The 72089-nt window shown below is 36.8% G+C and overlaps 1 long non-coding RNA gene across 1 annotated transcript; it reads right to left on the bottom strand.

Annotated features, from left to right (window-relative positions):
• Positions 1–20311: 20311 nt before the first annotated feature.
• Positions 20312–58389, bottom strand: LOC129057759 (uncharacterized). The gene is made up of 3 exons (XR_008522513.2): positions 58147–58389; positions 26129–26243; positions 20312–20391 (listed from the first exon to the last, which is right to left on the bottom strand). It is a non-coding gene; the product is annotated as an uncharacterized LOC129057759 (long non-coding RNA).
• Between the last annotated feature and the right edge of the window lie 13700 nt (positions 58390–72089).

Genomic DNA, 72089 nt, shown 5'->3' with positions numbered 1-72089 from the left:
TCCAGCAATCACACTTATGGACTTTTTTTTAAGGAATGTACACTTCTGTATTTACAAACTCTAGTACAGAATTGTTCATAGTAGCATTATTTACACTAGAAAAAAATCTGAAAAAAATTCTCATAATAGACTAATGAATAAACAAACTGATAGATCATAACATGAAAAATTACTTGATAATAAAAATTAAATAAACGAGAAACTATTGATATATCTAATGACTTGAATGGATCACAAGGAAATTATGCTGAGTAAAAAAGAAGAATCCACCATCAAAATGTCACATATTTTGCAGTTCTATTTATGTAACATTCTTAAGATGTCAAAATTATTGAGAGAGAAGGTAGACTATTGTTCGAAAGGGGTTGGGGATAGTGTATGAGAAAGAGGTGGATATGAACTTATAGAGGTCGCATGAGGGAGATAATTGTGGTAATAGAAGAGTTCCTTGTCATTATTGTGGTGGTGATTACACAAAACTACATGCAATAAGGATATAGAACTATACACACACATTGTACCAATGTCATTCTCAATTCCTTAGTTTCAATATTGTATTATAGTAACCTAAAATGCAACTGGGTAAAGAGAACACAAAACCTCTCTATATTTTACATTTGTTTGTGCCTTCCTATAAATCTATAATTATTTAAAAACTATGTATATGTAATATATTACATATTATATGTATGTTGCATTAGCTTATCTATCAAGTTGTGGGTGTTGAGGAAATTGGTATCAGTGTCTGGGAAATTGGTATCAGTGTCTGGAAAATTGGATAATCATTTTAAGCTGTGTCAAAATATTTTATAAAACTTTTGCCAGTGAGAATTTGGAAAGCAGATTATGAGCCTTGGAGGCTGACAGTTCTAGAGGAATAACTGGAAATATAGGATTAATGTAATCCTGGGCATAATGATGGTCACCTTAAAGGTGTTCCCATCCTAATCCCTGGAATCTGTGAATGTGTTATCTTTCAAGGCAAAGAAGAATTAAGACTGCAGAATGCATTCAGAGTACTAATCCACTCACCTAATAGGTAAAATAGGCAGATTATATTGGACAATATACAAATAAACCCAGTAAAACCACAGTGATCCTTAAGAGGCAGGTGGAAAAGGAGAACCAGAAAGGTGCCATTGTGAAAAGAATTCAATTGAACATTGCTGGCTTCAGAGACGGATGAAAGTGTACATGAGCTGAGGTCAGTGAGCAGCCTTCTAAAAGCTGTAAAAGGCAAGAAAATGGATCCTCCCCAGAGCCTCTAGAAGGGAATACAACCCTGCCAACAACTTAATTTTAGCCCAATGGGACTCATTTTAGATTTATGGTCTACAGGCTGTTAGATAATAAATATATGCTTTTTAAGCCACTAAGTTTGTGGCAATTTGTTACAGCAGAAATAGAAAATGAATACAGTGAATACACTGTATTAATGCACTGTATTAGCTACTACTGGCTATGTTTGACAAGGTATTACAAGAAAGAGAAGCACTCAGAGGAAACTTGGCCAGATTGCGGGTATAATGAAAGGAGATGGAAAGTCCAGCACTGTTTCCTTTTTTTTTTTTTTTTTTTTTTTCACTTCAAAGGGGAGTTAATAACACCTGTTTACTCCGAATTTGAAAAGTAGCACTGTAAAAGTCCTTGAGCTGTGGAAACACATTAAGAAGATGCTTTTGTTAAAAATCAGGTGAAGAGTGTGGCCTTAGCATTAAAGCTTGAGACCCTCAAAGTAGCCGCCATTAGATTGAGGCAGTAAGTGCAATCATGGTGGTGAAAAAGAAAAAAAATTGACAAGTAAAATATGTAGAAAATGGCTCTATATGCGGCTATTGGAATATGAAACTAAATCAAAACAAATCAGAAGTTAACTGTGTTTTTCCAGGAATTGTTTTTCTAAAAAAAAAAAATGAAATAAAGCATAAAACCTTAAGCCCAGATTAAATTGCTTTTGAGCATAAAATAAGTAAAACAATCTTAAGCCACCAACTTTCTTTGAGTAGAAAACAATTTTCAAAATTTCTATGATCTTCTGGATTCACAAATACTCCAACTTATACTTCATACATGGCAAGAGAGGATAGACAAGGAAGAATGTTGTACAAGGCAGGGACATGAATCAGAGAAGAGACAACGGAGTTCTTTCCAGGAGCAAAATTAGGAATAATGAGGAAATGTACCCACACATCCATGGACAAGGACACCCATAACCGTCTCTCACAATATTGCAGCATTGTGGAAGCTCTGTTTGTCCCAGCTTTGCTGCACTGTATTTGTATATGGGGGATGGAGGCAGATAACTTGACTTCTTGTTTCTGTACATTGTCTAGCAATTCTAGATTTATACTCAGAAGAGGGTTTATTGAATTGGACTATGGCATGAGTCAGAAAAAAAAAAACATTTGTTATGTGAAGACACTGGGATTTGAGGCTGCTTGTAATATCTGATAGCAATACTTATCTTTATTAATTTAGATTCATTAGTATAAAGTGATAGTTAAAGCCATGGAATTCGATTAAATAAAAAGGAGAAAAAATTGAGAATAGACAGAAATCTCAAAATATTCAGAGCTGAAATGACTGTTTTTGAATACGATGGATGAGACTCCATATAAGCCCATGTAAGCTGAGGATTGTCAAAGTCCACGGCACACCATTCATACGAATTATGTGTAATAGGCATCCCTGGAGTTACACAAAACAGCTGTCCTGCGAATAGGATCTAGACTAAGCTAAGGGGACATTACTACGGAAAATAGAATGAAAATAAACAAACTTAAAAAATGAAAACAACAGTATTATCCTGTAAAATTGCCCCCAACACAGATTTATAATCCAATTTAAGCCTACTGAAAGCACAGTAAGAACTTAGAATACAAATTTCAAGCAGATAAGCTGCTTTTATATCTTCTCTGCAGCAGATTTTGCTCTGAATCATTTTCATTTTAGTTTTTTACATGTGACTTTATGTGTCTTTGTTTGTACTTCCAGTGCTCCTGATTTTTAAAAAGATATTATCTTCAACAGGATGAAGTACAGGACAATGTATATTTCCCTTCAGTGTACAATTTGTAACAACTAATTCCTTTGTATCTCTGCCACCTCTGAAATCCAAGCTACTTATAAAATTTCATCATTCACCAGTCTGTTCTTAGTTAAAATATTTTAAAATTAGAAAGATAGTAAATAAAAAAAGAACAAGAAATATATTTTATCATAGCAGAATTTGGAAAATTGAGCTTTCCAGATTTGAAATGCAGTAGACAGAAAATTCCACTCTCTATATATCTTTGTTTAAGTGTTTTGTGTGTGTGTGTAAATATACACTCTGCTTTATTTAAGATTTTCTAATTTAGGCTTAACGAGATAAAGAGTATGTCCCAATGGAATTGCACCATTCTTTTTATTCATTAATTATGAATTGGAGAGTAAAATAAATTGACTGTAATGTCAATTCCTAAGCACTGTATGTATTTGTATCCTCTACCTAATCTGTATGCAGATACTTAATGTTCTTCCTCTTTGTCCAATTATTTTCTCTACTAATATTGCGGTTAGTAGGAAAGTGGAGAATGTCCCAGCATACATTCATCCTTTGTTGTTTTTCTCAGACAGGATTCTATAATAATAATAACATAGATTGCCTTTTATTATTTGATTTATAGCAATTGAATGCAACTATCATGGATGGACACGATATTTCTTACATAGCTCTGAATTCCTTTTTTGTGTACATCATAAACTCATGATATCCAGCCTTTGACTCCCCAAAAGCCCTTTCTCATTGTGGTCATGGGTAAGTTTTCACTTTTATTTTTATGAAAATACCCCATGACAGTGGCAGAAGATGAGAAATTATCTTGTTGAAATGAAAATAGGGATTTAGAAAAGAAAAGAAATGGTTTGGTTGTGTGTAACTGCACTGGAGAAGGAAAATGAGCCTTTTGCAAGAAGTTGTCTGATGGATGAGGTAAGTTTTCTCATTTAAAAATTGAGTGCAGAATGGAGAGCTATTAAATAACTCATATAAATTTCAAGAAACATGTTCTGAGTATTAATATGTACCAGGTAGTTTTATATGTGGTTAAATTTAGCCATCTTTGAAACACTGCAAATGAGCTGATAGTAGCCTTGCTTAACAGATAAAGACACTGATGCTCACTGAATCCAGGTGGTATGTCCAGAATCATTGGAGGTAAATGAGAGCTAAAACTGTGCATGCTTTTTTCCCCCCTATATATATATTCCATTGTTTTCTTAGAATGGAATATTTTTGTAGACTTGCTGTAAGACTGTGCTTTCTTGGGTGCCCATTCCTCTCTGGCATATAGTGTTAGCATACACATCTCTGGGTAGAAAAAAGTAGAACTGTATTTCAAAGACTACTTACTCCTGAATTGGGTAGGGTGCTTCCTGAACAAGGGAGGAAATGTGGACACAACACAGTTACCCCGTGGCCTCTGACCGCAATGGCTCCACCATGTTACATGTTTCCTTCAAGATTATGCTGATGATGGACCATGTCTGCTGTGCAAAATACTCAGTGTCAGAAAGGTGAACATTTTACCGAAGTTTGTAGAGCGGAAAGTGCTTGAAATAACGAGTGTAATAATTATTAATGATGGGATAGAAATCAATCCTGTACAGACTTCAAGAAATAGTATTCAAAAGTACGGTTCAAACTGCAAATTGTTTCTAGAGATCGTGTTGGAAATTGTTAATGTCTGTTATTAGGAACAATTGATTACCTTTCAGAACACATATTGGTTTTTGTGTTTCATTTTGTTTGGTTTGGTTTTTGTAACATCGATGTCAGGCTATTTAAAATATTGTGAAAGTGACAGTAGTCAGTGAGTAATGAAGGATAATTATTTTATCCCTTTCTGTTGTTCGTATGATTACTATTAAGAGAGAATGCTGCCCAAAATGGGACTGCCACCAACACAGAAAAGCCTATCGTCCTTCATTGTTACCTAATGACAAGTTTGTTTATTGGTGGAAAATGTTTATCTGGCTACATTATATGGTATGTAAATTTGATTTTCTGAGCAACACATGCCATATATTTATATCTGACTATTTTGTATAATAATTATATTTCTGAAAATGTATTTTGAAAATAATTGAAAAATAATAATTTACTCAATTTAAATCTTAGCAAGTTACTTTGTGGATATTGAAAAACTAATTCTAAAGTTTATTGAGAAAGGCAAAAGATCCAGAATAGTCAACACAGTATTAAAGAATAAAGTTGAAGGATTGCCACTACCTGACTTTAAGTCTTATTGTAATGCTGTGAGAATAAAGACAGTATGGTAATGGTTAAAGGATAGACAAACAGAGGAAGAAAACAGAATGGAGATACTGTGAACAAACCTACTGAACTATAGTCAACTGATCTTTGTCAAATGAATAAGGACATGTCTTTCCAATAAATGGTGCTGAGCCAAACGGAACATTCACATGCAAAATGACTAATCTAGACACTGACATTATAAGCCAAAATGGATCATACACCCAAATGGAAAATCACAAACAGAAAATTTCTAGAAGAAAACAAGAAAATCTAAGCTGCTTGGAGTGTCACGGTGAGTTAGTAGATACAACACCGAAAGCAAGATCCATGAAAGAAAAAAGTGTGACAAGTAAAATTAAAAAGCTACTCCTCCATGAAGGGCACTGCTGAGAGAATGAAATGACAAATCCCATACTGGGAGAAAAGATTTTACAAAACATCTTTTTGATAAAGGACTTCTATCCAATATGTACAAGGAACTCTTAAAACTAAACAATAAGAGATCAAACAACCCAATTTAAAAATTGGCAAAGGATCTGAATGAATACCACAGAAGATATACAAATGGCAAATAAGTGTATTAAAAGATGTTCGTCATCATGCATCATTAAATAAATACAAATTTAAATAACAATGAGATACCAGCACACCACTATTAGAATGGCTAAAATCCAAAACACTGAGAATACCAATTCTGTCAAGGACGTGGGCCAACCTGAATTCTCATTCACTGATGGTGAGAATGCAAAATGATTCAGCCTCTTTGAAGGCATATGATTTATGCCTTCTTCTCTTACTATATGATTTATTAATTGCACTCCTTGGTATTTAACTCATTTACCAAAATGAGTTAAAAACTTATGTCTACAAAAAACCTGCATGTAAATATTTCTAGCAACATTGTTCACAATTATCAAAACTTGGAAGCAACCAAGATATCTTTCTGTAGGTTCTTGAATAAATAAACTATAGTATATCTATACAATGGGATATTATTCAGTGCTAAAAATAAATGAACTATCAAAACACAAAAGACATGGAGAAACCTTATATACATATCACTAAGTGAAAGAATCCAGTTCTAAATGGCTACATGGTATACAATTCAAACTGTATAATATTCTGGAAAAGACAAACCTATAGGAAAAATGAAAAGATCAATACTTGTCAAAGATATAGAGAGGGGAAGTAAGGATGAACAGGTGGATCACGGGGAATTTCAGAATAATACCGAAACTATTCTGTATAATAATATAATGGTGATTTATGACATTGTGCATTTGGTCAAATCCATATAACCGGACAGTACATTTTTCTTCAAACTTAAAAGTGTTCTAAAAAATAATCTATTTAGTAAAAAATTATGGAACCTGAATTATTTGTTATTATTAACTTATTATTGATTTAAAAATAATGTTTATAGACAGCAGTTTTTTAATAGCATCTGATTTGCAAGATGCAGAAATAGGTAAATTCTTAATTACATATAGTTTATATCAAAGGTAATGGACACATCAATGAATACTTAAATGTCTTAATTTTTTATTATTTAGTGTTTTTAAATTATAAGCTCCATGTTTTTTTTTAATTTTATTATTATTATACTTTAAATTTTAAGGTACATGTGCACGACGTGCAGGTTTGTTACATATGTATACATATGCCATGTTGGTGTGCTGCACCCATTAATTAATCATTTAGCATTAGGTATATTTCCTAATGCTATCCCTCCCCCCTCCCCACACCCCACAACAGTCCCCAGAGTGTGATGTTCCCCTTCCTGTGTCCATGTGTTCTATTGTTCAATTCCCACCTATGAGTGAGAACAAGCGGTGTTTGGTTTTTTGTCCTTGCCATAGTTTGCTGAGAATGATGGTTTCCAGCTTCATCCATGTCCCTACAAAGGACATGAACTCATCATTTCTTATGGCTGCATAGTATTCCATGGTGTATATGTGCCACATTTTCTTAATCCAGTCTATCATTGATGGACATTTGGTTGGTTCCACGTCTTTGCTATTGTGAACAGTGCCACTATAAACATAGTGTGCATGTGTCTTTATAGCAGCATGATTTATAATCCTTTGGGTATATACCCAGTAATGGGATGGCTGGGTCAAATGGTATTTCTAGTTCTAGATCCCTGAGGAATCGCCAGACTGACTTCCACAATGGTTGAACTAGTTTACAGTCCCAACAACATTGTAAAATGTTCCTATTTCTCCACATCCTTTCCAGCACCTGTTGTTTCCTGACTTTTTAATGATTGCCATTCTAACGGGTGTGAGACGGTATCTCACTGTGGTTTTGATTTGCATTTCTCTGATGGCCAGTGATGATGAGCATTTTTTCTTGTGTTTTTTGGCTGCATAAATGTCTTCTTGTGAGAAGTGTCTGTTCATATCCTTCGCCCACCTTTTGATGGAGTTGTTTGTTTTCATCCATAACTCATTTTATAAGGCCAGCATCATCCTGATACCAAAGCCGGGCAGAGACACAACCAAAAAAGAGAATTTTAGACCAATATCCTTGATGAACATCAATGCAAAAATCCTTAATAAAATACTGGCAAACTGAATCCAGCAGCACATCAAAAAGCTTATCCACCATGGTCAAGTGGGCTTCATCCCTGGGATGCAAGGCTGGTTCAACATACACAAATCAATAAACGTAATCCAGCATATAAACAGAACCAAAGACAAAAACCACATGATTATCTCAATAGATACAGAAAAGGCCTTTGACAAAATTCAACAAGCCTTCATGCTAAAAATTCTCAATAAATTAGGTATTGATGGGACGTATCTCAAAATAATAAGAGCTATCTATGACAAACCTACAGCCAATATCATACTGAATGGGCAAAAACTGGAAGCATTCCCTTTGAAAACAGGCACAAGACAGGGATGCCCTCTCTCACCACTCCTATTCAACATAGTGTTGGAAGTTCTGGCCAGGGCAATCAGGCAGGAGAAATAAATAAAGGGTATTCAATTAGGAAAAGAGGAAGTCAAATTGTCCCTGTTTGCAGATGACATGATTGTATATCTAGAAAACCCCATTGTCTCAGCCCAAAATCTCCTCAAGCTGATAAGCAACTTCAGCAAAGTCTCAGGATACAAAATCAATGTACAAAAATCACAAGCATTCTTATACACCAATAACAGACAAACAGAGAGCCAAAGCATGAGTGAACTCCCATTCACAATTGCTTCAAAGATAATAAAATTCCTAGGAATCCAACTTACAAGGGATATGAGGGACCTCTTCAAGGAGAACTACAAACCACTGCTCAAGGAAATAAAAGAGGATACAAACAAATGGAAGAACATTCCATGCTCATGGGTAGGAAGAATCAATATCGTGAAAATGGCCATACTGCCCAAGGTAATTTATAGATTCAGTGCCATCCCCACCAAGCTACCAATGACTTTCTTCACAGAATTGGAAAAAACTACTTTAAAGTTCATATGGCACCAAAAAAGAGCCTGCATCGCCAAGTCAATCCTAAGCCAAAAGAACAAAGCTGGAGGCATCATGCTACCTGACTTCAAACTATACAACAAGTCTACAGTAACCAAAACAGCATGGTACTAGTACCAAAACAGAGATATAGACCAATGGAACAGAACAGAGCCCTCAGAAATGATGCCGCATATCTACAACTATCTGATCTCTGACAAACCTGAGAAAAACAAGCAATGGGGAAAGGATTCCCTATTTAATAAATGGTGCTGGGAAAACTGGCTAGCCATATGTAGAAAGCTGAAACTGGACCCCTTCCTTACACCTTATACAAAAATTAATTCAAGGTGGATGAAAGACTTACATGTTAGGCCTAAAACCATAAAAACCCTAGAAGAAAACCTAGGCATTACCATTCAGGACATAGGCATGGGCAAGGACTTCATGTCTAAAACACCAAAAGCAATGGCAACAAAAGCCAAAATTGACAAATGGGATCTAATTAAACTAAAGAGCTTCTGCACAGCAAAAGAAACTACCATCAGAGTGAACAGGCAACCTACAGAATGGGAGAAAATTTTTTCAACCTGCTCATCTGACAAAGGGCTAATATCCAGAATCTACAATGAACTCAAACAAATTTACAAGCTCCATGTTTTTATATAAATTTTAGTTTATGATCAACATGCAAGAAATTGATTTTTTTAGTCTGATCCTTAGATTATAAATTGGCACACCACATCAAATAGTTTTAACTATGATCTTACAGATTTCAATGATTTTAGTGGTGATAATTGATAACAGATCCATTCTTGGTGAAAGTATGGATTTATCAGTGTATTTTATTTCCACCTTTAAAACAGAAACCATCAGCTTTTTGAGGAGTTCTATATAGTATTCAATAAGATAATATTGTTGCGAAGAATATCTGATTTTCATAACAAAACTGAAATAAATGCAAAAGATACTTATTAAAAACTCAGTGTTTAAGGAAATGTTAAGATTAATTAAAGTAAATATAAAGCAGAAAAAGAAAGGTAGGAAAGTCCTTGATTATTAGCCTTTTAGTAAGGAGGAAGTAACAAAGGACAAAAAGCAGTAAAGGGGAACAGAACACTGTAGCAAAGTGTCACAGAAAAAGCCAACCAGATTACAAAATTGCAGAAGGTATACTGAGAGAACTGAGAGGCAAAAATGAATACTTGACATTGTCGTAATAGAAAATAGGAACTAAATATATAAGAATTTAGGCCTTGTCAAATTATGCATTTTAAAATTTTTCTAGGCCGGGCACGGTGGCTCAGGCCTGTAATCCCAGCACTTTGGGAGGCCAAGGTGGGCAGATCACTTGAGGTCAGGAGTTCGAGACCAGCCTGGCCAACGTGGCAAAACCCTCTCTCTACTAAAAATATAAAAATTAGCTGGGCGTGGTGTCAGGCACCTGTAATCCCAGCTACTTGGAGGCTGAGGCAGGAGAATCACTTGAACTCTGGAGGCAGAGGTTGCAGTGAGTGAAGATGGAGCCCCTGCACTCCAGCCTGGGCAACAGAGAAAGAGTCCATCTCAAAATAAAATAAAATAAAATAAATTTTTTCATTTGAAAATCCAAAGAATGATGTGCATAAGAAAGGTTTTATTTACTCTCATAGAGGAAATAGACATCTATACACATATTGTAAAATGTAATGAATGCTCATAAGTGAGTCAGAAGCAGTACTCAAGCTTTTTACTAGAATATGAGCTCCCAAAGAGAGGGTTATATCTGTTTTGCTTTATCTGGACAAAGCTAGGAATATAGTAGGCATTCAATAATCACTTTCTGAATAAAGTATCTTTAAGGCCAATTATCTAAGTAGATTTTAGTGTCTTCCCAATCTAGGTCCTAGGTTCATTAGGGTAAAAAATGTTATAAGGAATTGTAATGGAAACCACATCTGAAGGGTGACATTGATACTTAAATTTAAAAAGTTAATCAGGTGCTTATAAATTTGACAAATATACAATAGGTTTCTGAAATATCAAAAGCATTTTTGCTAAAGTAAAAAGAACTAATAGTAATATGTAAGAAAGTTTTTCTCAACACAATTGATGCTCAAAGGCATCCAGTCCATACAAAGTTTTAGTTAACCAGAAATTGATGAACACCCATTCCTTTAATTTACATTCTAATCTACACTTTTCATTTTTTCCTAGCACAAAAATCCATCTGCAGTGTTACAGAAATAAAATTATGGTGTAATACACCATTAAGTGGTTTTGTAACTGTCCAATGGGTTCTCCTTGTCTGCTGCCCATATAGAGCTGATTTATCAAGACAGGGCAATTGCAATAGAGAAAGAGTTTAATACACATAGAGCTGGCTAAAAGAGAGACCAGAATTTTATTATTACTCAAGTCAGCCGTTCTAAAAACTTGGAGAGTAGGGTTTTTTAAATATAGCTTGGCAGGAGAGGGTCCAGGGAACGTGGAATGCCAGTTAGTTGTGTTGGAGATGAAATCACAGGGAGTCAAAGCTATTCTCATGCACTGAGTCAGTTTCTGGGTGGGGACTACAAGACCAGATGAACTAGTTTATTAGTCTGGGTGATGCTGGCTTATCCATCAGAATACAGGCTCTGAAAAATATCTCGAAGGTAAATCCTAGGCTTTACAACAGTAATGTTAGCCACAGGAATAATTAGAGAGATGAGGAATCTTGTGGTCTCTGGCTGCATGACTCCTGAGCCATAATTTCTAATCTTGTGGATAATTTGTTAGTTTTACAGAGATGATCTGGTCCTCAAGTAAAGTGGGTTTCGTTTTGGGGAGGGGATGTTATCATCTTTGTTTCAATGTTAAACTATAAACTAAGTTCTTCTCAAAGTTAGTTCAACCTACACCCAAGAATGAACAAGGGCAGCTTGGAAGTTAAAGGCAAGTTGAAGTCAGTTAGGTCAGATCACTTGCACTGTCATAATTTCTTCACTGTTATAATCTTTGCAAAGAGTGTTTCAACTAATGTTTTTGTCCTTTGGTTTTGAACATTTTAGTGTAGTAAGTTCTTAAAAGCATTTTACGTCTAAAATTGTTATTAAGTAAATATAATGTGTATGCTCTTTTTGTACAGGGTGTTTTGAAGTATTTTTATTTATTTTTAATTAATTGTGGGTAAATAATTGATATTTTGCAAAAGTACATTTTGTTATACTGGTAAAAAGCTACTTAATCTTTAAAAATAAAATTTCTGTCTCTATTTCTTTTAATCAAAGCCAGTGTTAATCACCATATAGGCATGCCCTGAAAACAAAAAAAAAAATCACACTAATGTGAAAGAAATCTTAGATACTGATGAAATTTGAATGTAACAAAAGGAGCAACTTGTCAAGAATAAATGGGGTGATGATGTCTGCAAAGAAAAAGAAGCAGGCAGATTTGTCACCATTTCTGTGCAAGGTAGGTTAATTAGGTGAATTCATCATACCCTAGATTTGGTCATCAAGCAGGGCCACCCAAAAAGTAGGGTAGGTTCTCAGTTCACTCTAAAATGTTGGTTATAGCTTGAAGGAGATCTAAATAAGCAGAAATCAAAAGATAATCTATGTGTCAAAATAATTACATATATGGCTATAGTTGATCAGAATCAACATATCCAGAAAGTAAATGAATCATCCTAAATGTGAATTTATAAAGACAGAATCAGAGCAAAAGGAAACAGAGTTTTAATGAAAAATAGTAATATAAAGAGTAGCTTTCAGTGATTGAGCACACACTATGTACTATTCTTTTTGAATTTATGTTCTCCAATCTTATCAGCAATTCTGTGAGATAGAAATTCTATTTCCTCATTTGAGTTTAAAGAATAGAGCAAACCAACCAACCTTTCTAATTCTAAAGCTCATACACATTAGAATAATTTTCTTAATAGCTCACACCGCTCTATTCTATGTTAATTACATTGGACATTCTGTCTAAATTTGTTAATATCTCTGAGATGGAACACTCAGAGGAGGAAGACTCAAGTATGCTAATGACTACTGTGCTAAGGGTAGAGTTTCCATTTTGTAAAGTGAAGCCATTGGTATTTTTGCCTTAACTTAGTTTGGTCGCTTTGGGCAATCTTTTTTGAGATAATACTTTCTCGGCTCATGATACATTTTTACTTGATCTCCCGTTCAGTTGGTTGGTTAATCATTAGATTTGAATCAGCTACCAACTGGTGAGAGAACTTAACCTTCTTTTGCTCATCCAGTTCTTCCAGCACATTAAAATCAGTTCCTGGTATTCAATTTCCCATTTGAAAGAAGTAGCATTGTGTGTATTTTCCTAACTGGACATTGGCTAATACAAATGCAATACAGGAAATATTATGTGACATGAGAGCACAAATTTAAGAGGAACAAACTGGTACAACCTAGGGAGGAATAGAAAGCTTTCAGAATGAAAATGACACTGGAGCTGATTCTTGAGGGCTGAAAGAAATAATCTAGGGGAGAAGGTGTAGGAAAAAGAAGTCGATAAAGCTGAATAAAACAAAAACAGCTCAGCAAAGTAGGAACTGAATCAGTTCTTTCATCTCTAATCCCACAAAATACATTTATAAGATTTTTAACTGTGAACCACTTTGACTGTCAAAGATAGGAAGTTATTTCTATGTCATCAATAGCTATATCCTCCTAGAAAGTGTTTCTTTCATCCTGCTGTTATTTTATTCATTACTTTTCTGTCAAATAATAGAAGGCTCTTTTTGATTTAAATACTAGGAAAGCATGGTGCATTAATATAACTTTCCTCAGGGCATGTCTTTACAAATTGCCTGTATTCAAAAGTATTAGGATTGGGGTTGTGAGAAAAGGAAGCTGTCCATCTAAACTAAAGGAAATGATTAAAACTGATAATACGAATGGATAATTTATAACATGCTTTTTCTAGGGAAAAATTACAGACCCCAGATATTTAATATTGTCTGGGGTTTTCCTCAAAACATCTTTGCATTTTTTTCATCATATCTTACTATTTCTCTTAGGAAATTATACACTGATTTTAACTGTAAAATCTCAAATATGAATATCACAATCTTCAAACTTTTTGACTGATTAATTTGACCAGGAGCAAAATGTGTAAACTTGCATATCTATAGACTCCAATCTTCATATTAAAGATGATGATTTCCTAGTCCACCCATGATATGTCACGGTGAGGACATTTTCCTATGTGTATTCACAGTAGAGGGTAGCTTTTCTGTAGACAATAACAGAAAAATTTATTTTACAGGGCCTCTTGCATGTGAGATACATAGAACAGACAATATCTAATCTGCTATTGATGCAGGACTTATCTTAATCACTTTCACCAGCTGGAAACACCCAGCTGACAATACCCTTGCCGCACCTTGGCCCGCAGCTTCGGGGATGGCTCAGCCCTGCCAACATTTCTGTCACATGGGGTGGCTACCATCTGCCAGGGGAGGGCAGAGGGCATGATGTTACAGCCTTCTCTGTACACAAGTTCAGTGGGTCCTGAGCTCTTGTCTCAAATCCAAGAAGAATGAGGATATGCTGATGATCAAAGAGTGAGGAGGGTGGAGAATAATTTTATTTTATTTTATTTTATTTTAATTTTATTATTATTATACTTTAAGTTTTAGGGTACATGTGCACAAGGTGCAGGTTAGTTACATATGTATACATGTGCCATGCTGGTGTGCTGCACCCATTAACTTGTCATTTAGCATTAGGTATATCTCCTAATGCTATCCCTCTCCCCTACCGCCACCCCACAACAGTCCCCAGAGTGTGATGTTCCCCTTCCTGTGTCCATGTGTTCTATTGTTCAGTTCCCACCTATGAGTGAGAACATGCAGTGTTTGGTTTTTTGTCCTTGCGATAGTTTACTGAGAATGATGATTTCCAGTTTCATCCATGTCCCTACAAAGGACATGAACTAATCATTTCTTATGGCTGCATAGTATTCCATGGTGTATATGTGCCACATTTTCTTAATCCAGTCTATCATTGTTGGACATTTGGGTTGGTTCCAAGTCTTTGCTATTGTGAATAGTGCCCCAATAAACATACGTGTGCATGTGTCTTTATAGCAGCATGATTTATAATCCTTTGGGTATATACCCAGTAATGGGATGGCTGGGTCAAATGGTATTTCTAGTTCTAGATCCCTGAGGAATCGCCACACTGACTTCCACAATGGTTGAACTAGTTTACAGTCCCACCAACAGTGTAAAAGTGTTCCTATTTCTCCACATCCTCTCCAGCACCTGTTGTTTCCTGACTTTTTAATGATTGCCATTCTAACTGGTGTGAGATGGTATCTCATTGTGGTTTTGATTTGCATTTCTCTGATGGCCAGTGATGGTGAGCATTTTTTCATGTGTTTTTTGGCTGCATAAATGTCTTCTTTTGAGAAGTGTCTGTTCATGTCCTTTGCCCACTTTTCGATGGGGTTGTTTGTTTTTTTCTTGTAAATTTGTTTGAGTTCATTGTAGATTCTGGATATTAGCCCTTTGTCAGATGAGTAGGTTGCAAAAATTTTCTCCCATTCTGTAGGTTGCCTGTTCACTCTGATGGTAGTTTCTTTTGCTGTGCAGAAGCTCTTTAGTTTAATTAGATCCCATTTGTCAATTTTGGCTTTTGTTGCCATTGCTTTTGGTGTTTTAGACATGAAGTCCTTGCCCATGCCTATGTCCTGAATGGTAATTCCTAGGTTTTCTTCTAGGGTTTTTATGGTTTTAGGTCTAACATGTAAGTCTTTAATCCATCTTGAATTAATTTTTGTATAAGGTGTAAGGAAGGGATCCAGTTTTAGCTTTCTCATATGGCTAGCCAGTTTTCCCAGCACCATTTATTAAATAGGAAATCCTTTCCCCATTGCTTGTTTTTCTCAGATTTGTCAAAGATCAGATAGTTGTAGATATGCAGTGTTATTTCTGAGGGCTCTGTTCTGTTCCATTGATCTATATCTCTCTTTTGGTACAAGTACCATGCTAGAATAATTTGATTGAGCAACGGAACAGCTCTCAGGGGAGAGGGGACACAGGAGTGGTCCCCCACTCCTGCAGTCAGGTCATTTCTCCCCCAGAATGGCTGAGTCTGGAGTTTTTGTAGGCACAGGATGGTGGTGGGGCAGGCCATAGGTAGTCTTGGAAAAAGCAACATTCAATTGGTTAAAAAGTATAATTCAGAAATAACCAATTGGAAAAGGACAGGAAAACAGAAACAGAATTTCTCACTCCAGGTCATGTTTTTCATCAGGAACCAGCAGTCTGGTTTTTCAGTCTTCAGGCTGTTTTTGGCTTGAAGGTAGGGTTTTACCAGGGAAGTGCCCCTATCTTCCTAGGCATTTGTCTGCCTCCTGCCACAATTAATTTTCCCCTATCAAGAGGTACACTGCCCTTAGGAAAAGGATGGTGATCACTCTTAACTGCTTTCTGCTGACAGGTAAGCTGTTTTGGAAAGAGAGCAGTCAGATCTCTCTCATATGCCTATCTAAGGGTCTCTGGTAAATGGCAGCCATAATATGAGGCTCCAGTTGCATGAACATTTGGAGTTTGATGGCCTAAAGGCGAGAAGAGACAAATCAGATTATTAGAAGACATGTATCAACATGAAACAAGGGGGTAAAGACAGCTCAAAATTCCCAAGGCTGCTGACATGCCCAGATAACTGGTGGATATAGTTATGCCTGCTAAAAGGTGGTTTCAGGTGAAGATAAGAAACTTGTTGGGAACTGGAATAAAGGTGATATGCAAAGAGACTGGTGGCATTTTGTTCCTGCTCTACAGATCCATGAAACTTTGAACTTGAAAGAGATGATTTAGATTATCTGGCAGAAGACATTTCTAAGCAGCAAAGTGTTCAAGAGGAAGCAGAGCATAAAAGTTTTGAAAATTTGCAGCCTGACAAAGCAGTAGAAAAGAAAAACCAATTTTCTGGGAAGGAATTCAAGCTGGCTGCAGAAATTTGCATAAGTAACGAGGACCCAAATGTTAACCACCAAGACAAGGGGGAAAATGACTCCAGCACATGTCAGAGATCTTCATAGCAGCCACTACTATCACAGACCTGGAGGCCTAGGAAAGCAAAATGGTTTTGTGGGCTGGGCCCAGAGCACCCCCTGCTCTATGCAACCATGAGACATGGTGCCCTCTGTCCCAGCTGCTTCAACTCCAGCCATGGCTAAAAGGGGCCAACACACAGTTGAGGCTATTACTTCAGAGGGTGCAAGTCCCAACCCCTGGTGGCTTCATGTGGTGTTGGGGCTATGGGTACACTGAGGTCAAGAATTGAGATCTGGAAACCTCTTCTTAGATTTCAGAGTGTGTATGGGAACCCCTAGATGTCCAGGAAGAAGTTTGCTGCAGTGACAGAGCCTTCATGCAGAGCGTCTGCTAAGGCAGTGCAGAAGGGAAATGTGGTGTTGGAGCCCCCACTCAGAGTCCCCACTGGGGCACTGCCTATTGGAGCTATGAGAAGAGGGTCACCATACTCCATACCCCACAATGGTAGATTCACTGACAACTTGCACCGTGCCCATGGATAAGCTACAGACACTCAATGCTAGCCAATGAAAGCAGCAGGGAGTGGGCCGACAAAGCCACAGGAGTGGAGCTGCCCAAGGCTGTGGAAGCCCACCTCTTGCATCATCGTGACCTGGATATGTGACACGGAGTCAAAGGAGATCATTTTGGAGCTTTAAGATTTGGAAGCCTTACTGGATTTCTGACTTGCATGGGGCCTGTAGCCCCTTTTTTGGCAAATTTCTGCCATTTGAAACAGACGTATTTACCCAATGCCTTCACCACCATTGTATCTAGAAAGTAATTAACTTGCTTTTGATTTTACAGGCTCAATGGTGGAAGGGAATTGCCTTGTCTCAGACAAGATCTTGGACTTGGACTTTTGGGTTAATGCTGGAGTGAGTTGAGTCTTTGGAGACTATTGGAAGGGCATGATTGTGTTTTGAATTGGAGGACATGAGATTTGGTAGGGGCCAGGGGAAGATATGATATTGTTAGGCTCTCTCTCTGTCCCCACCTAAATCTCACCTTGGATTGTAATAATCCCTATGTGTCAAGGGTGGGGCCAGGTGGAGATAATTGAATCGTGGGGGCAGTTTCTCTCATGTTATTCTCGTGATAGTGAGTGAGTTCTATGAGGTCTGATGGCTTTTATAAGGAGCTTTCCCCTTCACTCAGTGCTCATTCTGTCTTCTGCTTCCCTGTAAAGAAGTGCCTTCTGCCATGATTGTAAGTTTCCTGAGGACTCACCAGCAATACAGAACTATGAGTCAATTAAACCTCTTCCTTTATAAACTACCCAGACTTGGGTATGGCTTTATTAGCATCTTGAGAACAGACTAATTCACAGGGTTAATCTAAAATACAGACAAAAACTTAAACTACTACTGAGACTAGAATTTAATGACTAGTCTATAAGTTTTGAAACGCAAGTTGTCTCTCTCCAGTCTTTATTTAAAAAAAAAAAATTATAGCAGAACTGAGTTGTTTGCAAAATAAACTTTAGTCTTATACTTGGCCTGATTAATTGCATAAAGTGCAGCAAGACTAATTATTTTCCCATAGGCTTTTCTAGATTGGCTTTGAGGGAACTCTGTTTCACAATGAATCTCAGATAAGACCTCTTAAAGCCAAGCCCAGCAATGGGTTTTTGCCCTGAAATATCTGTGAGTCAGGTAAATTCCTCTCTTCCTGAGGTCCCAAGATAGCTTGAGGCTCCTAGACCTGTTAGAATGTGACATTCTTTACTCACCACAGGTCAAGAACCTCATACAGGGACTTTGTAGACAATGCATGAGGCCAGTTTTCCCAAGGGATTTATATTGGCTCTGTAAGTTAAGCTTAATTCCCTAAAGGAAAGCACACCATTCTAGTCAAACCCTTGATAAAACAATTTTTTTTTGTCCAATTGTGTCCTGCTGCAAAAGAAAATGGATTCTTATTGTACTTATGCAAATAACTATATTGCCATAAGTTAAGAATACTCACAAATAGTTTCCAAATTCTGGAGAAACCAGGTAAGGAGAAACAACTATCCTTCAAATTTCATTCACAGGAATATACTTTACTCAATTTTTAAAAGTTGCAGATGGCTCAAATTTTCCTTGACTCTGAAAAATAAAACAAGGTTCATCAATGTTTTAAACAAAAAGTTAAAAAGGATTACTTCAGTTTTCTATTTAGTTCATTCCACTTACTTTTGCTTTGCTTGATATTCATGAACATCACAGCTCTTCATGAGTCCTGTACATTTTTCCTCTATCCCATCATCACAACATCCAAAGTTATCAGAAACCTGCATTTGACAGCACCTGCTGAAGTCCTATAGCTGATTAGAAACCATCTTTTGTAAAGGATCAAGCAAGACAGCAATTGTCTGTGAGTTACAAAATGTCCAGAGGAGTTACAGTAAAAAACATGATTGACAAAGAAATTAGGTTGTATCTGCGATTTACAATAACTTAACATTATATCCTTTACTATGATTGGTAGCATATACACAGACATTAGAATTTTATAAATGCCATACAATTTTGAAACATATATTAATATTATTCACTTAAATATAACTTGAAGAAGATTAAACCTTATTTTTATTTTGGCAATCCCATGTAACTCAGCATGTGAAATAGCCCTGTTCACCTCTCTTTTGGATGCTCCAGGGGCCTCTGTAGCATTCAAAAGTTTAGGGGTCAGAAAAAACACAACTTTTGAAGCTGAAGTTTGATTTGCAGAAGACTGTTAAATATTTTAGAGATTTAAACACTTCATATTATTAAATAGAACTCCAGATTACCTTAAGTTTTTTTATTTAGCCAAAATATGACTCAAATATTTTAAAACAAGGCAAAAACCTTTACTCATTAAGACAGAAGACTTAACTTTCCAAACAATTTGTTTCTTGTTATCTTCTTTTTTGGTAGTTCATTCACAAGGCAAACAAAAATCATTCATTATCCTTTACTATTACATAAAAATCTTGTTCAAGGGAGAGAAAGCCAAATTTCACCCTTGCATTAGTCTACTAACAATCTTAACCCCAATTTTTAAATGAAACCTTATAGATAATTCTATCCAATCTTAATCAGTTTGACCATGAGGTGAGATTCCTATAAACCTTTTATAATCCTTTACAAATTTTTGTTAAAAAGCACATCAGTGCCTTAAGAAAACCTTGTGTTTTTATGTCAATGCTCAATTTACAGAAAAACCATATAATACTCTTTTGAATCTTGTCAATATGTTCACACAAAGAATTTATTTGCTAAGATTAATTTTTACAAATCTTTCATACATTTTTTAAACATTCAGCTTTATCTTATCTAATTTAAGACAATCCTTTAACCCTCTAACTAGGCAAAAATTTACATTGTCATGTCTTTTTATAATCTTTTACTAAAATCACATTTAACTTTCCTTACATACCCTGAATATAAATCTATTTTCAGTAGTCTCAGTATAACAATTACATGTAATAATGGTAACTCTTAGCAATTTTTACTTTTAATGTAAAACCTGGTAAGTTATTTTAATTACGTACTAGGTGCATATAAGGTCTGATTCTTTCCAGCATAGTTGGGGTCGTGGTTAGTTTCATATGTCTTCAGGCCTTACCAAACTGTAAAGCAGGCAAATTGAACAATTTTCAAAAGCCAAAGAAGCAGTTTGTGACTTTAAAGCATTTAGCAAACCTAATATCTGAACATAATTTAGACCACAACTTTACATTTTGAAAACATTTATATTTTACCAATAATCTTTAAAACCGTTTTTATTTTTCAAATAGTAAAGTCATGTGAACTGAAAGACATTACAGCTTGCTTTTTCTTTAAAAATATTTGATCTAAGCACTTATTTTTCTGTATGCCAATTACTTAGAGCTCTTTTGTATATAAACGTCACACACATAAACCATATATGCAGACAGACAGAAGAAGATCCAGTAATTGTAAGATTTTTTACTTGCCAATCTCTTAATTGAATTATTGGCCTCATGGTGAAGCCTTTCAAGAAATAGGACTAGGAAAACATTCAGTTTTTAGGGTTTAATAAGCAGGTATAGCTGGAAGACAAAAACAGATTTTTAGAGGGATCTATCCACTTTTAATTCTTGGGGTTCCATGAGGAAAACAGATATTTTTTTCCAAAATTGGGTCTGTGGTGCCTTCTTTGTTTCTCCCAAGGAGTCCCAAGCTATCAGAAGTTATCTTAGGCCCTCTAGTGTGTGCATTAAAAGTGAATAAAGATAATTCAGTTGACTGAGAAGAAAAAACCCTTTTTCCAGCAAGACAAGATCCAAGAAGACTTAAAAAAAAAAGTAAAAATAAAGGCCCTGTAAACATACCTATATCTTGGATATCCATTTTTAATTAAGCTGAGTTTTAAACATAGCACTCTTTTAAAAAATTATTTTAAATCCATTATTACACGACTTTAGCCACGCCAAGTGGCCAATAATTCTGGCTTTTGAACTTTACCAAAAGTAACCTCACAGATGAAACCAACAAGCGTTAACTACGGTTATGACTTAACTGCGAGTGTATGAGGTATTTTCAAAGAGGTGATAAGGAGTTTTTACAATATCTGGAATCTTCAATGGTAGCTCAGAGAAAGAAAGATTTAAGAAAGGAATCTAGAAGTCGTTCATGGAAGGGAAGAGAATCAGCAAATGTCACACAGATATTAACCAGAAAGTACCCATTTCCTAAGCCAGGGTTGAACCCAGGCTGTCATTGTAAAATGGCAGAGATCAAAAAAAAGGACTGCCACATGGATACAAGGTCAAGCTCCCAAGGATGTAAAACAAGGTGGAGAACTCATCCAGTTTGTTTGTTTTTTTCTTCAGAGACCTGCAGAAAAGTTGTTACTAACCAGTTTGCTAGGCTGGCTTGAACAGTGAGATTATGGGGTCCTAGGCCAGCATTCTATCCTAAGGTAACCCTCTTTCTGATAGAACCATAAAGAAAGACACACAAAGCACACCAGATTGGCTATAGCATAAGACTAGCCTCACAAATTCTTATTTCCATTAATCAAAACTTTACAGAGGATGTACACAGTGATTTTTACCATTCCCACAACCAGTTTGCACAGAAAGAGAGAGGCCAGAAGTCTGACTGGTAAGAGCTTTTACTCTTTTGTCAGCATGTCAGACTGCTGGGTTTCCTTCCCCTGAGCTATGGAGCCCTTTTGACCCTGGAGTCCTGTAAAGGGGGAATAGACAAATAGGTTTTATTTGCATACTGTAAAAGTTGTTCCTCCTCAAGAGATTTCTGTAGTTAGATCTGTAATTTCTTCCTGATTCATTTTTAAACCAAACAGTTTAAGGTTTGGGCAAATTAAATTTTTCTCAGTTTAGGGAATGTATCCAAGGGGAGGGTCCTGTGGTGTGGACACACAATTACTCATCCACAAAGAGAGGATGGAGGAGGAAACAGGAGAAATTGGGCATTTTTTTCCCACAGCAGTCCCAGTGATTCAGGATGCATTCAAGAGAAATACAGACTGACGATGGTTCATCTGGAAATAGGGGAAAAATATGTTCTGTAGTTTGTTTCTCTTCCCAGTGAATACACAGAGTATGTGAGAGAGAGAGACAAAAAAGTGTCCCCGTTTTTTCTTCCGCACTTATATTTCTGAGTCCTGGCAACCTCGGTAGTTACCACCTGTGGGTGCCAATGTGGTTTTCACCCATATAACAGGGAGACCAACAGGGTAGGATTCATCTGCACTCACCTGTGCACTGGCCTATCCTCCCCGCTGTCAGTAATGTTTGAGTTCCCTAGATCTCATCTATGCCATGTATATGAGCGTGATCTCCATCCATGAAATGGGACAAGGGGGCCGAGGGGGCACTAATCAGCTGGAATTAGTCGTACTCACGTGTACTGTGCCCCTTGACTTCTGTTGTCATCTGCCTCTGGATCCCTCAAATCCAGTTTTCTTTTCTAGGGCTTCAACTGGAAGCTTGGAATTGGAGTTTGGGACAAAAAAAAACCTCAGGAGGGTGCATGGACTCATTAAGATAAGTCCCAGGTGGCCCTTGCCAGACTGCAGTCAGCAGCCAGGAGGGCTGCTCTTTCACTGCTTTCTTACCATAAGCCAAAAGCTAAGGTAAAACTGTGGAACTGAATCCTCCTCAAACAAGGGAGAGAACAGGGAGTCCCTGAGAATTTGGGACCTGGCCTAGGAACATGTCTTCCAGAAAAAAAAAAAAAAATGTAGAAAAGCTTTCTGTATTCACAGGGCTGTGTTAACTCCTAGCATGGTGGAGAAAAGAAGTAAAAACTTTTTTTAATGCAGGGAGGGGAAGATGCCTGGGGAAAAAGTCTCTTGCTCTCATGCAAATTGGTTCCTTCAACAGGGAAAAAAAAACAAACAACTTTTAATCACTGACTCCTCCCTGCTTCTGAGAATACATGAAAACTGCACTATTCTGAATTACATTTTTGATGACTGTTCTGAATTACATATTTTGATGACTATAACTGGATAGTTATAGAAACATAACTATCCAGTTATATCTCTAGTTTGCAACAACACCCCAACATTGTCAAAGAAAAGATAGGTGCCATGACAGCCCTAAAATAAAGAAGGAAAATGCCATAAAAAAGACTAGACTATACTGAAACTGACATTCCCAACCCCTGAGAGCAAAGAGGGTGGTGGTGGCAGTGTCCGCTCCCACATCCTGTCCTCTGTAGTAGTGCTATTCACTCTTAACTAGCTAATCAGAGGTTTGGTCCTTCATATGTCTTTAGTAAAAAGTCTGAGGACAAGAAGCCGTAGAAAACAGTGAAGAGTGTAGTTCCACATTTACTCACCCTTCAGGGATCCCAAATGATCGCCCAGAAAATGACACAGGACTCTTCTCCATCACTTTTGCCAGCCAGAAACACCTGGCCAGACGCTCCCTTGCTGCACCTTGGCTCAAGGCATCAAGGCAGGCAAAACCCTGCCAGTGTTTCTGTCACATGGTGTGTCTGCCCTCCTCCAGCAGAGGGCAGAGGGTAACGATGTTATACCCTTTTCTATACACACATTCAGTGTGTCCCAAGCTCTTGTCTCATGTCCAAGAAAAATGAGGATATTCTGACTCAAAGAGTCGGGAGGGTAGAGAATAATTGTATTGATTGACAGAATAACTTTCAGCAGAGGGGAAATGGGATGGTCCCCCACTCCCATGCTTGGGTGGTTTCTCCCCCAGGGTGGCTGAATCTGGGGTTTTTATAGGCACAGGATGGGGGAGGGGTGGGCTGTAGGTAATATGGGAAAAGGGAACATTTGATTCATTAAAAAGCATTATTCAGAAAGAACCAACCAGGAAAGGGCAAGAAAACAGGAAAAGAAGTTCTCACTCTGTGTCAAATTTTTCATCCTGAATGAATAGTTGGGTGTTTCAGCCTTCTGGCTGTTTTTGGCTTGAAGGTGGGGTTTCATTGCGGACCTGCCCCTATCTGCCTAGGCATTTGTCTGCTTCCTGCCACTATGACCATTAAGACACTCTTCTCTGTCCACTCTTTTGTCTCAAGGGAGACAGGCCTTCCTGGTGTGTAGGTGTTTATATTTCACAGGCCATCCCACACAGTTGTCAAGGGTTAATTCCTCTGTAAATTTTATTGGATTCATCACTCTTCATTTTCATCATATTATTATCACTTTTGCTTCTAAAAAGCTTTTTTGTCATCATCAAAAAAATTAGAAAAAGGTACATTAAGATGGGGAGATGTTAAGTGACTTGTTGGTTATTCAGCTAGTGGCAAAGCAATGGTTAGCACCCCATCCTGACTTTCTGAGACACTCATAATCCACAGAAATCCTAAACCTTTTGTCTACTACCAGGCATTTAAACAGAACCTCACTGTTATCTCATAAATATGTACTATCATTTACAGTTTCATTATTAATTTTACTCTTCTCAAGTACCAAAACACCACCTCCCCCTAACAAGTGAACTTATGCTTTTTATGTTCTACCTGTGAGTACTAGGATCATCAATCATATCTACAACTTCCCCTCAGTTGATTTATGAATAGTTTGTATTTTCACTGTATCTGTCTCACGCCTTTTTGAAAAGGGAACATTATATGGCTTCTTTTATGTGATTAACTCCTCCATCAATTTATGTGTCAATGATTGCCTTCCTGTAAAGGATTCAATTCCTCTGTCTCCATTGTTTCCTTCTCACTAGAAAAGTTATTTAAAATTCTATGAAAATGAAACTATGCTAAATTAAAAATCTACTCATGATAATAGGAGACACTCAAAATTATGGGTTTCAGTTTCAGGCTTCTCACCATGTCCTCAGATTGTACTCCCTTTCTAGCCCTTCTGCAGCAAATAAACCTTTGCCATCAGTTCACCAAAAGCACTCATGAGGGGAAAAATGGCATATCACTAAATATAGAGTCCTTTGTCACTTCTTGATTTCAAATTTACAGCTAATACTCAACACTTTAATTAAATCTTTCTTTTCTCTTCCTAAAACATATATGCAAATTTAAAAAAATCTTGACCCTATTTCCTGTCTCTCTTACTGTTCTTCTGCCTTCTGTATGCACATGCAAGAAATCTATCTTTATCTGTTTTATTTCTCAGTTTTACATATGGGAATTCATCTTCTAGTCATCTAATATCAATAATTCCCAAATCTAGATCTCTAGTTTTAGAGATAGTTTTATTTTGCATATTAATTTTTCCTGTTATCTGTTTAACAGCATATTCAAAAACTAACTCATCTCTTTATTATAAAATGCATTTTTCCTTTTACTATCATTATCTAAAAGTTCATTAATAATATGCTAGAATATTTTTTATTTTTAAAGCAAATGATCACTGAAATTGTCTTGCTCAGTATTACAATTTAAACAAATAATCAGATGATCGTTGTGTGACTCATGAATAAGTCATCATCTCCATCAGCACATGGAATAAATAGTTGGAATCATGTGAAAGAAGTGCAACATGAAGCAAAATACAAATTGAATCAATCAGGAAGCATTCAGAAAGCATTAAATAATCAGGCAGATGAGGGAGTAAATGGCAGGGGCTAGCTGCTTTTCTGACTTCGGCATGGCTGGCCATTAGACCCTCTTATGAATTGTAAATGGGACCCACTTACAGGTAGATAGGAATGAACCTACAGCCTGGATGGGTACATTCTCTTAATTATAGGCATAAAAAAGAAGAGTGTCTTGAATAAAAATTGCTTACAACAAATTATATAGGAAATACAGTGCTGTAGTAGATACCTCTGGTGCCTATGACATGCCCCCTCAGCCTACCTCAGATGCAGCCACAGCTGTTGTGAACTGTTATGAGGAGCTCAGACTCATTTCCTGCTGCCAATGACTCACCTAGCATCAACTCCGCCCAGCTTTCTGCATTCTGTTGCCAGGTCTTCTTCAGTGGCAATTTCATCTGGAAAGGCAGGGGCTTATCATCCTCAAGGCAACCTTTAACGAATAGTTACTGCAGACAGTGGGAAAAGGCATTAGCTTTTTAGGTGAACAATCTAAAAAGCATCCTCTATGATTGTCAGAAGTCTCATGCTGCCTACAGATGACATAACAATAATAGACCTTAAGTTAGCTTTTCCTCTTTTCCTGTCTCATGCTCTAAAATCTGTTATTCCATAGATCATCTCCCCAAAAAACATCTGTATGCAAGTTCTTTTCTGTCCATTTTTGATAACCCTAAATTAAGACAAGCAGATATTTTTTTCCTAACTCAATAATAAATGTGTAATTACATTTATGCAAGAATTATTTTCTTCCAGGCTAATCCTATTAATTTGTCTTTCAAATTCCCAAAATTTTATTTTGGTCTGTTTGTAGTCTTCAGCATGTGGGTGAGAATGTGACATTTTTTCTTCGGTGCTCTTATTTAGTATAATTTGGTATTTGTTTATTCACTTGCTTCAGCAACAGTCTTTAATTAACAAAAACGCTTAATTGAATTCCACAATATGCTTTAGTTTCCAACAATATCCTCTGCAGTTGTTGATCAATCTCTTTCTCTCTGAACTGCAGGGCTTTTCAGTGCACTTATGTGTCTTTTACAGATGGCATTTGTCTCTGGTCTCTGTCATGATCAGTATATTGCTCAAACAGTGGAAATAAGAAAAGAATTATAAATATTATCCAATGAGAGACTCACTTCTTCTGTGGCCTGAATGGAAAAAGTACTCTCATTGTGTAGCACCATGCCTTTGTGTGTAGAAAATCAATAACTATTTCTTGGAAAGAGGATCATCTAGGTTCACCCCCAAAACCACACTAATGTGCAGTCTGCAGGATATCACTGGGCTTGGAAAAGGAAACTTAAGTTATAACACCTAATAAGCTCTGTGGGCTTAGATATGTAAATCTTCTCTTGCTGTCCACTTTTACATCTATACACTAACATTATCTTGGTGATTTTACAGTTGTCTCCAGCTAGAAAAATGTCTATGTACAAAAAAATGCCTTTTTCTTTGTATTATTATATTTCCCTCTTTTATAGAAAACAAAGATTTTTTTTTTAAACAACCTCTATTTTTACTGCTTTTTTTTAAAATTATACTTTAAGTTTCAGGGTACATGTGCACAATGTGCAGGTTTGTTACATATGTATACATGTGCCATGTTGGTGTGCTGCGCCCATTAACTCATCATTTAACATTAGGTATATCTTCTAATGCTATCCCTCCCCGCTCCCCCTACCCCACAACAGGCCCCAGTGTGTGATGTTCCCCTTCCTGTGTCCATGTGTTCTCATTGTTCAATTCCCACCTATGAAGATATTTTTGTCTTTCAACAATGGAATCTCCTCTTCATGTCCAGGCAGCAGGATAACTTTTTTCCAGCTAGTCCAAAGATCTGTTGTTGTTTCATAAAACCACTTAGTGGCTCATAAACTAAGGCATCTTGCTTGTAAAGATTTCAGCTAGATAAGCATCCTTTTTGGCACCAACTATTCATCTCTCAAACTAGGTTTGTTTACCTAGTTTCCTATCTCAGCTATAACACCTATACTTAATTTCTAGTGAATGTTAATTTATATCTCACAGCACAACCTGATGTATTATCTCAGCAGCTTGCCAGAATGAATTTTCAGTTTCTTTAAGACATTGAATTAATTCTACCATCACTGAGAAATTTACTTTTATTTAAACATGTATTGCTATTAATATATCTCTTAGAATTTTCTGTTAGAGGTCACACTTATTGGACAGTTGCAAAAAACATAGAGGTTTAATACCAAACCAGACAAAGTTCAAATCCAAATTCCCACTTTTATTAACTCCATGAAATTTTATCTCTTTGAGTTTCTAATTATTCCCTGCAATAAAGGTAAAATATTTACTCAGAAGGCTTAAAAATAAAATGATACAGTATTTATAAAACAACTAACAAAAGACCTAGTACATGACATGTCCTCAACAAATATTACTTCCTATAAAATAATAAATGTAGTCTAATTCCCAGGATTCCAAAAGATAAATACAATTGATTCACATCAGTTATAGGAGATGGAGAAATATGTCTTTGTCTTTGGAGCCATTGTATAGTAGGGAAAATAATGCAAGTCCTGCATTCAGAGGTAGAATCATTCCCCTGTTTGGCAGATACTAGATGCATGCCCACTGGCAAGCTGTATAGTTTCCTTTAACTTTATGTTTCTTGGTGAAATAGGTGCCTTATTATAGGACTGTTTTGAGGGGAACATTAGATCCAATAACAAACACAAAATGCCAAACACAGTACCAAGCAGGGAGTTGATACTCAAGCCACAGTAGCTAATAATAGCTAAATAAGTTGTTAGCACCTTTCAATACAGATGAGTTTAAAAGTACGTCCTGTTGAAAGGCCAAGAGGTAGTTTACCTGTCAGCGTGTCTAAATATATTAGTGCAATATGGGCATTGTGCAAATGGATCCAAGATTGACTCCAGTCTTAAATACATTTCTTCCTTGTGAAAGAATTGTTTTTGAAATATACAGGCTTGTGTGTTATTACAGAATGTTTCTCATATCTCTGAGGATATTTCTAAATTAATCAATTGTTATTGTTTGGGAATAGATTAGATATATTTATCTTCTAGAGGACCCCTGAAATGTTTCAGTTTCCAACTTTATTAAACTAATGCCAATTCTATTTGTCAACTTAAATGTCCTTTCTTCTAGGAAGACTTCCCTTACTTAGGTGAGGTGTTCCTACTTTGGCTCTAGGGAAGTCTAGGGGAGCAAAGGTCACAGATGCCAGTGTCCATGTTCCATTAAGCACCAAAATTGGTGATTATCAGGCATTGCTTTAGAAACTACTTAGCTCCCTGCCTGAGCCCTCTGATCATGTATATGCCTGAAAATTAATCAACAGAATTGTGGTGTCGTCTTCTCTCCAAATTTCAAATATCACCTTAGTGACTCTTATAAGAGGAAGCAAAAAGAAACGCTTATATTGTCCCCGGCTTGTACCCTACAATACAACAGAGATCTTAGAAGAAGCTGGTGGCAATAGTGAGTTAACAATCACAGGCTTTACCAGATAAAGATAAGAATAAGATGTTCCCTTAGTCATTCTATTTTCCTCTTTTGGTTCCATGACAACCAGATAGCTAGGATTGCTCTGTTGAATAAATCAAGAGGATGAAATAAAATACAATGATAAAGGTCCATTAGAGTTGCACAAGCATGAGCTATACAAGTAACTATCTGATTACTCTGCAGGTTGTCAGATGCAATGCAGGGATGGTGCAAACTGTGTTCAGGATTCTAGCTGCTCAGGAAGATTGCTTAGTACTAAATTGTCCGATCTGCATGCTTTTTTTATATATTCATGTGACTAATAACTGAGGTCGTGGAATAATTAAATATCTATGTTGAATAAATAGCATATGAAGATAAGCCAGAAAAAGAATATTTTCAGAGCAGGAGGAGGTTTACCATGTTTATCTACTTTAGCATCAGCATTTAGATAATTAGAATTCTATAGAAAGGGATACCTGAAAGTTTTTAATTTTTCTCCTTTCTCTTCCTTTTCTTTTTTTCTTTTAAAAAATCCTTTCTTTTTGTCTCCTTTTTAAAAAGTATTCTTTTAAAATTGAATATAGCATATGTGTAGTGTACAAATCTTAAACATATAACTCAATGAAATTTATACATTTGTAACCATTTAACCACTACTCACATTGAGATATAGAATGTTTTCATCAACAAAAAATGACTCCTCGTGTTCCAGCTCACACAGTACATTCCAGAGGTAATTCCTGTTCTCATTTTTTATTATCAGAGATTAGTGTTTTCTGTCATTGAGGTGATACATGGTGAATTACATAAATATTCTCTTTGTGTTTCTGTTCTTTCATTCAACATATCTGTGAGGTTCAGCAATGTTGTTGTGTGTTATCGGTAGCTTGTTTATTTTTATTTTTATGTAGAACTCTATTATGTAAAACTATTGCACTTCACTTAAACGTTCTTTATTTACTAGTTTTTAAAGTTGTTTCCACATTTTGGAATTATGAGAAGCCGCTATGAGCACTCTAACATATACTTTTGATTGACATACACAGTCTTCACTATACAATCTAGGAGTAAAATGTTGGGTCATAGTGTTGGCTTGTATTTACTATAAATGGATATAAGGCCAGAAGTGGTGCCTTATCCTGTAATCCTAGCAATTTGGAAGGCTGAGGCAGTCAAATCACTTGAGTCCAGAAGCTGGAAACCAGCCTGGGCAACATGGCAAAACTTCGTCTCTACAAAAAATACAAAAATTAGCCAGGTGTGGTGGCTAACACCTGTAGTCCCTATTATTCAGGAGACGGATGGGAGGATCGCCTAAGCCTAGGGAGCTCAAGACTGCAGTGAGCCGTGATCATGATCGCAGCACTGCACTCCATCCTGGGTGACTAGTAAGACCCTGGCTGAAAAAAAAAAAAAAAAAAAACATGTAAAACTCTCTTCCAAAGTGATTTACCTCAGAAAATAGAAGAGATCCACTTGCTATACATTCTCTCCAGCACTTGGAGTCCACATATTTCCAATATAGTCATTGAATTAGTGGTGTATTATTACAATAATGTCATTTCTTGTTATTACTATTAAATTTATATACAATTAGATATTTTTGGTATATAGTTCTATGAATCTGTTATATATAGATTTTGTAACCACCATTACAATCATGACAGAGAAGCATTACACCAGTAGAAAATGTTCCCTCACGCTGCCTTTTGAAGTCAAACATTCCCTTAGGATAACGTTTGGCCTTCAGTTGCATCAATGTTACTACAAAGGATGTGATTTCATTCTTTTTATGGCTGTGTAGTATTTCATATGCACCACATTTTCCTTATTCAATCCACTGTTCATGGCCATTTAGGTTGATTCATGTCTTTGCTATTTTGAAGAGTGACATCATGAGCATGAGAATTTATGGGTCTTTTTGGTAGAAAAAAGTATTTTCCTTTAGGTATACATACACTAAATAATGGGGTGTCTGGGTAAATAGTTGTTCTATTTCTAATTCTTTAAAAGATTTCCAAACTGCTTTCCACAGTGACAGAGCTAATTTACATTACTACCAACAGTGTATAAGTGTTCCATTTTCTCTCCAGCCTTGCCAACATCTGTTGTTTTTAGACTTTTTGGTAATAGCTATTCTGACAGATGTGAGATGCTGTCTCATTCTGGTTTTGATTTGAATTTCTCTGATGATTAGTGATGATGAGCATTTGTTCATATATCTGTTGGCCACTTGTATGTCTTCTCTTGAGAAGTGTCTATTCATGCCCTTTGCCCACTGTTTAACAGGGTTATTTGTTTTTGGCTTGTTAAGTTCCTTATAGATTCTGGATATTAGACTTTTATCAGATATAGTTTGTGAATATTTCTCCCATTCTGTGTTTTTTTCTGTTTACTCTGTTGATAGTTTCTTTTGCTGTGCAGAATCTCTTTAGTTTAATTAGGTTCCACTTTCTTTTTTCTTTTTTGCAATTGCTTTTGAGAACTTAGTCATAAATTCTTTGTCAAGGCAGATGTCCAGAGGAGTATTCCCTAGGTTTTATTCTAGAATTTTTATAGTTTGAGGTCTTACATTTAATTCTTTAATCCATCTTGATTTAATTTTGTTTATGATGATGGGTAGGGGTCTGCTTTCATTCTTCTGCATATGGTTAGCCAGTTATTCCAGCACCATTTATTAAACAGGAAATCCTTTCTACATTGATTTTGTTGTCGACCTTTTTGAAGATCAGTTGGTGGTAGGTGTGTGGCTTTATTTCTGGGTTCTGTATCCTGTTACATTGATCTTTGTGTCTGTTTTTGTACTAGTACCATGCTATTTGGTTAGTACAGCGTTGTAGTATAGTTTCAAGTAAAATAACGTGATGCCTCGGGCTTTGTTCTTTTTACTTAGGATTGCTTTGGCTATTTGGGCCCTTTTTTGGCTTCAAATGAATTTTAGAATACTTTTTTTCTAATTCTGTCAACAATGATATTGGTAGTTTGGTAGAAATAATATTGAAAATGTAGATTGCTCTGGGCAATATGAACATTTTAATGATATTGATTTTCACAGTCCATGAGGATGAATTTTTTTTCATTTGTGTCATCACTGATTTCTTTCAGTCGTGTTTTGTAGTTGTACTTGCAGAGCTCTTTCATCTGCTTGGTTAGATACGTTCCTAGGTGTTATATTTTATTGTTGTGGCTATTGTAAATGGGATTCTGTTCTTGATTTGGCTCTCAACTTGAATGTTATTGATATATAGGAATGCTACTGATTTTTGTATGTGGCTTTTGTGCTGCAACTTTACTGAAATTGTTTATCAGGTCTAAAAGCCTTTTGATGAAGTCATTGCAGGTTTTTAGGAATAGAATCATACCATCAATGAAGGGAGATAATTTGACTTATTCTTTTTCTACTTCAATGCCTTTCATTTATTTCTGGGCTTCCAGTCCTATCTTGAATAGGAGCAGTGAGAGTAGGCATTCTTGTCTTTTTCCAGTTCTTAAGGGGAGTGTTTCCAGCTTTTGCCCATTCGGTATGATGTTGGCCATGGGTCTGCCATAGATGGCTTTTATTATTTTGAAGTATGTTACTTCAATGCCTAATTTGTTGAGGGTTTTTATCTTGAAGGGATACTGGATTTTATTCAGAGCTTTTCCTGTTGTCTATTGAGATGATCATATGGTTTTTCCTTTTATTTCTATTTTTGTGGTGAATTACATCCATTGATTTGCATATTTTGAGCCAACATTGTGATCCAGGAAAAAAGTCTACTTGATTGTGGTCAATTAGCTTTTTTATATACTGCTGGATTCAGTTTGCTACTATATTGTTGAGAATTTTTGAGTCTATGATCATCTGGAATATTTTCCTGTAGTTTTCTTTTGTCATTGTATCTTTGCCAGGTTTTGGTATCAGGGTGATGTTGGCTTTGTAGAATGTGTTAGAGAAGAGTCTCTTCTCTTTAATTTTTTGGAATACTTTCAGTAGAATGGGCACCAGCTCTTCTTTGTATGTCTGATAGAATTTGGCTGTGAATCCATCTGGTATGGAGCTTATTTTTTTGGTTAGTAGGGTTTTTTATTACTGACTCAATTTTGGAACTCATTGTTGGTCTGTTCAGAGTTTCAATTTCTTTCTGATTCAATCTTGGGAGATTGTCTAATTCCAGGAATTTATCTATTTCCTCTAGATTTTCTAGTTTGTGTTTATAAAAGTGTTCATAATGGTGTCTGAGGATATTCTGTATTTCCGTAGAATTAATTAGAATATCTTTGTCATTTCTGGTTGTATTTATTTGGATCATCACTTTTTTTCTTTATTGATTTAGCTAGCAATCTATTGCTCTTTGTTATCCTTTCAAATAACCAGCTTTGGGTTTCATTGATTCTTTGTATGGATTTGTGGGTCTTAATTTCACTCAATTCTGCTCTGATTTTATTTGTCATTTATTGTGCTAGCTTTGGAATTATTGCGTTGTTATTTTTCTAGTTCCTCTAGGTGCAATGTTAGATTCTTTATTTGAGATCTATCTTCTTGATGTAGGTGCTTAGCACTATAAACTTTCCTCTTAACACTGCTTTTCTTGCATTCCAGGGATTTTGTTATGTTTTGCTCCTTTTTTATTTATTTCAAATAATGTTGTTTTGATTTCCGAGTTAATTTAGTTGTTTTTCTAAAAGTCATTCAGGAGCAAGTTGTTTACTTTTCATGTAATTGTGTGGTTTTGAGACATATTCTTGTTATTGATTTCTATTTTTATTTCACTTTGGTCTAAGAATATGCTTTGTATGATTTTGATATTTTTTAATTTATTGAGACTTGCTTTATGGCCATGCATTTGGTCGATTTCAGAGAGTGTTCTGTGTGCATGTGAGAAGAACATATTTGCTGTGATTGTTGGATAGATTATTCTGTAGATGTCTATTAGATCTAATTGGTCAAGTGACAACTTTGAGTCTAGAATTTTTGGTTAGGTTTCTGCTCTGATGACCTGTCTAACACCTTCAATAAGATTGTGAAGTCCCCCACAGTTATTGTGTGGCTTTCAAAGTCTTTTCATAGGTATAGAAATACTTATTTTATGAATCTGGTTTCTCCGATGTTGGGTGCATATATATGTAGGATTGTTAAGTCTTCTTAATGATTTGAAACTTTTATCATTATGTAATGCCCTTCTTTGTCCATTTTTACTCTTGTTGGTTTAAAGTGTGTTTTATCTGATATAAGAATAACTATCCTTGCTCTTTATTGTTTTCCATTTGCCTGATAGATCTTACTCCATCCTATACCTTGAGCTTATGTGTGTCATTACATGTGACATGGGTCACTTGAGGACAGCAGAATTTGGGGTCTTGTTTTTTATCCAACTTGCCATTCTGTGCCTGTTAAGTGGGGTGTTTAGACTGTTTACCTTCAAGGTTAATACTGATATATGAAGTTTTGAGTCTTTTGTGGGATTGTTAGCTAGTTGCTTTGTAGTCTTAAATGTGCAGTTGCTTTATACGACCTGGGCCTATGTACTTAGGTGTGTTTTTGTAATAGAAGGTATCGTTCTTTGGTTTTCATGTTCAGAACTCCCTTAGTCATATCTTGTAAGGTTAGTCTATTGTCAAAAAAAATCTTAGCAATTGTGTGCCCAGAAAATAGTTTATTGCTCTTTCCCTTATGAAGCTTAGTTTGGTGGGATGTGAAATTCTTGGTTAGAATTTATTTTCTTTTAGAGTGCTAAAAATAGCACTCTATTCTGACTTGTAAAATTTCTGCTGATAAGTTCACTGTTTGCCTGATATAAATCCATGTGTAAGTGATATGACCCCTATGTCCAGCTGCCTTTAAGATATTTTCTTTTTCATTGACCTTAGAAAGTCTGATGACTATGTATTTTGGTAACAGTCATCTTGCATAGTATCACACAGCGGTTCTCTGAATTTCTTGAATTTCTGCGTCAACTGCTCTAGAGAGATTAGGAAATTTTTTGTGGATTATATCTTCACATATGTTTTTCAATTTGCTTACTCTTCTCTCTCAAAAATGTCAATGATTCATAGCTTTTTCTATGATTCATAGAGTCTTTATTGATTTTTTTTCAATTTTTTTTCTTTTTGTCTAACTGGGTTGATTCAAAACACCATTCTTTAAGCTCTGAAATTCTTTCTTCAGCTTGATCTAGTCTATTGCTGTTAAGACTTCCAACTGTATTTTGAAATTTCTATAGTGAAATTTTAATCTTGTAAGTTCAGTTTGTTTTTTTTCTTAATATGACTGTGTCATCTTTCATGTCTTGGAGTATTTTTCTGTCTCCCTTGGATTGGATTTCTATTTTCTCTTGAATTTCATTGTTTCTTGCCACCCAGATTCTGAATTGTATGTCTGTCATTTCAGAATTTTCAATCTGGTTAGAATCCATAGCTGTGAGATTAGCGCAATTATTTGAAGATAAAGAAACACTCTGACTTTTTGAATTGCTGAAGTTCTTGCACTGATTCTGTTTCATCGGAGGGCACTGGTGTTTCTTTTCTTTTTTGGAAATTTCTTTTGTTTAAATTGGGCTTCTTGTTTTGTTGGTTTGTTTGTTTGTTTTCCCCTTGAGAATTTAACCGTGGTGTATGGTATGTAAAGTAGATTGTCTGTTTCTGTATGCTTTCAGAGGGCCACGACTCTGTATGGGTTCCTTAGTTGTAGATAATTTCCTGCATTGGGTTTCATGGGCTTTGTGTGTTGAAGGAATTTATTTTTGTTTGGTGGTATAATTCAGGCTGCAATCCAGCAGATGGTCTTTAAGAGTAGGGTTTGGCAGATAGACTTTTACTCAGGGCATGCCTCTTTTGTATTACAGAGCATATGCAGCAGTGCCCTGGGGAGGGGGGATGGGGGCAAGAGATGACTCCTTCACTAGTCGATTCCTTGGACTGCTTCAGTTAACGGTGCCATGTCTGCATTTCCATAGCCCGAAGGAGGGCTTTGACAGGACCCGCTCCCCACCATTTTAGCAGTTTTAATAGATATGCAGTGAATTTCCATTGCGGTTTTATTTTTCATTTTTATAATTGTTGATAATATTGAACATCTTTTTATGAGAGCAAATGCCAAATTGTTTTGTACTCCTGAGTTTTGAGAGTTCTTTAAATATTTTACATTCATATTGTCTCTCTATTGGAAAGACTTGTATTCAAACCATTTGGAGTAAAAGTCATTTCTAAATTAGGGTCCAAACTGATAGTAGATATTCTCTGTAATAACGATGTTATTCTATTTGCAATTTGTTACTGAAAACATCCCTAATTGCAGGATTTCTTCAGAAAGCCCTATGTTAAGCATCTTATACTACAGTTTTGAAGCATATCATACATATCATGTTTTTCTCAGCTGCACAATCAAATTGCTGCTCAAAAAAGTCTTTTATTTCCATCATTCTATTATTTCAATTATTAAAAATATATACAATCAGTTCCTTAGTGTCTGCCTCACTACTAGAGAATGAATTCATAAAGTGTATATGTCTTACTAAAATTGGGTTTCATTGGATATCAATGTTATTTGTTCTGCATGTAAACTTTGTTTTCTTCTGAAAAAATAACATGTAAGTCATTAAGTTATCTAAAAACACAAAAAGTAATTAGTTGAAATTCTAAATTACCAGATGAAATAATGTTTTATTGCTACATAATCAATGTAGCAATATCATTTGTGAAAAATTCACTGAAAAGTTTTTGAGCTACAATTTAAAGCACAATTAATTAGCAGTCAAGACAATATGATAAAACCTAGCCAATGAAGGTAATCATTATGTGACTTTGGTTATAGCTTTTTTTAATTTAGGCCTTAGATTTCTCAAATATGAAATAAATGTTTTTCTTCATGATATTGAGATTATTTCCAGCTATAATGTCTTTCTAGCCTTCAAAATAGCCCAGTTATCTCTAATTCTTTTAAAAAAGGAAAACACTCATTTTCAGCCCGAAATTTCTTTGATTAATGGACTTTGAAAAATAGATGTTAACCAGTATGTTAGAACATAATGCTTCAGGATGTTTTCTTAAACATACAAAGTAAAGCTCTAAAGCATTCTATTTCTTAAAAGTAAAATGTATTTTATCATCAAGATGTGTTCATTCAAAATTTCTTGTCTTTATTGTGAAATTTGTACTGAGAGAAAAATAATTTGTTTTCTTAAAAAGACACAAAAATATCTACCATTTCTTTCAAAACTGGGTAAAATGATACATATTGGGCAGTTTGCTTACGGAATCCAGAACTTATACTTGACACAGAAAGTTGGTTTCATTCTTCAGTCAGTATGATCATTACTGCATTAGTAGCTGAGTTGCGATTGCAAATTTCATGATGGTGCTTTTGTTCCCATCAACCCCCTTTGGCTGTCATGCTACTCCCTGGACATACACAAGCACTGTGTCTCAAACAACATACAATAATAGGACATTTGAATTTGAATGAAGTATTTATGACTCTACTCTTACACCACTCCATTCTGCTGTGAGAAATAAATTTAAAATACATAAATCTATTCAGAGATTCAACTTCTTCCTGGTTTAGTCTTGGGAGGGTGTATGTGTTGAGGAACTTATCCATTTCTTCTCGATTTTCTAGTTTATTTGCGTAGAGGTGTTTGTAGTATTCTCTGATGGTAGTTTGTATTTCTGTGGCATCGGTGGTGATATCCCCTTTATCATTTTTTATTGCATCTATTTGATTCTTCTCTCTTTTCTTCTTTATTAGTCTTGCTAGTGGCCTATCAATTTTGTTGATCTTTTCCAAAAACCAGCTCCTGGATTCATTAATTTTTTGAAGGGTTTTTTGTGTCTCTATTTCCTTCAGTTCTGCTCTGATTTTAGTTATTTCTTGCCTTCTGCTAGCTTTTGAATGTGTTTGCTCTTGCTTTTCTAGTTCTTTTAATTGTGATGTTAGGGTGTCAATTTTGGATCTTTCCTGCTTTCTCTTGTGGGCATTTAGTGCTATAAATTTCCCTCTACACACTGCTTTGAATGTGTCCCAGAGATTCTGGTACGTTGTGTCTTTGTTCTCGTTGGTTTAAAAGAATATCTTTATTTCTGCCTTCATTTCATTATGTACCCAGCAGTCATTCAGGAGCATGTTGTTCAGTTTCCATGTAGTTGAACAGTTTTGAGTGAGTTCCTTAATCCTGAGTTCTAGTTTGATTGCACTGTGGTCTGAGAGATAGTTTGTAAATTCAATAACAGGCTCTGAAATTGTGGCAATAATCAATAGCTTACCAAGCAAAAAAGTCCAGGACCAGATGGATTCACAGCCGAATTCTACCAGAGGTACAAGGAGGAGCTAGTACCATTCCTTCTGAAACTATTCCAATCAATAGAAAAAGAGGGCATCTTCCCTAACTCATGTTATGAGGCCAGCATCATCCTGACACCAAAGCCGGGCAGAGACACAACCAAAAAAGAGAATTTTAGACCAATATCCTTGATGAACATTGATGCAAAAATCCTCAATAAAATACTGGCAAACCGAATCCAGCAGCACATCAAGAAGCTTATCCACCATGATCAAGTGGGCTTCATCCCTGGGATGCAAGGCTGGTGCAACATACACAGATCAATAAATGTAATCCAGCATATAAACAGAACCAAAGACAAAAACCACACGATTATCTCAATACATGCAGAAAAGGCCTTTGACAAAATTCAACAACGCTTCATGCTAAAAACTCTCAAGAAATTAGGTATTGATGGGACGTATCTCAAAATAATAAGAGCTACCTATGACAAACCCACAGCCAATATCATACTGAATGGGCAAAAACTGGAAGCATTCCCTTTGAAAAGTGGCACAAGACAGGGATGCCCTCTCTCACCACTCCTATTCAACATAGTGTTGGAAGTTCTGGCCAGGGCAATTAGGCAGGAGAAGGAAATAAAGGGTCTTCAATTAGGAAAAGAGGAAGTCAAATTGTCCCTGTTTGCAGATGACATGATTGTATATCTAGAAAACCCCATTGTCTCAGCCCAAAATCTCCTTAAGCTGATAAGCAACTTCAGCAAAGTCTCAGGATACAAAATCAATGTACAAAAATCACAAGCATTCTTATACACCAATAACAGACAAACAGAGAGCCAAAGCATGAGTGAACTCCCATTCACAATTGCTTCAAAGAGAATGAAATACCTAGGAATCCAACTTACAAGAGATGTGAAGGACCTCTTCAAGGAGAACTACAAAGCACTGCTCAATGAAATAAAAGAGGATACAAACAAATGGAAGAACATTCCATGCTCACGGATAGGAAGAATCAATATCGTGAGAATGGCCATACTGCCCAAGGTGATTTATAGATTCAATACCATCCCCATCAAGCTACCAATGACTTTCTTCACAGAATTGGAAAAAACTACTTTAAGTTCATATGGAACCGAAAAAGAGCCTGCATCACCAAGCCAATCCTAAGCCAAAAGAACAAAGCCAAGAGGCATCATGCTACCTGACTTCAAACTATACTACAAGGCTACAGTAACCAAAACAGCATGGTACTGGTACCAAAACAGAGATATAGATCAATGGAATAGAACAGAGCCCTCAGAAATAATGCCGCATATCTACAACCAGCTGATCTTTGACAAACCTGACAAAAACAAACAATGGAGAAAGGATTCCCTATTTAATAAATGGTGCTGGGAAAACTGGCTAGCCATATGTAGAAAGCTGAAAATGGATCCCTTCCTTACACCTTATACAAAAATTAATTCAAGTTGGATTAAAGACTTACATGTTAGACCTAAAATCATAAAAACCCTAGAAGAAAACCTAGGCAATACCATTCAGGACATAGGCATGCGCAAGGACTTCATGTCTAAAACACCAAAAGCAATTGCAACAAAAACCAAAATTGACAAATGGGATCTAATTAAACTCAAGAGCTTCTGCACAGCAAAAGAAACTACCATCAGAGTGAACAGGCAACCTACAAAATGGGAGAAAATTTTTGCAACCTACTCATCTGACAAAGGGCTAATATCCAGAATCTACAATGAACTGCAACAAATTTACAAGAAAAAAACAAACAACCCCATCAAAAAGTGGGCAAAGGATATGAACAGACACTTCTCAAAAGAAGACATTTATGTAGCCAAAAAACACATGAAAAAATGCTCATCATCACTGGCCATCAGAGAAATGCAAATCAAAACCACAATGAGATACCATCTCATACCAGTTAGAATGGTGATCATTAAAAAGTCAGGAAACAACAGGTGCTGGAGAGGATGTGGAGAAATAGGAACACTTTTACACTGTTGGTGGGACTGTAAACTAGTTCAGCCATTGTGGAAGTCAGTGTGGCGATTCCTCAGGGATCTAGAACTAGAAATACCATGTGACCCAGCCATCCCATTACTGGGTACATACCCAAAGGATTATAAATCATGCTGCTATAAAGACACATGCACACGTATATTTATTGTGGCACTATTCACAATAGCAAAGACTTGGAACCAACCCAAATGTCCAACAATGATAGACTGGATAAAGAAAATGTGGCACATATACACCATGGAATACTATGCAGCCATAAAAAATGATGAGTTCATGTCTTTTGTGGGGACATGGATGAAGCTGGAAACCATCATTCTCAGCAAACTCTCACAAGGGCAAAAAACCAAACACCGCATGTTCTCACTCATAGGTGGGAATTGAACAATGAGAACACATGGACATAGGAAGGGGAACATCACACTCCAGGGTCTGTTGTGGGGTCAGGGGAGGGGGGAGGGAAAGCATTAGGAGATATACCTAATGCTAAATGACGAGTTAATGGGTGCAGCACACCAACATGACACATGTATACATATGTAACAAACCTGCACATTGTGCACATGTACCCTAAAACTTAAAGTATAATAATAATAAAATAAAAATAAATAAAATACATAAATCTATTATTCTGTTTAAATCATTTCCACATTCCCATTCTTGCTAATAAAGTCCCAAGTAACATAGCCTAGAAGATTCATCCTGATTCATTTATCATAACATTATCATTATAATCCCTGACACTCTCCCCAGTGGTATTTATGTTTTATCGACTATTTTTTAATAAAAACTTCTATTTCAAAACTTTCGTCTCAAAATTATTCATTGAATGTTAAACTAAAAGCCTTCTATAATTGCTTATTTTGTTTTTCACAAGTCTCTCTCATTTAAAATTTTGAATTTCAACCACTTTTTCATTTGGAAAGTGATGGGCAGGTTACAATAAAAATTTAAAATACATGTATTCTAATTGTAACAAAATGCCAGAAAGATAGCATCAATGCCAAGAAAGAAAAAATAGAGAGGATCCAAATAAACATAATTAGAAATGACAAAGGGGATGTTACCACTGATCCCACAGAAAGACAAATACTCCCTAGAGACTAGTATAATCATCCCTATGCACACGAAGTAGAAAATCTAGAAGAAATTAATAAGTTCCTGGACTCCTATAACCTTCCAAGACTGAATCGGGAAGAATTTGAATCCCAGAACAGACTAATAATGAGTTCCAAAACTGAGTCATAATATAAAGACTATCAACCAAAAAAAGCTCAGGACCAGATGGATTCAGAGCTGAATTCTACCAGATGTAAGAAGAAGAGATGATAGTACCCTTCCTGCCAAAACTATTTTAAAACATTGAGGAAGAAGGGCTCCTCTCTAACTTATTCTATGAGGCCAGCATCATCCTGATACCAAAACCTGGCAGAGATGCAACAAAAATAGAAAACTTCAGGCCAATATCCTTGATGAACATTGATGCAAAAATTCTCAACAACAATCTAGCAAACTGAATGCAGCAGCACATTAAAAAGCTATTTGACTGTAATCAAGTAGGCTTTATCTCTGGGATGCAAGGTTGGTTCAAGCTATGCAAATTAATTAATGCGATTCATGACATAAACAAAACTAAAAACAAAAATGTCATGATTTTCTCAATAGATGCAGCATAATAAAACCTGCCTAAAATTTTGCATCAGAAAAAAATGAAATCAAGATCCAGATAATAAGAAAAGTAATACAAAAATAATGCTAATATTAAGAGTAATTGAAATAAAAACATTTAGTGCCTACCATGTGGCACTTACTTTAAATAATGACTCCATTAATTCTTTAATATGACATTTTAAATGAGAAAGTATTAACCTCAGTAGAAGGGAAAAGTACTGAAGATGAGAAAACTTAGGTGATTCACTCAAATATAGTCCATAGAGAAGTCAGGAGTTAAGCCTATTTTTGCTTCCATAAATATTCTTGTTCTCCTATGACAATACTTTGCCTCTCTCTTTGCCAAGTAAAATTACGTTATGCAGGTCAATGAATTTAATATCTTTGGAAATCATTTTTTCTTCTAAAATATGGGAATAATATTACATTAAATATTTTTTGAGTACAAACTGAAAACCTACTTATGTTTTCAACTGTATGTTATTAAATATTCATTCATTCAATAACATTTATTGAGAAGCAGACTTCATGGCAGACTTCTCTCTAAGTGTTCTAAGAACTCTAGTAGTAAATAAAAGTGACATAAACCCCTGCTTTCAAAGCATTTTTATTCCAGTGGGGTGAAACAAACAATAAGAAAAATAAAGAATCAAGTATGAGATTTGTCTTTTGCTTTGATTGCAACATAGACTTAAAATGACTGAGAGTTCTGTATGTGATTAGGATGTAGAAAGATGCAAAAGAATGTTGCTTTCATGCTAAGAATGAGAAAAGCCAGATAATCTACAAAATCAAAAATTTCTTTGACCCTATTCAAGAGCTGAGGTCACAAGGCAACAAAGGGGGCTGAATTTCAAAGAGTAACACATGGCTCCATGGAGAGCAGACACATGAACTGTTTCACCTTTACCAAGCATGGGAGGAAGAAGCAGCCCCCATAGAAGAGGGTAAGAATAAATCAGCTGAATTTATTACAAATTTCTAAAGGCCAAGTGTGGAATAGCACACCAATTTAACATAATTACAAGTCCAGAAATCAGAGCACACACTTCCTCAGAAGTTTCTCTTTGGGTACTCACAAGAAAGCGTAGGGGTTAGACCAAGGCCCAAAGGAGCTGTTCTCAATGGCACAGTTTTATGAGATGTGTCAGCTGCTGATGCAAGAGATACCCAAACTCCACCCACTTCTTAAAACTCTTCTCTCACACAGTAAAAAGAAGACTTTCAACCACAAAAGAAAGAGCATCGAAACTTTTGATACCTAAAGTCACTTGTGGAGAAGTAAAAGCAGAACATTCTGCCTTCCCAAGGTTAGAAAAATCTCCTTTATCTCAAGGAAGCAAGTGAAGAACAGGGTTATTACTGTTGTTAGAGATCATTATATTTTTTGGTAGAAGGGTAAAAGTGAAAGCCACCTGTAACTGGAAGATGAGTGGGAAAATTTCTCATGCTCAAGATCTCCCACAGACATGAGACTGTATTGGCCATAATGAGAAAATGGATGCAGGAGTTGAAAAGGCTCAATCTTGAACACAGAACCTCAGGTCTTACCTCAAACAGAGGGTGGACCAAGAAGATTGAGAAATTTTTCTTGCCTGCACCATGAGCCTAGCACTGAATAACAAGCAACAAAAGTCTGCCACTGCAGAAGTGTGAAATGTGTGGGAAAATAAATTGCAATACCAAAAACAAAAAACCCAGACCCAACTCAACTGGTGACGAGAATGACCCAATACTATACATACACTAATGACTGGATGACAAAGAAAAGTGCCCATTTGCAGTCGGATATGTCTCTGTGTTTACTGTTCTTTTTTATACAAAACGTTTTACCTAAGTAAAAATGACAATGTATGTAAACAAGCACAAAAAAGATGTATTTTCAAGACATAAACTCAAAGATGACACAGTTGGAATTACTCTACAGAGACTTTGAAATAACTATGATTCCTAGGTTAAAGTTTCTAGTGTGTTATGGGTAGAAATGTGTCCTCCCAAAGAATATGTTGGAGTCCTGACCCCAGGTACCTGTGACTACATCCTTATTCAGAAATAGGGTTTTGCAAATATAATTAGTTAAGGTAAAATGATATCATACTGGATTAGGGTTGGCACTAAATCCAATATGGCTGGCATTCTTAAAAACAGAAGACAGAAACACACAGATACAGATGGACAATGGAGAAGGCCATGTAAAAATGGAGGCAGAAATTGGAGGGATGCATCTCTATGCCAGAGGATACCTAGGATTATTGGCAACTACCAGAAGTTAGAAGAAACAAGAAAGGATTTTCCCTAGAGCCTTTGGAGGAAGTGTGTCCTTGCTGACACCTTGATCTCAGACTTCCAGTCTCCAGAACTGTAAGAGATTAAATTTCTATTATTTTAAGCTACCTAGTTTGCAGTGATTTGTTACAGCAACCTTAGGAAATGAACACATATTATCAATGGTGGAAAACATGGAAGGCTAGAAGGAAGAGTGGGGAATTTCAGCAGAGACATGAAAAAATATGTTTAAAAAGTCATTTAGAACTCCTGGAAAAAATACAATATACTTAAAACATTTCTTCAATGGGTTTATCAGCAAAATGGACATGACTGAGGGAAGAGTCAATCAACCAGAAGGGATTTTAGAAATTATTTAAGTCACACAAAAAAGAATGAAAATCCAGAACAAAGATTTAAGAGCTATAGGCCAATATCAAAACATCCATCATCTATCTATCTATCTATCTATCTATCTATCTATCTAAGTCTATATGTGATTTGTATCTCAGAAAGTGAAGAGAAACTAGTAAAAAAAATTCAAAATTTAATAGTTAAAATTTTTTTGAGAATAAAGAAAACAGAAAGACAACCAAACAGATTCAAAAAGCTCAGAAAAATATTTTTAATTAGAACAGATAGGAACTATAGTCTAATTTCACAAAAGCAAATATTAAGAACATTTTGGAGGTAAATCAAAGGGAAGATGGAAACATTATACACAGAAGAGTAAAAATAAGACTCACAGTGGGACACCTTTAAAATACTAAAAGGACTTACAGATGTAGAATTCTGTACCTAGTGAAAAATATCTTTGAAAAATGAAAGTGAAATAAAGATTTTCTCAAACAAAAGCTGAGAAAATTTATTGCTAATAGTCCTAATTATGGCAAATGTTAAAAGAATGTCTTTTTCTTTCAACTTTTATTTTAGATTCAGGAAATACATGTGCAGATTTGTTACAAAGGCGTATGGTGTGATGCTGAGTTTTGGACTACAGTTGATCTTGTCCTGGTAGTAAGCATAGTACCAAATAGGTAGTTTTTCAACCCATTCCTCCCACTTCTTTTAGTCCCTAGATTTTATTGTCCCCATCTGTGTGTCCATGTGTACCCAGTGTTCAGCTGCCAATGATAAGTGAGTATATGTTATACTTGGTATTCTGTTTCTTTGTTAATTTACTTAGGATAATGACCTATGTCTGCAACCACGTTGCCACAAAAGACAGGATTTCATTCTTTTTTATTACTCCATAGTATCCCATGATGTATATGTACCACTTTTTTTTAATCCAATTGACTGTTGCCTAGGTTGATTCCATTTCTTTGCTATTGTGAATAGTGTTGTCATGAACATGTAAGTGTGTGTGTATTTTTGGTAAAATTATTTATTTTCCTATGGGATTCTGGGTTGAGTGGTAGTTCTGTTTTAAGTTCTTTGATAAATCTTCAAACTGCTTTCCACAGTGACTGAACAGATTTATTAATATTTTAGCATCAACAGTGTATAAGCTTTCACCTTTCTCCATAGCCTTGGTAGCATCTGTTGCTTGTGACTTTTTGATAATAGCCACTCTGACTGGTGTGAGACGATAACTCATTGTGGTTTTTGTTTGCATTTCTCTGATGATTAGTGATGATGAGTAATTTTTCATATATTTGTTGGCCACGTGACCGTCTTCTTTTAAGAAGTGTCTGTTCACGTCCCTTGCCCACTTTGTAATGGTGTTATTTGTTTTTTGCTTGTTGAGTTGTTTATGTTTCTTCTAAATTCTGGGTATTAGACCTTTGTCAGATGCATAGTTCACAAATGTTTTTTCCCACTTCATAGGTTGCCTGCTTAGTCTGTTGATAGCTTCTTTTGCTGTGCAGAAGCTCTTTAGTTTAATTAGGTCCCCCTTGTCAATTTTTGTTTTCATTGCAATTGCTTTTGAGGTCTTAGTAATAAATTATTTGCCAAGGCCAGTGTCCAGAAGGGTATTTCCCAGACTTTTCTAGAATTTTTATTGTTTGAGGTATTTCATTTAAGTCTTTAACTCATCTTGAGTTAATTTTTGTATATGGTGATGAATAAGGGTCTAGTTTCATCCTTCTGCATATGGTTAGTTAGTTATTCCAGCATCATTTTGAATAGAGTGTCCTTTTCCCATTGCTTGCTTTTGTTGACCTTGACTTTTTTGACTTTGATTTTTGTATATCATGAAAGGAAGGAGTCCAGTTTCAATCTTCTGCATATGACTACACAATTATCCCAGCATCATTCATTTGTTGAGTAGGGAGCCATTTCCCTGTTGCTTGTTTTTGTCAACTTTGTCAAAGATGAGATGGTTGTAGGTGTGTGGCTTTATTTCTGGGTTCTGTATTCTGTTCCATTGGCCTACATGTCTGTTTTTATGTCAGTACCGAGCTGTTTGGTTACTGTTGCCTTGTAGTATAGTTCGAAGTTAGGTAGTGGGATGCCTCTAGCTTTGTACATTTTGCCTAGGATTGATTTAGCTATTCAGGCTCCTTTCTGGTTTCACATAAATTTAAAATAATTGTTCTAATTCTGTGAAAATGACATTGGTGGTTTGTTAGGAATAGCATTGAATCCATTGATTGCTTTGGGCAATGTGGTTATTTTAATGATATTGATTCTTGTTCATGAGCATGAAATATTTTTCCATTTATTTGTGTCATCTCTGATTTCTGTCAACTGTGTTTTGTTTCTCTTCCTGTGGAGATCTGTCACCTCCTTGGTTAGATGTATTCCTAGTGTGTGTGTGTGTGTGTGTGTGTGTGTGTGTATGTATGTCTCTTGTAATTGGGATTGCAGTCTTGATTTGGCTCTCAGTTTGAACATTATTGGTTTATAGGAATGCTACTGATATTTGTACATTCAATTTAAAATTTCACTGACATCATTTATCAGTTGTAGGATCCTTTTGGCGAGTCTTCAGGGTTTTCTAGGTAAATAATCATATGATCAGCAAAGTGAGAATTTATTTTGGCAGAAGGAATATGATACCAGTTGTAAATTTGAACCTACAAAAGAAATAAAGAGACGTGGATAGGGTAAAGATGAAGGCACATATTAAACACATATTCTCCTTATTTTTAATTGATTTCAAGAATAATGAGCTGTCTAAAGTGAAGAGAGTAACTATGTACTGAGTTTTGTATTACACATACAGCATTAAATTGTATTAGAAATAGCTTATAGGATAGAAAGAAAATTTCTTTATTACAAGATTCATACAATCTGCAAGAAGTGGTATAATATCATTTGATAGTTCTTTATAGTAAGTTAAATATATTTATTTTTAAATATATAAAAATATATTAATAAAAAACTAATAATAACAACATTAGAGATAGAATGAGTTCATTAAAAAATCACAATCCAAAATGGCAGAGAGTTCAGATTAAGAGTAAAAGAGGCAAGACAAATAGAAATCAACTAGCAATGGTAGATAAAAATACAACCATATCAATATTAAAATATTAATAGTCAATACAAATATAAAGTATGTATATGTCACACAACAAAACTTCAAAATTCATGAATTAAAAAATCATAAAATGAAAGAATTAGTAGAAAAATTCACAATTACTTTTTGAGAATTCACTACCCTTTCTTCAATGTTTAATATAACAAGTAAACAGATAAATGAGTAAGAATATATAGGACATATAGAATTTCAAATGCTAATAGATACCTTTACCCATTTGACATTTTTAAGACACTGTATCCTGAAAACAGTAAGATAGAAAAACAGTAAAAAAGAAAGATACTTTCTTTTCACATATACATTGAATATTCACTAATATTGTAGCTGATTAAAAACACTCAATAAGTTTTTGTTTTTTGGATTTTTTTGAGACACAGTTTTACTCTGTCACCCAGGCTGGAGTGCAGCGGTGCACTTATGGCCCACTATAGCTTTCACCTCCTGGGCTTAAGCAATTCCCCTCTTTCAGCTTCTTGAATTGCTGGAACTGCAGGTATGTACTACCATGCCTGGCCAATTTTTATATTTTTTGTAGACATGGGGTTCTGCTATGTTACCCAACCTGGTCTTGAACGACTGGGCTCAAGGAATCCTCCTGCCTCAGCTTCCAAAATTGCTGGGATTATAGGCTTGAGGCACTGTATTAGTCCATTTTCACGCTGCTGATAAAGACATACTTGATACTGGGCAATTTATAAAAGAAGGGTTTAATGGACTTACAGTTCCACACAGCTGGAGAAGCCTCACAATCATGGTAGAAGTCAAGAAAGAGCAAGTCACGTCTTACATGGATGGCAGCTTGCAAAGAGAGAATTTGTGTAGGGAAACTCCCATTTTTAAAACCATCACATCTCATGAGATTTGTTCACTATCATGAGAACAGCACGAGAAAGACCTGCCTCCATGATTCAATTACCTCCCACCAGGTTCTTCCCACAATGCATGAGAATTGTGGGAGTTATAATTCAAGATGAGATTTGGGTTAGAACCCAGCCAAACCTTATAATTTCATCCCTGGCCCCTCCCAAATCTCATGTCCTCACATTTCAAAACCAATCATGCCCTCCCAACAGTCCCCAAAGTCTCAACACATTTTAGCATTAACTCAAAAGTCCACAGTCCAAAGACTCATCTGAGACAAGGCAAGTCCCTTCCACCAATGAGCCTGTAAAATCAAAAGCAAGTTAGTTACTTCCTAGATACAATGGGGGTACAGGCATCAGGTAAATACAGCCATTCCAAATGAAAGAAGTTGGCCAAAACAAAGGGGCCACAGGTCCCATGCAAGTCCAATATCCAAATGAAGCAGTCAAATTTAAAGCTCAAAAATGATCTCCTTTGACTCCATGTCTCACACCCAGGTCATGCTGATACAAGAGCTGGGTTAACATGGGTTTTGCAGGGTATAGCCTCTCTCCTGGCTGCCTTCATGTGCTGGCATTGAGTTTCTGTGGCTTTTCCAGGTACATGGTGCAAGTTGTCATCCACACTGCCCTGGCAGAGGTTTTCCATGACAGCCCTGCCCCTGCAGCAAATTTCTGCCTGGACATCCAGGTGCTTCCATTCATCCTGTGAGATCTAGGCAGAGGTTCCCAAACCCCAATTCTTGGCTTCTATGCTCTGGCAGGCTCAACACCACATGGAAGCTGCCAAGGCTTGACGCTTGCATCCTCTGAAGCCATGGCCTGAGGTCTACTTTGGCGTGTTTCAGCCACGATTGGAGTGGCTGGGAAACAGGGCACCATATCTGTAGGCTGCACACAGCACAGGGACTCTGGGCCCTGCTCACAAAAACCACTTTTTTTCTCCTAGACGTCCAGGCCTTTGATGGGAGGGGCTGCTGTGAAGACCTCTGACATGCCCTGGAGAAATTTTCCCCATTGTCTTGGGGAATAACATTTGGGTCCTCATTACTTATGCAAATTTCTTCAGTGGGCTTGGATTCCTTCTCAGAAAATGGAATTTTCTTTTCCAATGCATTGTCAGGCTGCAAATTTTTCAAACTTTTATGCTCTGTTTTCCTTATGCCTTTAACAGCACCCAAGTCACATTTTGAATGCTTTGCTGCTTAGAAATTTCTTCCACCAGATAATCATCTCTTGGAAGTTCAAAGTTCCACAAATCTCTAGGGCAGGGGAAAAATGCTGCCAGTCTCTTTGCTAAAACGTAGCAAGGGTCACTTAACTCCAATTCCCAACAAGTTCCTCATCTCCATCTAAGATCACCTCAGCCTGGATTTCCTTGTGCATATTACTATCAGCATTTTGTTCAAAGCCATTCAACAAGTCTCTAGGAAGTTCCAAATTTTCCACATTTTCCTGTCTTCTCCTGGGCCTTCCAAACTATTCCAACCTCTGCTTGTTACCCGATTCCAAAGCCGCTTTCATATTTTTGGGTGTCTTTTCAGCAGCACCCCACTCTACTGGTGCCAATTTACTGTATTAGTCCATTTTCATCCTGCTGATAAAGATATAGCCAGGCAATTTACAAAAAAAAAAAAAAGGTTTAATGGACTTACAGTTCCATGTGGCTGGGGAAGCCTCACAATCATGGCAGAAGGTGAGGCAGAGCAAGTCATGTCTTTCATGAATGGCAGCAGGCAAAGAGAGAGCCTGTTCAGGGAAACTCCTATTTTTAAAACCATCAGATCTTGTGAGACTTATTCACTATCATGAGAACAGCGCAGGAAAGACCCAGCCTTACAATTCAATTACCTCCCACAAGGTTCTTTCCATGACAGCTGGGAATTGTGGGAGTTACAATTCAAGATGAGATTTCCATGGGGTCACAAGCAAACTATGTCAGCCACCATGCCTGATGCAACAAGTTTTTAATAATTGAATTTATACTCTGTTCACATGGAGTTAAATTAGAAACCAATAATAAAGAGCTATCTAGAAATTTCCTGAGTACTTGTAAATTAAGCAATATACTTCTAAATAATAACTAGATCAAGGATGAAATTGCCCAGGAAATTCATTTTATTTTGTACTTAGTGGAAAAGAAAAAACGCAACACAGCCGCATGTATGGGATGCAACTAAAGTAGTAATTAGTGAGATTTTTATAAAATTAAATGCCTACATTATGAAACATGAAAGATCTCAATTCACTACATAAAGCTTCCAACATGAAAAATAATAAAAAGGCAGGGATCCACCATCTCATCTCATCGCTGACCAAAAGACACATCGCTTCGTAAATCTCTATTAAATGTTCTTTACTAAGAAATTGGATTTATCACCCTCTTTCTTTGCCCTCTCAGCTTCCTTGGGCCCTAAAGCTCAATTCCGTAGATGCACCAACTGTGAAACATGTGGCAGGCACTAGCCAGGAACTGAGAGACCAAGAAGTGCACAACAATCTGAGGCATTTTTAGGCAAAATCCCAGGTGGCAGCCACTTCGATGTTAAGTGGCATGGCTCACCTTTCGAATGCTTGTGGGTGAGTATGGAGATGCCCTGAAAATGTGAAGTGTTTAGAGTCACCTGCACTCCTGTTCTCAGTTATTGTTAGCTGAGAGACAGCACATGCAGTAAGATTGGCAGCCAGCGGCTACTGCAGTGGATAGTTGCTTCTGTGGGCTGCTTGGTTGGTGCTGGAGCCCAGGTAGCAGCAGAAGCAGAATAAAATTGCTTGAGTAGGAATTACAACTATGAAAATGTTATTCTTAAAAAACTCTATAGACAAAAGTCGACTTTGTTAAAACTGACATTTGGGCTATTCATGCATGCATAGGTATTCTTTTAAGACCCTTTTTCTTTCTCTGTAAAACATCTCAGTCAACTGAATCTTATCTGTTTCTCCATTTGCTTCTATCTGCCTCTCCTTCCTCTTACAACCCTTTGTTAGGGATGAAAGGTCACTAAGTTACTGGTGGTGAATCCATATGTGTCTGCAGCAACCTCAATTCTTGCTTGCCCAGAAAAAAGAATTTGAGTGAGGGGCATGAGGCAGAAAAACACAGAGACCGAGGCAAGTTTCAGAGTAGGAGTAAACATTTATGAAAAAGCTTTAGAACATGAAAGAAAGGAAGGTGCACTTGGAAGGCACCCAAGCGAGCATTGCGAACATTTAACCTTCATCCTATGACTTTATATGCTGACGCTCTCCTGGCATCTTGCACCCCTTTCCCATGATTCTTTGCTTAGGGTGGGCTGCCGTCATGCACAGTGCCCTTCTTAGGCTTTAGGCATGAGCATGGGCAGTGTGTTTTGGAAATTGTATGCATGCCCATGTGAGACTTTCTTCCCTTTCCAGTGGTATACCCCCCGAAGTTCATACTCTTGCCATTTTGTCTCTTAATGCACATGCCCAGGAAGTTGCCCCTCTCTGGTGCCTCCATTTAATTAACACTTTAATGTGGCAGCTGTGGACCATCAGGAGATTGTCTCTCCCTGGCACCAGCTGCCAAATTATCATTTTTAGGGAGGCAATGTGATAACTGTCGAACCATACCCAATGATCATTTGACATTCCTAGTGGGTGGGGGAAGAGCCCTCTCCTGCCCTGCTCATGTGTGTCTAACTACCTGTAACACCTTGATGCCACAGGACAGACAAACCTTAAAAAATGAAATTTCTGACAGCCTGGGATCCCTTAGGAAAAAGAAATGCGCTAAAGACTCTGTTGTTTAGAGGAACGTGTTTTTCCTCAGGGAATCCCAAGCATTGTAAGCAGACAGATTCCCCTTAGGTCTAAGGCTCTGCGGTCTTTGTTATTATGTTACTTCATTGCTTTGGCTTTTCAGAGCTATGAGAAAATGCTTGGTATTGTGGGAGGACTTGACTCTGGTGTATAGTGGCTTTTAGTCATGAGCGCTACAGTGTTAGACGTAGCAGACAGCAGTGTTGTTTACAAGTGGTTATTACTACAGGGAACTACTTGGCTCTTTGCATGTTTTGGCCCTAAAACTTTCCTGATAGTGTTCCTTAAAGGGCTCTACCCTGAAGCTAGTAATCTAATTAAGGAACAAGCCAAGTTAAAAGACTACCTATCAAACTAAATCAGTCTTTTAAACTGTTTGTAAAAGAAATTTACATCTTTAAAGAAAATCTCCCATTTGTAAGAAACCACTAGGAACTCTATGGGGAGGACAATGGCTTAAAGTTTATGTAACAAACCATGCTATTGTTTAGATCTAAGTTCTGTAACTTTGAGATGTAAATTTTCCCCTTCATAGGTGGCCTTTAAAAGGGAGGTTTGGCCTTTAAAAATCAAACTGCCATGGAGGCTGCTTTACCTGTAATTTTGGTTCACAGCCTTTATTAGATTATCTATTGGCACAAACTAGGTAAAATCTGTAAGCTTGTGTTGCTATCCCATGGCTAAGGTTCCAAGCTATTGGATCTTTGTTTATGAGTGTATATACATGTCTAAATGTATTTGTTTGTATGTACACTTACTGTTACATGTTGTGAGCACAAATTGGTTTATAAGTAAAAGAGTGCAAAAAAATTAAATAAATAAGTCTAAGCAATTTGCAAGTTCACCTGACTTAAGTATAACTTTACTAAGCAAGCTGGCTTTACGATTATTGGTAGAATAAAAATAGAAATGCCTTCAGAATTGTCAGCACACATTTTGTCTGAATTTTATGTTTGTCTTTGCTAGATATTTTAACATTTCAGTGTTTGGCAGAGAAGGTTGTAAAACTATACACCCAGCAAAAACAAAATGATCTTGGTTTGTGTGTTTTGTTTGGATGAATGAGAGTAATTTATGAAATAAAAATATTTTGGGCCTCCAAAATCACTAAGTTGAAGGGAAAATTCAAGCTGGGAATGCTTAGAGAAACCTGCTGTTAGAAATAGATAATCAGTGCCATGAAGAAAAGTCAGCACGGAGATAAAGGATTTCTCCATGAGGCCATTTTTATTTTCTGCAGAAAGGGTGCTCCCCGCAGATGGAACAATTTTGACAATTTTGGTGGCAATCCGTATGGGGACCCATTCTCCTCTGGCGGTGGTCTCTAGTCCTCTCTCTTGATGAGGTGTCTCATCACCTTGTTTCAGTGGCCTCAGGGGTGAGGAATCAAGACCCACCTGGTGTGACACATAAACCCACACTGTCAGCAATTTGGAAAGAGACTGGCCAGCAACCTGGGGTAAAGGATTCTCACATACCGTGGAAACAACTCTGCACAGAACAAGGAAGGAAAAGCCGCAGGAGCCAGTAAAGTACTTCTTGGCGGTCAGATTCTGGAGGGCTGAATGTGGGTGCACATGAATGATCACAGACAACCCTGCTTGTGGTGTTGTTTGTGTGGATAGTGACAAGTCCTACTGATGGACAGAGTGAGTGGGTCCTCTCTGCAGTTTTGTAGCTACCTTGTATTGCTTAGGGCGGATCCTGTTGTGGGATTTGTAACAGCATGCCAACACTAACAGGGGCCTAATTTTCCCTCTGGGGAGCAGCCAGAGAGGACAACATGAGTGAGAAGTGTGTGAGGGACGTTCAGAGGGGGAAAGTGAGGAAACAGGTCAATCTCCCAGGCCAGGCAAAGCAAGACATCCCTGGTTTAAGGGGTTGAGGTTTCTGGGGCAGGCAAGGCAAGACATCCCTGGTTTGAGGGGTTGAGCCTTCCACTAATTTCACGATATTGAACCTGACCAGTACCCAACATGGGAAACATTTCTAGTAAAACAAGGACAGGGAGTAAAGATGACTCAGGGAAAGGTGAAGGTTATCAGATTTCTTCTAATAGTTCTTTAGGGTGTATGTTAATATATTAGAAGGATAATGAAAGGACCAAAAACAAGAAAAAGCAGCTGCTGTCCCAGACCCTTCTCCTATCCTTGTTGTCCTCCTCTTTATAACCCTGCCTCTTTGGAATCATCCCAAGAGTCCACTCACTACCAACCTAAGTACCCAGCAGGCCAAAACCTATAAAGAACACAGACCCCCACTCTCCAGGCAATATAAAGGGTATGAAAGAGTAATGCCAGGAGACTCAAAGGAAGAAAAAAAAAATCTTAGAAGTGAGAGAAAGAGACAGAGAGACAAAGAGGGAGTCAAAGAGAGAGAGACAGAGAGAGAGAGAGAGAGAGAGAAAGAGAGAGAAGTAGTAAAGAGAAAGCAATGTACCCTATTCCTTTAAAAGCTAGGGTAAATTAAAAACCTATAATTGATAATTGAAAGTCTTCTCCTTGACCCTATAACACTCCAGTACTGCCTGTGAAGAAGCCAGATGGGTCACACCACACCGGTGAGTGCAAGACCTTCAAGCTATTAATCAGATAGTCCAAACTACCCACCCTGTCATTATGGTAATATATTTAAAAGATGCCTTCTGGACTTGTCCATTAGCAGAGGACAACTGGGACCTATTTACTTTTGAGTGTGAAGACCCTCACTCCAGTCAAAAATAGCAATACCAATAGACATTCTGACCCCAAGGGTTTATGGAGTCTTCAAATTTATTTAGTCAAATATTAGAATAAGTCATTTAATTAGCAAAGGTAAATGGTTAATTGAGCTTGAATGGATTAAAGGCATCATATCCTTTCCTCTGCCGGGGACTAAACAAGAACTTTAAGATTAGGCAGATACTGTCGTCTATGGATAGACTCTTATGCCCTAAAAACAAAACCCTTATACAAAAAGCTCATGCAAGACTGGAAAAACCCCCTCCTCATTTGGTGATTACCAGAAATCCAACAGGTGGAAAGGTTAAAACATCTATTAGTTTGAACTGCCCCTGCCCTAGCTTTACCCTCCTTAAGCAGCCATTCCACCTTGTTGTCAGTATAAACAAGGGTGTAGCCTGAAAGCATGGAGACCACAGACAATCAAAAATTCTATGATAACCTTCCTATCAAAAATTCTTAACCCAGTAACCCACGGATGGCCCAAATGCATTCAATCTGTAGTGGCAACTGCTTTGCTAACAGAAGAAAGTAGAAAAATGACTAGGAAACCCCATTATGAGCACACCTCACCAGGTCAGAACTATCCTAAGTCAACAAAAGCAAAAAAGTAGCTTACTGACTCAAGAACCTTAAAGTATGAGGCTATTCTGTTAGAAAAAGATGATTTAACATTAACCACTGATAATTCCCTTAACTCAGCAGGTTTTCTAACAGGGGATCTAAACCTTAATTAATGACCATACAGAGGTCTGACCAGACCTAGGAGGAACTCCCTTCAGGGCAGGACGATAGATGGTTTCTCCTGGGTGACTGAGGGAAGAAGACCCTATGGGTATCCAGTAACTGATAGGGAAACTCTTGTAGAAATGAAGTTAGGAAAATTGCCTAATAACTGGTCTGCTCAAATGTGTGAGCTGTTTGCACTCAGCCAAGCCTTAAAGTAATCACAGAACAAGGAAGGAACCATCTATACCAATTCTAAGTTAATTTGGACTAAACGATGTCTTATTAATTGCAAAGGATAATTAAAATCCAAAACACAAAGTTTTCAACAAAAGTAAAATTTGCTAAAAGTTAACAGTGTAACATGTATTCATCCTAACTTCTAATCTTATGGCCTTAGGCAGTCTAGTCCACAAACATGAAGGAAGTTCGCTTTGGAAAAGAATGGCTATCATCTTTAAAAAAAAAAAAGGTAGTGGGGGGAGGAGAATTTATGTAAAAAGAATGTCATATGGTAAATTATTGTCCTAAAATAAATTAACTGGTTCTTTAAAGAAAAGGATGTTTACAACAAGTCAGAAAGTTAAGGCATGTCAAAGATTGTCTGTGAAAGTCATGAAAAGTTATAAAAGGGAATTTATGCAAGAAATGTTGTATAATTTAAAAGAAATTAGGCCTCCTGAATGTAAAACTATTGAAGAAACAGTTTATGTGCAAGGTGTGTAAGGAAAGTAAAATATACTTTTGGTAAAAGGATTTTAAGGAGGCATAAGAATGTGGATTTTTACCTACATTAAAAGGTTAAAAAATGTTATCCAAATGCTTTATAAAGGAAATCTTGTTCCAGCTACATCAAGGAGCCCCAAAGGGTCCCTCAGAGACGACATAAGTAAAACTAAGGAAAAGGAAATCTCTCAGCAAGAAGGCACTGGGGAGTATAAAGTCCACTGCTGATGTCCCCACATTTAAAACAAAGGATCAATTTACTAAAAATTATATACTTGGTCTGTCTTCCACTTTCCCTTCCCTCAAAACTAAAAGTCTTTTAGCACAGGTACCACCCCTAAAATTTCCAGTAAACCAGCACCAGCCTGAGAACCACGTCCTCATCAAAAGGGTGGAAACGGGAAACTTGAGTCAGCCTGGGAAGGACCCTACCTTGTGCTGCTAACCACCAAGACTGCCGTTCACACAGCAGAAAAGGATGGACACATCATACCCAAGTCAATAAAGTGTCATCACCATCAGAGTCATGGGTCATTGTTCCAGGGTCAAGCTCTACCGAGTTAAAGCTAAGAAAACATAATCTAGCTATCTTTTCTTCCCTTTAACTACTTCCTATCTTATTATTATTAATATATCTAGATCTAACTCATCTCAAGTTATTACTTTTAACGCCTATTTCATTATACCTTCTAGAGATTGACAAGACCAAAGTCTCTATAGCAAAAGTAAAATACCTAAAGCAAACAATAACAATTAAGACAGGATATCAGGATGTAAATGCCTGGCTAAAATGGATTAAATATTCCATCTGCATTCTAAATAAAAGCAACTGTTACACTTGTGCACACAGTAGGCCAGAGGCCCAGATTGTCCCTTTTCGACTGGGATGGTCCTCAAACCAAGCAGACATGGATTGCACCGTAGCTCTTTTTCAAGATTCCACTGCCTGGAATAACAAATTGTGCCAAGCTCTTTCTCTGCTATTTCCTGAAGTTCAACACCCTGCAGGTCAGCCCCCGAGGGCCATCCAGCCTTCATCTTCCAAGTCCAATTTTACCTCGTGTCTCCAATGAGAAGGGGAAAATTTTGGCATTCCTTGGAGACTTAACAGGATGCAGTGAAGTTAGGCACTTCCAAGAGCTGACCCATCAGTCTGCTGTTATTCATCCCAAAGAGGATATATGGTGGTATTATGGAGGACCTTTACTGGACACTCTGCCAAATAATTAGAGCAGTACTTATGCCCTAGTTCAATTGACTATCCCTTCTACCCTGGCATTTCATCAACCAGAAAAAGAAAAAAAAAAAAAAAAAAAGCATAGCCTCAATTCTTACCTCTATAACAACTATAAGTATAGTCCTTCTTCTTAGGTGTTATGTTGTACTGTACATCCAGGAGTTAATCAAAACAACTAAGCCAAGACATGTTAAACAAGTTTGAAGAGGAACTATAAAGTAAAATAAGAGGAAATTGTAGGAAGTAGAAAAGTTCCTCTTCAAAGCTTGTCTTGGTTTAAAAATAAAATAACAGACACTAGAAATAATAGCTTCTTACTCTAAAGCCTCCTATCAACTATTAGTTCTTACACTTTGGCCCAGTTAGTTGCTTTGTCTTAGTCAGGCATGTCTTGGCAGGCCCAGGCAAGTCTTAGCTCATAGCTTATGCCCCTTCCTTATCTGGAAATGTTATTGCTTCCTTAAGCCTTTCATAAGCAACTTCCTCTCCTGCTTTATTCTCCCTTGCACTTACCTGTTTAGGAAAATTTTAGGTTATTAGCAAATCAGCGATCAGTTTAGGACTGTGAGGTCCAGCACCAGCCAATGGATGCAGGACACAGCAGTAAGGACAACCCAAATGTGTAAGGGATAAATTGTCTGCTTTTCCTTTGTTCAAGTCGGCTCTCACCATTGTTCCATCTGTGATGAGCACCCTTTTTGCAGAAAGTAAAAATGGCCTTGCTGAGAGAATTAAATTTATGTTCGGTGCTATTTCTTTGTGGCACCAGGAAACAAGCATTTCTAACACCTGCCTTCCATTCTATTCAAAGTCACTCCTCTGCTCACTGAAATAAATGCATATCTGATTGCCTCCTTTGGAAAGGTTAATCAGAAACTCAAAAGAATGCAACCATTTTTCTTCCTCCTGCCTATGACCTGGAAGCCCCCAAGCCCCTTCCCTGCTTCGAGTTGTTTCCCCTTTTCAGAGAGAATCAATGTTCATTTTACATATGTTGATTGCTGTCTCGTGTCTCCCTCATTAAAAGTGGAAGAATTTAGTACAATGAATGGGATAAATTCTGGCTGTCAGTTCGGGACTGAACGAAGGAGGACAAACGTAGATATGAAGACAAAGACAAAAGGATCTGTTTTAAAGAAGGAGTCAGGGGCTCCTTGCTTCTAGGGAACAAGGGCCCTGAGCTTCTACAACCTTCATATTTATTAGGTAGAATCAACAGGGAGGAAGAGGTAATGGTTCGTCATCTGCTTGATTTATCAAAGGCTCACATAATTGTTTTCTTTATACAACAGGCTCCAGATGTTCCTATAGATAACCACAAGGAACACTGCCCCTGGGGCATGAATGCCTTCAGCATTCCTTCTGGCAGCAGATGCAGTTGTCAGCTTGCCAACATCCTGCATTCATGAGAACAGTTTGCTGTTTGCTCATATAGCCTCCAGTGGTATACCGAGTTGGTCATGACCCTCATTCTTTCAGCCTCCAACAATAAATGTTTTACGTAAACTTTTGTGTAAATTAAAATGTTGAAGTTATTTTTGACATTCATTTAATATCTGGGTCATTTCTGATTAGGAAAGGTTTGGAATATGGGGAAATATGCTTCTAAAATTGTGAAAATGTTATCTCAAGACTTCTTGCTTTTTCAGGTTTAACTAAAGTTTTGGGATAAGAATTCTAGTTAACATGTAATTCTGTATACAAAATGTGCCAAAAAGGGTTATATTATTACAGAGAAAAATTAATTTTGTCTAATTTGGAAGTTATCCAATAGTTAGTTCAAATTACAGATTTTAAAATATTATTTATGGAACAACGTAATAAGGAACCATTAAGTAGAGGAGAAAGATGAGGAAAATTTTGGATGATAAAACATTCTTTAAAATCTAATAGGGAATTGGAGACATTTGGCTAATTAACTTTTTCATACTTAAATCTCTTAGTGAAGTCATTATTTCTTCCATTTATCTGGAATTCCTAAGCTACCTTTGTTGGGGCCAGAGGAATTAATGGAGCACACTAGCCTTTTAACCTTAAACTATTTGGATTTAGGCTTCCTGATACTTTAAGTGTGTTCAGTATACTCATAAATAGAATTTAAAAATAGAATTTAAGTCATATTTCTCTCTCTTTGCCTAATTTCTCCAAAATTTGTAAAATGTTTGTAAATATTTTTAATTCATGGCAATGTGTTTGTTTGCATACAGTCCAGCAGGGTCACTAGGGCCACTCGGAGAGAACCCAGAAACCTGACATGCTTGCAAAAGGGTGAAAAATTCTTACCAGTCTCTGGCCTCTTTCTCTCTGTGCAGACTGGTTAAATGAAAAGTAAAAGTCACTGTTTATCTCCTCTGTAAAGTTTTAATTAATGAAAAAGTATTTGTGAGGTTGTTGTTAAGCTATAGCCAATCTGGTGTGCTTTGTGTGTCTTTCTGTACAGTTCTGTCAAAAGAAAGGGTACCTTAGGATAGAATGCAGGCCTAGGACCCCATATGTTTGCTGTTCAAGCCAATCCAAGAAAGTGGTCAGTAACAAATTTGGCCACAGACCTCCATCTGGTTTCATGTCCTTGGGAACATGACCTGTAATCACGTGGCAATACTTTTAGTCTCAACCATTTTACAATGGCAGCTGTCTTTTGGTGCTTAGTCAGTTCCTGGGAGGGGGCTACAAAATCAGATAAGCCAGTTTATCAATCTGGGTGGTCCCAGCTGATCCATTAAGTGTAAGGTTTGCAAGATATCTTAAGCACAGATCTTGAGAGTAGTTTAGGGAGGGTCAAAATCTTATAGCCTTCATCTGTGTGACTCCTAAGCCATGGTCTCTAATCTTGTGGCTAGTTTCATTATCTGTTCCCCAGGCAAGAGGGAAGTATATGTTAGGGAGGGGCTATTATCATATTTGTTTTGGACTGTAAACTGTAAACCAGCCTCCTCCCAGAGTTAGTTCAGCCTACGCCCAGGGATAGGCAAGGACATCTTGACGGCAGAAAGCAAGATGGAGTTTGTTGGGTTGGATCTCTTTCACTGTCTCAGTCACAATTTTGCAATGACGGTTTCAAAAGCTGCTTATCCTCTCCTTTGAAAATACCTTGTACACTCGCAGGTAAGTCATAAACTAATTAAGCCTTGTTGGTTTCACCTGTGAGGGTACTTTTTATAAAGTTCAAAAGCCGAAAATCTTAACTAGTTGGTGTGACTTAAGTCAAGTAACAAGGGATTTTAAATGATTTTTTTAAAGAGTGCTCAGCATAATTAAAAGTGGATATCTAAGTTATAGGTATATTTAAAAGGCCTTTTTATGTTTTTCTCTTCTAGAATCTTGTTTTTCTGGAAAAAAAAGTTTTGTGTTTTTTTTCTTCTCAGTCAACTGAATTATTTCTTGCCATTCTTAATGCAAATGGAAGGCCCCAAGGTAACTTCTGGTAACCAGGGACTCCTTGGGAAAACAGAGGAGGTGCCACAGATCCCAATTTGGGAAAAAAACCCCTGTCTTCCTCATGAAACCTCAAGAATTAAAAGTGAATAGATCCCTCTCAACATCAAAGGCTCTGTTCTGTTTTGGATTGTGTTATCTGATGGTTTTAAGGTTTTGGGGCATCAGAAATTACTTTGCATTACGAGAGAACTTTGGTGTGTATTAACTAGGTAGAAAATATACTTTAAGGGTTGGCTAACGGTAACTATGAAGGGATACTTAACTCTTTGCACATTTGAATTGAAGAAGCATGGTTTTGGCCATCTGAAAAATATGGAAACATCCCCACCACCTATTAAGAGATGAGACTTCCATGATGGATGGGCTAATTACAAAATTGATTGATTGGCTTTGGGTTGCCTTGCAATGAAATGAATGGTAGAAGCAATGCACTGTCTTCTCCCTTACTATCTGCCTCCTTTTGGGAATCCAAGATCCAATATAAAATAGCACACTTAATTTTGGGGATCTGCCTTTGCTTCACTGTGCCTGCTTATTAAGCCCTAAAAATGCATGCTTTCCTGGCCCTGTTCCTCCAAACGCTCCACCCTGAAGCCAGTAATCCGATTAAGAACTGGAAATAAAAAATCTTACAAACACTAAATCTTCTGTCTGTCTGTCTGTCTTTCTCTCTCTCTCTCTCTCTATATATATATAGTGTGTAATGTCTATAAAAAGGAAGTTATAATTAATTGGCTTAAAAAATAAGCACTTAGGTGGCTCACACCTGTAATCCTAGCACTTTGGGAGGCCGAGGCGGGTGAATTGCCTGAGCTCAGTAGTTTGAGACCAGCCTGGGCAACACAGTGAAACCCTGTCTCTACTAAAATACAAAAAATTAGCCAGGTGGTGACGTGCATGTATAATCCTAGCTACTCAGGAGGTTGAGGCAGGAGAATTGCTTGAACCTGGGAGGCGGAGGTTGGAGTGATCCAAGATCACGCCACTGTACTCCAGCCTGGGTGACTCCATCTCAAAAACAAATAAATAAATAAATAAATAAAAATAAGTGCTTAAATCAAATATTTTTTTAAAGGAAAGATAAAAGCTGTAATCCCTTTTATGTTATGTGACTTTAATCATTCAAAAAATAAAATAGTCTTAAGAGATCATTGGTAAAACACATATCATCAAAATCTAAATAGGTGGTCTAAGTCATATAAGTCAGACACTAGGTTTGCTAAGTGTTTCAAGGCTGTAAACTGCATGCTTTACAACTTGGTAAGGCCCAGGGACATATGAAATTAACCACATCCCTAATTAGGCTGGAAAAAGACTTTCTCTGTGCCTAATATGTAATCAAAATAAGTTACCAGGTTTCACACTAAAGTTAAAAGTTTATAAAAGTTACCATCATAACATGTAATTTAAACTATTAAAAGTGAATTTACATGTATGATGTGTAAAAACAATAGAATGTGTTCTAGTAAAATATTATAAGCCAAGGAAACGTAAAATGTAAATTTTGCCTAGTCATAAAGGATTGTCTTTAATTAGACAAGAAAGCTGAAGGTTTAAGAAAGTTATAGAAAGATTGTAAAAATTAATCTTGCAAAACTCCCATGTGTAAACATTAACTAAATTCAAAAGGGTATTATAGGATATTTTCATAAATTGAGCATTGAAATAAACACATAGCAAGGTTGTCTTAAGACACTCTTCTGTCCTTTAGCAAAAAGGTTATAAAAGGTTTGTAAAGACTTCACCTCAAAGTTAAATTGGTTAAGATTAGATGGAATCCTCTATAAGGTTTCATTTAAAAAATTGGGGTTAACATTAATAAACTAGGCCTGGTGCAGTGGCTCATGCCTCTAATCCCAGCACTTTGGGAAGCTGAGGCAGGCAGATCATCTGAGGTTGGGAGTTTGAGACCAGCCTGACCAACATGGAGAAACCCCATCTTTACTAAAAACACAAAATAAGCTGGGCATGGTGGTGCATGCCTCTAACCCCAGCTACTCAGGAGGCTGAGGCAGGAGAATTGCTTTAACCCAGGAGGCAGAAGTTGTGGTGAGCAGAGGTCATGCCATTGCACTCCAGGATGGGCAACAAGAGAGAAGTTCCATCTCAAAAAAGAAAAATAAATAAAAAGAAAAGAAAGAGAGAAAGAAAACAACATTGTTAAACTAATTCAAGGGTAAAATTTGGCTTTGATCAGGATTTTCATGTAATAGTAAAAGCTAATGAAAAGTTTTTGCCTTTTGAGTCATCATTTTGGCAAAATAAGTAATTTATAGTAATCTAGAATTCTATTTCATAACATCGAGTGTTTTAAGCCTCTAACATAGTTAGCAGGTTTCCAAAAATGAAACGTCAGTTTCAAAATTGTCTTTCCTAATGCCTGGCTTTTTGGATGAATCAGAGGGCCCCCGAAAACATATAGAAAAGAGGTAAACTTAATTATTCAACATGTTTAGGTACGTGAGATTGCCAAATGATATTCAATCTTCTTTAGGTTATATTATTGTGAATAATATTAATATATGTTCCAAAATGGTATGGGATTTCTAAAATTCCAATTCTAATTATGTGGTGTAATTATGGTTATTATGTTATTATAAACCACAGAATAACCAAATTACCTTATATAAAGCTGCTAACCAAGTAGAACAAAAAATTAAATACCAAAAAATAGTTTGTCAGATTTCTTTGTTAAGCCAGCTGATAGTGAAATTGTTTAAATATACAATTTGAATAAATTCCACAGTCTAAGTCAAATTACCTATGATACCCATCATTTATCAGTGCTATGCACTTAATTTGGAAAAACAACTGGTATTGAAGAGGATATAAGTCTAATGTTAATTAAGCCCATGCTCATGGAAAACCAGGATGACTACCTTGTTTTTCCTGAGTCCTGAAACTTGTATTATTAAAAGTTCTGCATTCCATGACTCATCATGGAGAAGATAAAGTAATCCAAATAGAATATATTGGTGTGGTAACTTACAAATTACTAAAATAGTTTATAACCAGTGGTTGGCCCCATATTCCTGGGAAAACAGTTAAAGCTTCAGGTACATTTGGTTACCTGGTGGGCCATTTAAACATTTTGTAAAGGGATTTCATTCGATTGTTATTTTCATTGCATGTTTTCTGATTGTATAAAAGCTTTCCCATGCCAGAGGGCTGATGTTATAACGGATTATTATGCTACAGTGTATTTTCACTAGATAAAAAGCTTTTTATGATTTATATCTTCTGAGTACATCAGAGAAAGACTGTCCTTGACATACACAATACAACAAAACTTTGAGAACTTGATCTTTGGGTTCATAATCTTGCAACTGAGAAGGGTCTTTCCACACTCTTGGAATAAACATAGATTTAATGAAGAATCCTAATTTCCCTGCCCCACCAAACCCTATCTCTTACCTTCACTTTCAGCCTCATCTAAATTTCCATTTCACATCCACGTGTGTGTGTGTGTATGTGTGTGTATGTGTGCATGCGTGCTGACAACATTTTTTTTAAGCATTGCATGGGTCCCTCACTCAATGCTAGGAGTTGGAGGACCATTGTTTAGCTTCCTGCCCCTAAAATTTGTGTGAGATGCAGTTTTAGAGAACACTATTTTGCTAGTCCAGTCATCTCGATGATTTTTTTTTTAAGATGGAGTCTTGCTTTCTCACCCATGCTAGAGTGCAGTGGCACAATCTTGGCTCACTGCAACCTCCACCTCCTAGGCTCAAGCAATTCTCCTGCCTCAGCATCCTGAGTAGCCGGGATTACAGGTGTGCACCACCATGCCTGGCTAATTTTTTATTTTTTTTTTGTATTTTTAATAGAGACGGGGTTTCACCATGTTGGCTAGGCTGGTCTCAAACTCCTGATCTCAGGTGATCTGCCCACCTTGGCCTCCCAAAATGCTGGGATTATAAGCATGAGCCACCAGGCCTGGCCATCTCAAGGATTTTTAAGTAGCCTTCACTTCCTATCCATAATGTGTAACAGGGTTGGCTGAAACATCCTATCTCATTGGTCTATTTATTTAATTGATGTTCCTGGTCATTAGTTTAGAAACATGGCAGATGTGCCCATGTAATTTTGGTGCCATCAGGAAATAAATAGGAAAACCATTGCATTAATATGCATTCATTTATGTGCTTTACAGGCTTTGGTGAAATATGGTCTTCATGTGTAATCTTTGCAGAGGAATTTGCTGGACCCCTATGCTTTCTTTCTGGCAGTTAAGAACTTCATTTGATTATTGTGACCATTCAAAGCCCACAAATCCCACTAAGTATAAGGAAATGGTAAAAACCGTGACTGCTCTTTGCAAACCACATGCCGATGAGGCTCTAAGTGACTTTGAGGATCACTGTATACATCTGGAAAAAAGAAATCTGACAGCTAATTTTTATGCATGTAATTTTAAGGAAAGGAAGATCAAAATTTAAATAGAAATTCTAAGTCATAAGTTAGACTTGTTGATACATGAAAGCATCTTAACTGTTATTACTTAAGAAAAGCAATGGCAATGGCTCTTTATTATACTTTTTAAGAGATACAAAATAAAATAATTTTACCCATGATTTATTTATTTATCAATGCCATGAAATTGCATCTGGTTTCTGGAGAAGTTTTAAGAATTAGGCAGCTGGACAGTGACCTTGGAATGTTAGTCTCATTACTCTGCATTCCAGCCACTTCAGTCTGACCTCCTGTACAATAAGGAGGAGTTATCTCTTGACAGTACAGCAGCGATATCAAACAGTTTGTGAGCATTATCCAGGAAGAGGAGAGACTCCGGTTTCACTTTCCACAGAATGCTAAAATCATCTTTTTTGGACTTCAAAGGCACTGAAAGAAAATACCGCAGGTATTCATGAAGATAGCATCTTAACAGAGGTAAAGGTGATTCTGCTTATTGCCATGACTAAATGAAATAATGTTTATAAAGCACTTTACCTAGTTCCTAGTCCATAAGAGCCTGAGTATCATATATTTCTTTTCTAATGGGGTTAAGGTTTTTGTATTATCATTAATAAGTTGTTTATATTAATGTTAATATTTATTTTTCTAATGAATAGGCAATGACTGGAATGACACAGTCTTTCATGTTTTTACTAATTGGTCACCGTTTTAAGGTATTGCCTCTTAATACACTTCTCTTTGCTAAGTACCAACATATGTTCCATTTCTGCCAGCACTCCATAGGATACGTGAAATGTGAAGAAGGTTCTGTGTCTATACTTCTAATGACACATCAAATGAAACACAACTTAAACAGAGAAGTCACTAACAGATATGGGCATACACTACATGCCAAGTTGGTAGATGAGAGTCACTATTTTATCAAGACTAAGTACATGACTTTACTCATGAAGCTTTATTCTAGTGAAGCCTCTGAAACCTAGGAAAACTAACCTATGCTTTCTTAATCCACTTATGGTTATTCTTATGACTTGCTTTATAAAACAGAAATACTACTGCTACCTACCCAGTAGTGTTCTGAGGTTTAATGTGATCAATATGTATAAAGCAGTTAGCTTTTAAAGACTGTTGAGAGATGTGAGGGCTTATGTTGCTAAAATCCCAACTTGTGAGTTGATATGGTTTGGCTGTGTCCCCACCCAAATCTCATCTTGAATTGTAGCCACCATAATCCTTATGTGTCATGGGAGAAACCTGGTGGGAGGAAATTATATCATGGGGGTGGGTTTTTCCTGTGCTGTTTTCATGATAGTGAATAAGTCTCATGAGATCTGATGGTTTTACAAAAGACTATCCCCCTGCACATGCTCTCTTGTCTGCCACCATGTAAGACATGTCTTTGCTCCTCCTTCACCTTCTGCCATGATTGTGAGGCCTCCCAAGCCATGTAGAACTATAAGTCCATTAAACCTCTTTCCTTTATAAATTATCCAGTATCAGGTATGTCCTTATAGCAGTGTGATAATGGATTGATACATGAGTGAACATGAACTTGGCTGGTTGACAAGTGAAGAAGTAGGCAAGGTTTTCATCAAAGCATCTCTCAAATGCATCCCTTCCCTCAATCCTCATTCCCAACCACTACATTCCCAGTATGTTGTCAGTCCCGAGTTTGCTCCTTGGTTGTTAGGAAATTCACCAACTTCACTTCAGAAACCAGCAATAGGAAACAGGTGAAAATACAGCTTATTTTATTATGTAATATTATCCTCCTTTTATCTACACAGTTATCAGGTTAATCACCATTGTCATCATCATCTGCTTTTCATGTAATCACTTTGATTTTTCCTAGAAGGCTCTTGTCCAGTGATTTTATTTGCTTTTCTCGATGGGCTATGTACTGCTATATTACTTCCCTGCTAATTTGGTTAGGGACTTTACATATATTCTAATTTATTTACCATGTAGAAACTCAGTTTTAACAGTGATTAGTGTAGCACAATTTCTACCTATTGAAATGAAAATAACAAGGTAATGTTAGAAGGCAAACATATCTAAAATGCAGTTTGAATCCCTGACTATACTAATTATGTAAGTGATTTTATTATATTTTATATCCATCCCATTGAATAATATTACACATTTTTATAGAGTTTCACAAATACTGAACAAAATTAAGTTGGTGAGAAAGGGGATTGTATTCTGTATCTCTGCCATGCTTCAGGAACATTGTATTTCAAATTTTCTCATTTAATTATATAATAAAAATGTTTTGATCAAATATTCATATATGAAGACTGCTGTAGATTTTGGAAATAAAGGTAAACATGAGACAAGCATGGGTGCATTTCACATTCCTAATATTTTTTTTTATTATTATACTTTAAGTTTTAGGGTACATGTGCACAATGTGCATGTTAGTTACATACGTATACATGTGCCATGCTGCTGTGCTGCACCCATTAACTCGTCATTTAGCATTAGGTATATCTCCTAATGCTATCCCTCCCCCCTCCCCCCACCCCACAACAGTCCCCAGAGTGTGATGTTCCCCTTCCTGTGTCCATGTGTTCTCATTGTTCAATTCCCACCTATGAGTGAGAACATGTGGTGTTTGGTTTTTTGTCCTTGCAATAGTTTACTGAGAATGATGATTTCCAATTTCATCCATGTCCCTACAAAGGACATGAACTCATCATTTTTTATGGCTGCATAGTATTCCATGGTGTATATGTGCCACATTTTCTTAATCCAGTCTATCGTTGTTGGACATTTGGGTTGGTTCCAGGTCTTTGCTATTGTGAATAGTGCTGCAATAAACATACGTGTGCATGTGTCTTTACAGCAGCATGATTTATAGTCCTTTGGGTATATACCCAGTAATGGGATGGCTGGGTCAAATGATATTTCTAGTTCTAGATCCCTGAGAAATCGCCACACTGACTTCCACAATGGTTGAACTAGTTTACAGTCCCACCAACAGTGTAAAAGTGTTCCTGTTTCTCCACATCCTCTCCAGCACCTGTTGTTTCCTGACTTTTTAATGATTGCCATTCTAACTGGTGTGTGATGGTATCTCATTGTGGTTTTGATTTGCATTTCTCTGATGGCCAGTGATGATGAGCATTTTTTCATGTGTTTTTTGGCTGCATAAATGTCTTCTTTTGAGAAGTGTCTGTTCATGTCCTTCGCCCACTTTTTGATGGGGTTGTTTGTTTTTTTCTTCTAAATTTGTTTGAGTTCATTGTAGATTCTGGATATTAGGCCATCGTCAGATGAGTAGGTTGAGAAAATTTTCTCCCATTTTGTAGGTTGCCTGTTCACTCTGATGGGAGTTTCTTTTGCTATGCAGAAGCTCTTTAGTTTAATTAGATCTGATTTGTCAATTTTGGCTTTTGTTGCCATTACGTTTGGTGTTTTAGACATGAAGTCCTTGCGCATGCCTATGTCCTGAATGGTAATGCCTAGGTTTTCTTCTAGGGTTTTTATGGATTTAGGTCTAACATTTAAGTCTTTAATCCACCTTGAATTAATTTTTGTATAAGATGTAAGGAAGGGATCCAGTTTCAGCTTTCTACATATGGCTAGCCAGTTTTCCCAGCACCATTTATTAAATAGGAAATCCTCTCCCCATTGCTTGTTTTTCTCAGGTTTGTCAGAGATCAGATAGTTGTAGATATGCGGAGTTATTTCTGAGGGATCTGTTCTGTTCCATTGATCTATATCTCTGTTTTGGTACCATTACCATGCTGTTTTGGTTACTGTAGCCTTGTAGTATAGTTTGAAGTCAGGTAGCTTGATGCCTCCAGCTTTGTTCTTTTGGCTTAGGATTGACTTGGCAATGTGGGCTCTTTTTTGGTTCCATATGAACTTTAAAATAGTTTTTTCCAATTCTGTGAAGAAAGTCATTGGTAGCTGATGGGGATGGCATTGAATCTATAAATTACCTTGGGCAGTATGGCCATTTTCATGATATTGATTCTTCCTACCCATGAGCATGGAATGTTCTTCCATTTGTTTGTATCCTCTTTTATTTCATTGAGCAGTGCTTTGTAGTTCTCCTTGAAGAGGTCCTTCACATCCCTTGTAAGTTGGATTCCTAGGTATTTTATTCTCTTTGAAGCAATTGTGAATGGGAGTTCACTCATGCTTTGGCTCTCTGTCTGTTGTTGGTGTATAAGAATGCTTGTGATTTTTGTACATTGATTTTGTATCCTGAGACTTTGCTGAAGTTGCTTATCAGCTTAAGGAGATTTTGGGCTGAGACAATGGGGTTTTCTAGATATACAATCATGTCATCTACAAACAGGGACAATTTGACTTCCTCTTTTCCTAATTGAATACCCTTTATTTCCTTCTCCTGCCTAATTGCCCTGGCCAGAACTTCCAACACTATGTTGAATAGGAGTGGTGAGAGAGGGCATCCCTGTCTTGTGCCACTTTTCAAAGGGAATGCTTCCAGTTTTTGCCCATTCAGTATGATATTGGCTGTGGGTTTGTCATAGACAGCTGTTATTATTTTGAGATATGTCCCATCAATACCTAATTTCTTGAGAGTTTTTAGCATGAAGGGTTGTTGAATTGTGTCAAAGGCCTTTTCTGCGTCTATTGAGATAATCGTGTGGTTTTTGTCTTTGGTTCTGTTTATATGCTGGATTACATTAACTGATTTGCGTGTATTGAACCAGCCTTGCATCCCAGGGATGAAGCCCACTTGATCATGGTGGATAAGCTTTTTGATGTGCTGCTGCATTCAGTTTGCCAGTATTTTATTGAGGATTTTTACATCAATGTTCATCAAGAATATTGGTCTAAAATTCTCTTTTTTGGTTGTGTCTCTGCCCGGCTTTGGTATCAGGATGATGCTGGTCTCATAAAATGAGTTAGGGAGGATTCCCTCTTTTTCTATTGATTGGAATAGTTTCAGAAGTAATGGTACCAGTTCCTCCTTATACCTCTGGTAGAATTTGGCTATGAATCCATCTGGTCCTGGACTCTTTTTTGTTGGTAAGCTATTGATTATTGCCACAATTTCAGAGCCTGTTATTGGTCTATTCAAAGATTCAACTTCTTCCTGGTTTAGTCTTGGGAGAGTGTATGTGTCGAGGAATTTATCCATTTCTTCTAGATTTTCTAGTTTATTTGCGTAGAGGTGTTTGTAGTATTCTCTGATGGTAGTTTGTATTTCTGTGGGATCGGTGGTGATATCCCCTTTATCATTTTTTATTGTGTCTATTTGATTCTTCTCTCTTTTCTTCTTTATTAGTCTTGCTAGCAGTCCATCAATTTTGTTGATCCTTTCAAAAAACCAGCTCCTGGATTCATTCATTTTTTGAATGGTTTTTTGTGTCTCTATTTCCTTCAGTTCTGCCCTGACTTTAGTTATTTCTTGCCTTCTGCTAGCTTTTGAATGTGTTTGCTCTTGCTTTTCTAGTTCTTTTAATTGTGATGTTAGAGTGTCAATTTTGGATCTTTCCTGCTTTCTCTTGTGGGCGTTTAGTGCTATAAATTTCCCTCTACACACTGTTTTGAATGTGTCCCAGAGATTCTGGTATGTTGTGTCTTTGTTCTCATTGGTCTCAAAGAACATCTTTGTTTCTGCCTTCATTTCGTTACGTACCCAGTGGTCATTCAGGAGCAGGTTGTTCAGGTTCCATGTAGTTGAGTGGTTTTGAGTGAGTTTCTTAATCCTGAGTTCTAGTTTGATTGCACTGTGGTCTGAGAGACAGTTTGTTATAATTTCTGTTCTTTTACATTTGCTGAGGAGAGCTTTATTTCCAACTATTTGGTCAATTTTGGAGTAGGTGTGGTGTGGTGCTGAAAAAAATGTATATTCTGTTGATTTGGGGTGCAGAGTTCTGTAGATGTCTATTAGGTCCGCTTGGTGCAGAGCTGAGTTCAGTTCCTTGGTATCCTTGTTAACTTTCTGTCTCGTTGATCTGTCTGATGTTGACAGTGGGGTGTTAAAGTCTCCCATTATTATTGTGTGGGAGTCTGAGTCTCTTTGTAAGTCACTCAGGACTTGCTTTATGAATCTGGGAGCTCCTGTATTGGGTGCATATATATTTAGGATAGTTAGCTGTTCTCATTGAATTGATCCCTTTACCATTATGCAATGGCCTTCTTTGTCTCTTTTGATCTTTGTTGGTTTAAAGTCTGTTTTATCAGAGACTAGGATTGCAACCCC

This window comes from Pongo abelii, chromosome 12 (genome assembly GCF_028885655.2).
Source record: "Pongo abelii isolate AG06213 chromosome 12, NHGRI_mPonAbe1-v2.0_pri, whole genome shotgun sequence".
Lineage (NCBI taxonomy): Eukaryota > Metazoa > Chordata > Mammalia > Primates > Hominidae > Pongo > Pongo abelii.
Note: the sequence above shows the minus strand (reverse complement) of the source record. Positions and strands in the feature narration are given on the sequence as shown.